Here is a 72,089-nt window from a genome sequence, read left to right as displayed (position 1 = left end):
ATCCCCGCATCCCGATTCGGACATGACGCGCGTCGTCCTTTTTGAAAATCGCGATATTATAATATTTGCTCATTCCGTACGAGTGGCGTGTTTTGTGACTATATTATTATTATTATTCGTGGACAGTGTTTATACACATATAAATGCATATTATATTATGTTATAAAAAGTGTCTCCCGTGGTCACACAAAGATTCTCACGAGATTTTTCGCAACCACCGTTTTTTTATCCGTTGATTTTTTTTAACGTTCATTTATTTTACTACGACGAAAGCCACCCTAATACACACTAGTCGGATGTTTCGAAATTTGGACAATTTTTTTTAGTGATTTCTATATTCGAAAATCCCCGCATCCCGATTCGGACATGACGTGCGTCGTCCTTTTTGAAAATCGCGATATTATAATATTTGCTCGTTCCGTACGAGTGGCGTGTCTTGTGACTATATTATTATTATTATTCGCGGACAGTGTTTATACACATATAAATGCATATTATATTATGTTATAAAAAGTGTCTCCCGTGGTCACACAAAGATTCTCACGAGGTTTTTCGCAAACGCCGTTTTTTTCTACGTTCGCGGGCGCAGTACCGCAATGTAATTTTTTTCTCCGTCGTTTTTTTTTATCGTTCATTTCTTTTACTACGACGAAAACCACCCTTACACACTGCTGGGGCAGAACCATTATGACGGTCAGATGTTTCGAAATTCGGAGGATTTTTTTAGTGATTTCTATATATTTTTTTTTACAAGACTACTTTTCTTTGGGGGTTTTTGGTTGGTTTTTTTTTTTACTAGATCCCGTTGACCCACACCGTACGCGCACTACACACAACTCACGGAGTTCTCACGGTCGCGGCGCGGCGGCACCGGCACATGTGGGGTAAGATTACGTTTTTATTTTGTTCTTTTTTTAGTGGGTATTTCGTCTAAACAAAAATGCTTTACACACCGGTTTTTTCACGGTAGCTGCCATTATCGAAACTGTTATTATTGATGGACATTCTGAAAACATATAGAAAAAATAAAATTTTAAAAACGGTAAATATTTATACTATTGCAGCCTCCGTATACGTCGTCTTATAACGGCGCGGAGGACGACGTACAATATAGCTGTTATCGTATATAATATTATTATGTTCATCGTAACGAGTAGAAGAGCTGCGTATAGTGTTGTACGCGTATGGGATATTATATATACATTATAATATATTATACACAGTCGCAATACTTGTTAATCATCTTCGCCGGTTTCGAGAATTTCACTCGAATTTCAACAATAATTATGATTTACTCGCGGCGTAAATGCCGAGCAGGGGTGGTTTCTCGTTTTTGGTTTCTCGAGAGGTTTATATTTTCAAGTATCCGGCGCGCCGTCGTTAAAATAATAATAATTAAAGTACGCGTGATGGTTTTATTATTATTATACGACTTTTCGAGTAGGTATATATGCACGCCTATAGTATACATTAATGGGTGGTTTCTTTTTTAATTCTTCAATTTTCACGTTTTCATTTTAATATACGCAGCTTAACGGATGCCTGTATACTATATTATTATAATTATTTCGAGTAAAACTACAATTTGTTTTTCTTTATATCATAAGACACGAAACCTGTAGGTATAGGTACCTACCAGCATTAGTAATATTTATGTAGGTACACTGAACTACAGCTTGACGAAGAAGCCACGTTGATGACAATTATTATTTGTTTGTTTTTTTTTTTTGTTTTTTTAATTATTTATATTGGTTTGACAAGTCTGCACACCATTTGCGCTTCAAGGGCTTCTTGAAGGATTACCGAGAATTTCATTAGTTGATAAGCGCTTTGGATCAAGGGGTAGAACATCTTATTTATATAGGCAAATTACAAAATTAAAACATTTTACAATAAATTAATGTCTTTTGTTTCTCCAATTCACAAAATATGACATATATAACTTATTTTTCGTCGTTCTCAAAAATTTTAAATAGTTTAATTTTTAATCATATCTTATTATATTTTTACGCATGTCAAACGGTTGATTTAACGAATAAAGTGGTATTGTAGCACATAATAACCGATACGAATGATATAATAAAATCAAGACATAAACATTATAATACAATCCGACTAACATATTATGTTAACGATGTAATGAAATATTTTAATTTAGAACTCAGCTGAATCCACAATATTATTATCATTAGGTATCTATTTTTCATAGTCATATGTCGATGGTAGAAAATCGAAAAGCAGAATAAACCATCACCTGTATTCGTTTTTATTTTTTATTTAAAATTCTTCAAGTTACACAACTACGCGATTTAACCAATTGAAATAATAATTTCAATTTAAACATCCGGATACAATAGAATATAATATTATCTGAAATCATAATTTCAAAACGAAAAATATTCAGATACGTAATGCGATTTCAAGTAGAGGATGTCGGTAAAATATAATAATTTAAAAATGGAGCAAGATTAAATGCGAAGAAAGCGTACAGGATATAACACGACTTTGATTCGATAAATCGAGGACTTTGAGGCTAAATGGAGGCAGCATGTGTAAATATTTTCATACTAATAAAATCGTTGTTATTGTAACTCCTGTGTTAAATTACTGTCGATTTATTTGAAATGAGGGGAAGAAATCCAAAACCAATATAATATATTAATTTCACCCATCACGCGCGTCTATCACATATTGCAATTATAATTTATAAGTTATGACAAACCCCGACTCACCGGCACTGGATCAGAGTGTATAATACACGAGTTACATATAATAATATAATATGTCAGTCGGGCTTCGTCACGGCCCGCACCGCCGAGATAACATTACAAGACGGTTTATATATAATATAATATAATATATATTATTATTATTTTTATTATTAATAGGTATCATAGCAGGTATACCGTCTGCACATGGGCCGGACGATTTTTTTACGCGGCGTTTCCTGTTCTTTTACACCCCCGCCGTTCACAGATAATGCACTATCGAAGAAAATAATATACACGACGATAAAGGGGCGAAAAAACCCACCCGAACCAAAAGTTCATTATATTAATTATTTATAGACGCCGTCGTCGAGAAAACGGCCAAGGACGTCGGATATCATAATAATATTATTGTAATATTCTTTATACGCCTACCGGTTATGTTATGTTTTTTATTAATTCAATACAATATTGCGTAGGTATTTATTATTATTTTTTATATTACATTGTACACATACTTTCTCTCCGTTTCACCACCATATAATATTCGACGTCGTTCGTCTCGTCATCCGAAGGGGTAGTTTCGCCACACGGCACGTCGACCGGTGCGCGGCTACCTATGTATATAATTTTATATGGTAGGTGCATTGTTTGTGCGTCGCAGATGGCTAACGCGCTGTGTGCGTGTGTGTGAGTGTGTGCTCGCGATGCTGCTGCAGACGAGCCGCGGCTCAGGGTCAACCTTTTGCAATTCGAGGTCACCCTCGAAAAAAAATATACACTCCGCGCGCCGTCTTATTATTACGTGAGAGTGGTGTGTGTGTGTGTGTGTGATAAAAAAAATAGTTTTTCTAGGGCCGATGGGGTCTGAAAAAATATAAAAAAAAAAGCGGAAGAAGGAGGGGTTAAAATTACGTATCGTGTGCGCATAAAAAACGAAATCCCGTCTGTATATATATCATATACGCGTGTGTATAAAAAATACCCGAGAGAATGGCGTTCTATGCTCAAGGGTCCCACGGTTGCGATTTCAGGTATATAATATACAATGCGCTCGACGTCGTGGCGAGGACGACGAGGACGACTACGACGGCTACGAGGCGGTTTAATCACTCGCCTCTCACCCCATATATTTTTTTCTCTCCTTCGCTTTTTATACCTATACACCTTTACATCACGGGCTCAACATTTATTGTGTTATTCGCCGCCGTCGAGTTGATTGCTGTAGGGACTTTCTCTCTATATATATATTATACAATATACATGATATATATACAAACATACACACACGAATATACGATATAAACTATCTTCTCGCAGCGGGAACGTCCACTATATAATATAATGTATATAATATGTGCCAATGGCCGAGCGAGTGAAAAAAGAGCTGCTCGTATAAATATGATGTATTGTGTGAAAAAATAATGATCATCATAAAATATTACGTAGGTAACACAATATAATACAATAATATTATATACACAGTCATATTACAGTACACGCGATATTTAAGCGACGACAACAATAATAACGGATCGTAATTCGCCGAAATTATAAAATAAATCATCCCTGTTCAGATTACTATTAGTACCCGTTAAAAGTACTTTATCCGGTCCAAAATGCTTGGTCCCTGTTGAAAGTCCATGGACGCTTGATCATCTTACGGACCACGGCCAAGTGGTTAAGAGCGGTGGCCAACCTTCACTTATCAGTCTAAAACCACAAAAAAATATAGTATGGGCCAACAGCCGTAACTCTGGAAGTCCACACACCTGTTATGTATACCTTATAGCCAGTGGCGGATCTAGAATTTTTTTTTTGTTTGCGGCGGCCCATTGTCTTTTTCCAAGTTTTACGACACAAATATTTAAAAATGGCCCAATCTATTAACCTAGATGCTAGGCCAGTTGGGGGCCCAGGCACCTCTGCCCCCCTTAAATCCATCACATCTTATAGATTTATTTTCTGCTGGGTACTGTGACATAATTTTGTCTTAACGGTTTCCTAATCGTGTTTAAACAATATTCAATTAAATGTTTGATCCGTATAATATGTATTATACAAATAATATATTAGTATACCACCTATAGTTATATAATGTGCATAACCTACCCGCATGTTAACTATCAACTAGATAGAAATCTTAAAAAACACTAAAAAAAAAACTTTTGTAATTAATTTATTGGTTTTTATTTGGCTTCTAATCTTCTACCTAACTTCAGTTATTATTTAGGTGATTAAAAATTTGGTTTCAAACATGTCTACACATTTTGTTTGTTAAAATACCCATTAAACAATATACGAAAAACAACACTCTCGGATATCTCAGCTTCCCGAAGTCATATTTCGCTTAGTTTTTTTTAAACCCACATAACTTTTTATTTTTTTTAATTCTTGTTACAGCATCAATCAATAAGTTAACACAAAACACTGAATTAGGTATATAAAAATTGTAAGATTGTTTTATAACGGTCCTATATATATAATATAATATATACATAAACTCTTCTTCTTTTTTTCTTTTCAAAGGCTATTTAGACCCACTAGTGCCATTACTACCGCAACACATATAGGTACCCTGGTACCTGCTTCCATCTATCCATCACTATCCTGCGCTAATATGTGTCCATCCCGTATTTCAATTTCCATTAATATCTTTTCCACTTTATTTGAATATATTTGTTTTAATCTGCCGCGCAGTGGTATTTTGTCGTTGGGCTTCCAATTTAAATTTGAATAACATTTTCATTACATTATTGGATTTTGATATCTTTATATAAGTATTATATATTATGTGATATACCTACCTAATATTAATTATTATTGTATTAGGCGTGTAGGTGTATAGTTCTTAAAATTCTGAAATGGTGGGACGGGAGGGTTAATTTTTTCAGAAACAATAAAATTATAACCGTAGTATCCATACATAAATGTAATAAGTTATTGATAAGATTTGATAACAATAATATCAACAATTTGATTTATATATTAAATTTAATGGTTTTAAGACATATGAACTATAGTTTACCATACAAATCAATAGGTACATAATAATATAGTATTATATAACATTTCCAAATGGGTAAGGGGGGGAGGGGGTAAACTCCCTTAGAATCCACCTCATGGATCTCCGTGCCTGTTGCGCGTAAAAACCGCAGGAGACGATTTTTTCCACGACCACGTCATATTATATATTATATAAATATAAAAAAAATGTACGATGTAAAAAATAGTGGCGAATAACATACCGTCGGCGGCGGCGGCGACGACGGTTATCCAATTATTAGCGGTTAACCCCGCTCTATACCCAACACCATCACACCCCCATCGCCGGGGCCGCACAATCCGACAGGAAGCAGTCGACCGAACAATATTCGTATATACGCCTCAGGTACCTATAACGTGTAATGCGTACGTACCACGTCAGACTAAAACGCTACCACGGCAACAGCACAGCAGCTGCGTTGGTCCTCGCCCGCTGCAATTTATATGTTATTCGACCCGCGCGATACGTGTTTTTTCACTCCGCGAAAGCTTTGCACGGTTAACTTACTTATACATAATATAATATCGTATATAGGCGTATAGTATTATCGTTGTACGTACCATAACATTGTACGCGGGCGGCCGGCGGCTATTTGCGCAACAACTGTACAAACACACTGCTGCCTGCCCGCGCGCGACCGTTTCTTTTGTGGTCGAGAAATATTCTCCGGGCACCGGTCGGTCACGCGGCGATAAATCCAATAAAACTAATCGGGCAAAAAAAAGAATGAAAATAATAATAATAATAATAACAGCACTGCACATAGCAGTAGCAGTAGAAGTAGGTATATAGGTGGTGGTAGAAAGACGACTATACGGTGGCGGAAGAGAAAAGACATCGGCTGCAGGAAAGGCCACCAACAGACTGGAATAAAATAACGCCTTATTAAACACGTGCCGCGGGCCTCGTACGTTCGAGGAGAGTATAACGACGACGACGACGACGGTAATATAATGTATGTGTAGGTACCTAATACGCGCACATATAATAATAATGTAATTGTATTATTGTAGTGAGCGAAAAATGATCGATGCGGTTCGATTGTTGTGGGCTTAAGAAAAAAAAATAAAAAAATAATAAAGATCGAAAATAACTCGCCAATAAAACGCGGCTTCTACGTTCGGTTTCAACCGTATTATATGTACCTATAGTAATAGAATAAAATTCGCTTACGACTCGGTAAGGCAACGTAAACGCGTGGTTTAGGCTAAAAAATCTCTACGATATTATGCAGTTGTGTAAGGTTCTGAAAGGGGAAGGAGGGCAATAAAAAACCTCATGAAAATTAAATTTGTAGTTTTTAGCTTTGTGCAATAGAGAAAACTTTTATACTTATTACATGTCCAGATATATAATATTAATAATCCTATTCTGAAATGAATAACATTTTAAACTTTTTATTTATATTCAACAACTTACATCTTATTAATGGGGCACTTATAATATAATATTATTATTATTATTATATCCAAAACTCTAATTCAAAACTTTTATTCTTCTATATTTTTTTTTTATAAAAGTGATCAATATTTCTTTTTCTACATTATCATATTTGGCAAAAATACGACCAGTGCCCCCCTCCCCCACCCACATAATGATGCCCCCAGGCTAAGCCACTGATATAATATCATTTTAATATAGTCATTATATGGTTCTATAGAAAAACGTTGCCCACTCGACATACTCTGTATAACTTTTCTCTATTAACTTATCACTCATTTCACCAAAATTGATTAGTTAAATTTGTTATTTTATATTTTTGTTTAAACAAGAGTCTTATAACTGTTAGTTGAATATAACCATAACGTTATATTTTATTAGTCGGTATTGAATGCTAGATTTTAAATAAAAAGATTGGTTAAATTTTGTTCAGTGGCCAATCATATACATAATTATAATTAATTAAGAAGAAAACGTTCACAGACATTTAATTGCAATGATAACATTTACATATCATATTATTATCATATTACTAATTAAAAAACAAATCGGAATAATAATATTGGTTACCTATACATTTATAGTTTGGAAGAAAATATTTATCTAAATTACTGCAGAAGTTATTTGAATGTTCGTATAATCGTATTATATGTACCTAATGAATTCATCTAAACTTTGAACTATTACAGAAATATAATAGTCTAACATGAAAAATGTCCAATCTTCGACTTTTAGGCTGCATTAAAATAATATCAGATTCAAAACATGAAATAAAAGACATAATGCGATTTTCCTGTGAATAAAAAACTGATTATTTAACTGATAATTTGATTATATTCAAAATAATTAAGTTTTACCTGTGAGTTTTTAACGTTAACGCCTGCGGACCCTGCTCAAGCGTATAACGAAGCCAACATTTAACTGCACAATCCCTTGTTACATCGTGTAAATAAAAATGTTAAATGCCGATGTACACGTGACAGCCTTAAATTTATAATATATTTTATTATGTATTTTGGCGTTTTGCTTAACAAATCATGGCGGCCTAGTGCTTGAGTTAAAAAAAAATAACCCAATTTATAATAATATTATCAAAACATTTTTGTCGTTTCGTTTCACGCATTGTATGCAATCGTTTCGTTTCGAGCAATTTAATACGTATACACCACCACACCACATCACTTCATGTATAATAATATAATATGCACAATATGAACCTTGAAGACTTCACAATTTTATACCGAAATTACATTTAAATATATGTTATATTATTATCTTCCCGTGATGGCATTATTAAAACGAGAGGTTTGTACGAACGAATCCGTCAAATCGAGTTACATATTTTAATATAATATTATTTTATATATATAATAATATTATGTAACAATATTATAATATGTGTCTCCGTAATGTTATAATAAAAGATTTTTTTTCTCCCGCGGGTGGTTCGGGTGGAAAAAACAACCCGGCAGGTCGCGAGAGGAACCCTTTGCCGAAATTCTTATATACCGCGGTCCGGTCAGAGCTGAAGGATTCGCAGGCACGCATGTACCAAGTAGGTATATACATACAATAGTAATATATTATTACAATACAATGTATTATAGTATTATATGCGTGTACATTATATACTTGCGCCTCGCCCGTCGATAACCAGCTCTGCACAATACGCATATAATAATAATAATAATAATAATATGTGTTCCCGGAGAGATTGATGACCACCACCGTACAATATGCACACTGATTCGTGACCGTGATTAATCCGGACAATATAATATTATTATATAGGTATAGTGTTACATGTGCAGCTCATCTCCGCAGATCGCATGCAGCTATTATATTATGTATATAGTCATAAATACTCATAATGTGTTATGATTATGCGCTACCGGTTACACGTTTTGGAGATGACAATAAAAATGCCCCGACCGAGAATATCACTTGTGCGAGATGTGTATAATATAATATATTATTATACTGAAGGGCTCGGCGTCTCGCCGCTGCCGTGTTCATCAATGTCAACGATTCCCACTTCTCTGATGTATCGATGTTATAATATTATTTCGAAACGCAGTTTCGGACGATTATTCCGATTGCCGAAGCGTTGTGATGATTGCGCTAAGAAAATATTTCGAAAAAAAATCGAGTTGGCCTGTTGATTATAACATCAAGTACATGACATTATGACGTATTTCAATAATTATGTAGACGTGGAATCAATAATATTTTCATGATTTATATTTCAATACACTATTACGGTACGAATGTGCAAAATATGTTAAATGTTATTATATATTATATGAACACATACACTGCGAAACTATATACCTGCAGTTACCATAGACTGGGAACCTATGCTCATAGTATTATGTCCTAGCTCTATTCTTTGGGTCGCAAATAATTTTTTAAGTTTCAAAAAGGACGCAAACTAAAAAATATTCCAACCTTGCTGTTCTGAACTCTATACTAATTATGCGCGCTAAATATTAGTAGGCTTATATTACTCTCTTGATTTTTAATCATGTTATACCGCTTGGGTGTGATATCAGTTAATAAATTTCTAAAAATTAAAAATCAAGAAAGTTTACATGCCGATCCCTGACTTAGCAAGCGTTTTTTTTATTTGTGGCTGGGCCAGCGTAATGATAAAAATACAATGATTTTGTGCGTTAAATAATTTCATGAAAATTCTAAATTTAGGTTTTCAAATCTATGTTAATTTCATGCTAGTTTATTGGGTATTCAATTTATAAAATACTTAATTTTTCACCTGGATGGGGCTGACGAAACGTGAGGTCAGTACCGCTCATATTTTGATTTTGTGGTAAAATAAATGTCATGCAAATTCCAAATTTAGTTGTGTAATTATGCGTTAAATAATTGTGCAAAAAAAAAATAAAGGTTTTCTTAATGGACCGAGCAGTACGTGCCAACCATTGTTAGAAAGAGATGGTTAATTACTGTGCAAATGATGGGTCCTTATAAACTATATTTTTCTAAAAATAATGTTATTATTGTTGTGAAACTTCTTTCCCTCTCTAGCTATTAATGGATATAGCCTTAAGTGGTATGTTATCTTTTTCTCACTATTTGACTCCCCCCCCCCCCCCCCTCGGACATCACTCTCTGATATAAATTAATTTCTTTGTATAGGCTCATATTTTTACCCCATAAATTGATTTTCAATATCGGTCACAGGACCCGTGCGTTCGATACAATCACCACACATATTCTTCACAGACGTGTAAAAACATTAATTCCACCCTTTTTTTACAATAAATTATAATATGCAAATATTATCCTCCGCCGCAGCGGCACCGCCGAGACGATACAATTTAACCGCTACCACTGGAGTGTGGGGCGACCTTTAGTCGTTAGTGTATTCATTATTAATTTATACTTATATTTATATATAGAGTTTTAGAATATATTTTATAAGAATGGATACGACACGCCTATACCAGTTTCATATAGGGCTGTGTGCTTTTTTGGGAAAGAGAGAACGTAAAAAGCGAAAGACAAATGGGGCTTTTTTAAGGTTATCTCCAAAAACTGTTTAAAAACAATATTTGTCAATTTCAAATTTGTATTTTGATTATTGTGCCTGGAAAATGGAAATTGGAATACTCAAATTACTCTAAACTTTGCGTACCTTATTAATTGTAATTATTATATAGAATAACATAGATCGTTAATTATTACTAATTAATCATTATTGTTATTTATCAATTATCATATCAATATTTACCCCATATAACCTTAAAAATGTAACACTAAATTTTCTTGTGATAAGTAAGTTCTTATGTCCTAGGTATTCATTCTTATATTGTCTATGATTTTATATCGATTAAATAAGTACCTACTTCATCGCATGATACTCAAATGATCTGAATTTTGTTTTTGTCAACACATAATTTGTTTGAGGTATTTATAGTAATATTTATCATTATAAAAGATTTTTTGAAAAATTTGATGTACTTACACAATTATTGATAGAAAAAATACTGTTTTAAAAAAAACAGAGTTACATTATCGTATATTTTGATGTATCATACCTGCAAGATGTAGTATAGAATGCATAATTTATGCTATTATTTTAAATGTTGATTTTCAATCGGCTGATGACAAACTAATTAAGTTTTTTTTTATTTTAAATTACATTTTATTTTTGTAATAATATTGTTATTCGTTAAGCGTAAAGTAAAGTCAATTGCACCAACGATATTTAAACCATGCTCTTTAAATTAAAACTAGAAAGCGATCCAATGGTCTATCATAGAAGCCATATTATAATATATATTAACGCACGGGGTTATTTAATAATTATTATTTTTGTATACTATTTTTACGTATCTTTGTAATTTGTTGTGGTCTTTTGACTTTTTTTTTATCACAATTCAATATTTTAAAACTTATACTATAAGTAAATTCTATAAAATTCTTGTTGTGTCATGCTAATGAAATTAAAAAAAAACTATTGTTTATTTTGATAAGAAGGTAGATCACCATCGCGTTTCGATAAATAATTATAGACAAACACATAACATTCAAAATTAACCATCCAAGATGCCACCTTATACATTAATTGGATTTCTCCGAACACAATATGCCAAGACATTGCAAATTTTCTATCATAAGATTATTAAAATTATTTTCATCTCAGTTGCATTTAAGGACAATGAGTGAGTTTAACATTTAAACATTCATTTTTTCCGTTAAATAACGTTTATACAATTTCTTAAAAGTAATCTTAATCAAAGATATCGTAGTTGACTATTTAAAAAAATGTTTTTTATTTTTATATAATAATAAATTATACGTCTCATTTATATTCAAATGCAGTGTTAAGTATAGACAATTAAATAATTAACAAAATAGACAATAGACATTTTGTAATATAATCATCTAGAAGATATAATATTATAATATATCAATACAACTAAAAACATCTAGATAATTGATCAATTTAAACAAAATCATTTACATAATAGATCAATACAAATAAAATTTATCTAGGGAATAGATAGAAAAACGAAAAAAAGAGCTAGATAAAATGTATAAAATTACTATTGCTGATTATACAAAAATAATAAGAAATTTAAATTAAAATGGTTTTTATTTATTTTTTATATTTTGTTGTATAATTACGAATTATAGGTAGGGTATAAATTCAAAAATACTAATTTTGTTTTGCTTTTTAACTTTTATAGTAATTTTTAAATATTTTCTTACAGTTATATTATTTTGACTGACTTTTGATTTAAATGTAAAGTAAGTTTATACTATCTAAACTAAAAGTAATAGTTTAAACCTTTTTTCTGTCAATCAAAAATCAACCGAAAACCATAATTAAGCAGGTAATCAAGTTTACTTAACTTTTACATCGCAAAAATCATATTTATTTTATTGGATAGCAATACAGCTTATGACCACAATATTATTATCAAAATATTTACAATAATATCTTATGTAGAATAAATAATAATAGTACGAGACTCAGTAAAATCTCTGTAGATATAATTTTATAAAATATATATGGATAATTAGATGAGGAAAATGTAATAAATAAGAGAGAAGTGTATCTATAGATTATAGAATGGATTTAACATTTATTTAAGAAAAGAGGGTTGGACAATCAATTGAGTTGGATAAAAGTTTATTATAAAAATTATATATTCAACAATAATATATATTGTATATATATTGTAATAATTATATATTGTTTGTTTGATTATCAAGGTTGGATAAGTTTACAGATATGAGGTCTTAATCAAGTGGACTGTGGAGGACAAGAGAACTTTAGATCATAAGCAGCAAATGATAGACATTTACATTGCATTGGACCCATTCAACCACTAGGGAATTTATGGATAATCGAGCGTCCAAAAGAACAGATCCGTACTTTAGTATAGGTTGGACTGATGAGTTATAGGGAATCGTTAACACGATTTGAACTCAGAGGAGATACGCCGGATGAATCCGAGAGTTTTCAATTTTTTACAATATTGATCTCCAGAACATTATGTAGTTTGGGGGAAAATGTTTTGGGAAAAGTGAAAACCTAGGTCATGGACATAATTAGAAGAAGTGATTGGAATATTGTGGATGGTGTAATCGACTGCAGTGATTGAACGGGTGATACGACAGTATGGCATTTCAATACATTTAGATATAGGTACTATAAAAGATCTTAAATATACATATATATTTATAAAACAACTTCGTGATCCATGATGAATATTAACGACGTTGGTTGCGAACAAAATATTCATCGCATAAAATGTTGGTATGAAAAATAAATCAACGTATAAAATCGACCGATATATTATATTGTATTGTATACAATATGCATCAAATAAAAACATGGATATAATACAATATAATATCTAAGCGTTTTGAAACAAATATTGTTATCTAACTTTTTTTGAGATGGTATTTTTTACGGAAATAACGTGGTATGGTACCTATATGTTTATATATATATATTGGTGTATATTTTATAATGGTACATATTAATCCGTAAGCGTTTTATTAATATTTCTTAATTCTTAATCATCTAAAAACTATCTCGGCGTGGCCGTACATCCGATTCGCTATAACGCGCGCTCATATAATGTTTTATATTATTAAATTAAACGAACCCACACGCGAGGGCGCGCGCGAACGGCAAACCATATAATTATCTCATCATCATCGGCATATCATGTTTGCTGGTTATAGGTACTATTCACGTTTATAGTCACTCTTACTTTCAAAGTTCAATGCCGCCGCGATGGTTCAAACCTAAAGTCCACTGTATGTTAATAAGGCGTATTAAATGGATATTACATATCGCAATATTATAATATGTAATATATTATATTATATATTATTGTATAATTATGTAAATAATTTTCAATAAAAAAAATAATATACATAATAAATAATTGTTAATTAATAATAAACTCTAACTTTAATAATATATATGTATAGTAATATTGTGTAATGTAGTAATGGACAGTCAAAATTAATTATATAATAAAATAATACACAATATAATAAATTAATAATTGATAATGGAATCTTACCTTATAAAGGAGTTGGTATAGTAATACTGTATCAATATGGTAATGTCATCCGCATTAAATTCCATAATATATCATTCTTACTGATATACTTACAAAAAATTTATCTCGCTCAAACGACTAACGACTACCACCCAGAGTGTCTATACACGAGGTAACGCTTTATATTTTTGTAACTCACTTTGAGTGTTACTGTTGAACTAGACGCAGTGCCAATATTAATAGTATAATATTGTAAATAATACAGTATTTTGTGGTTTAGCTACCTGCAGTTATACCTACATAATAATTTAAAATGAATCAAAATCGGAACGTTCGTTTTCGTGCTTCTCGGCAAATGAATTAGCAAATGCATTAGATAATTTAATATGGCCGTCGCCCGTCAAGTACCTACATACATCCACTTCGACCAAATCGTTACGAAAGTTTTTGAACTTTAAGCTCCTGCAGCATGAGGCGTGTGGGCTCGAGCAGCCGATCCGACACTTGGAGACATCCTGTACAATATTGGTTGCAGTATAAAAGAGATACGCGCGGCTGTGGTTATAAAAATATGTACACGCACAGCACATACTGAGACGCTGCTGCAGCAGAGGACCGGAGAAAGTCGAAACGGTCCGCACGAGTTAAAAAAACTTTACACCGCGAGTTGCGACACACATAATATCAGCAGTAATATAGGTATAACATGTGTTGTACCCGTCGTGGTGGACCCGCCGCAACGTGCGACTCGTGTCATATACCAGCGCAAAAATGTGTATGCAAATTATACGGACGATTTCGAAATTTTTTTTGCCATCGTATCTTGTACACGAAGATTTCTGAAACCAAATATAAAAATATTCATTTTATATTAGCTGTTCCGCACGTTTACACACACGATCGATTCATTAAGCTGCCAGGGGGGGGGGTGGTGAAGTAGATAATTTGCTTCTACCCAACCACCATCTAAAATATCATATTTTTAATCTTGTTGTTTTTTTTTTTCTTAATTTTTGTTATTTGATAATATTAGTCAATTAAGTCAATACCACTCAGACTAATATAAAGAACTTGAAAATAACTAAGCAACCTTTGTTAACAGATGAGTGGGTGAGATGACAGTCAAAATACACATTTTAAAACGTTAAAGTTTATCCTATAGGAACGTTCGTAATGTTTACACATAGACGGCACTTGGCTCTAATTTATGGGGAAGGGGGGGGCAAACATTAATTACAATTTACTGACCTATTTAAAATGAAAAGTTTACCCTCTCAATATTTTGTGCATCCGTGTTGTATAATAATATAATATGAAGCATTGTATCTATGTATGAAAATGAAATAATAAATAGGTACGTACCTAAAACTACCTACACATATTATTATAATCAAAGACGGGCAAGTTAATAAAAATTGTTAACTGAAATTAAGTTAAGTGAACTCAATCTAGTTTTTAATTAGTGAGTACTCAAAATTTGACAAATTTTTCAAGGATTTTGTGCCGATTTAATTTTATATTATTATAACAAATACACAACTTAAATTATAGTACCTATATTAGATTATTTTTTTAATTAATACCTTTTATACCGTAATTTAAGTATAAAATCAATAAAACCGACAATTTTAAAAATATTATTAATTTTAACTTTAAAGATTAATTTTTAAATTTACTGAAAAAAATTAAGTTATTTCAACAGTTTAAATAAATTAAAAATAAAAAGTTTAAAAATATTAAACTTTTATCTAGCTCATGCCCCCCCCCCCCTCCCCACCTTTGCTATTCACAAAATTATTATCATATATTCGGCGTGTTGCACATTCTTGGATCTTCGGTGGCTCAATAGTTTAAATACTACGCCTAATTAGTATATTATGATCTCCCTCGGCCGCCCGGATATATTATCATTAAACTTATAATATTATTATTATTATCATGTCCGCGACACAAGTATACTTACGCGATTATTCGTACGAGGTCGACCGATGAACTCGCGTAGATTGCATTATTATTATTATTATTATTATTCGTTAAGATAATATAATAATATATACGTATATATATTATAGAGATGGCTGTTTTCACCGAGTTTCTTTGGACGGCTTAAACAATGCGACATATTTAACCGGCCGCGATAAAATATTTTAATAATAATGGGCACACAATCTCCGGTTCCTATCTACGCACTATTTCGGCTGCGAAAGCAATCTCGACCGGCGCCCACTCGACGTCGTCGCGTTAAGAACGGAAAATACGAATAATCGCTCTAATATAATTAATTTGTACGCACTGCGCGCAATGAAAATATAATATCATAAAAGTGTTGTGTGTTTTTTTTTACTCGGCCAACGGAGGGTGAAGCGTGGCAAAATGCTATGATATATTTCGGCCGTCGCGCGCGGGACTGCCGGGGAGAAGGGTGAAAGTGGTCCGAAAAATTAACCCGTACCGTTTACCAGTGCTGCAGGCGGGCGGAGGGAATACGATTACCCCTATCGTATTATGCTGCACTGGCGGCGGACAGCAGTCGTTTTGTATTTATTATTATTATTATTATTATTATCAATTTTCCGGTCGAACAAACATCATCAAATGGTCTTTCTCTCTCTCTCTCTTTCCCTCTTTCTCTCTCCGTGTCCGTCTCTTTTGCGTTGCGTTCGCTTATATAATGCGCGCGGCCTATACACACCACCGTTGCAGTCGACCGATTGACCCTATCCAGCGGCGTGGGGGACAAAAAAAAATAATACTACTACTACGACAACAAAATAAACGAGAGCATCTGGTCAACAAAAAGCCCGATACGATCTTTAAGCGGAGGAGGGAGGCACTCGGATGTCGTCGGCAGGTATATAAAAACATGATGTTTTATATTTTCGGTCGGCGTATATTATATTATTATATAAGGCCCACACATACACACACTGCATAGTATACCTACTATTATATTATATAGTACATACAATAACGACGACGTCAAAGGGTTAAAGTGCGCGTGGCACCTAAAAATGATAAAATATATATTATTATGTATATATTCCTAATGATAATCGCGACCATATGATGTTTATCCTTTTTTCGATGCGTGCCCGTGTGATATGTGTGTGTGAGTTTTGCTCGACCGAAATCGAACGGAACCAATTATTCCAATATGATAATACGAAAAAAAAATGTTATAATAATACTCGTCCGAAGAATACCGCGTAGGTAACGCGTATATTGTATTGTATGAACAGGCACAATGCGGACGTCTCGAAGCAGCAGAAGCAGCAGACGGCAGGTCAGACGTAGATAATATTATTATGATAATAATAATACACAGAGCTCATATTGTTATATAGGTACCTACTCGAGCACTCGGCTTGTTACTCCTCGCGGGTCCGGTGTCGTGAATTTTACAATTATAATAATACGACGACTGCCCGACCGATCCTTTCGCACGGTATGTCATATTTCTGCCATCCTCCTCTGTATACTGCCGCATAATATTATATCGGACAAATTAACGAGATGTTTCGATAACCTAAGCTGACGCTTTTTTGTTCGATTTTATATACCTATGTATATATACCTATTTTATATACCTACTGTGTACATGGCAGACTGTATAGGAAAATATAAACGAACGTTTTCCGTTGACCTTTTTGTATAGGTATTTATATAAACGTAAACTTCGAATGTTCCTCTGTCTAAGTAGTCCGACATTTCGATGTGGATAGTTATTATTGTCTTTGGATGTGATTAATGTTTACGCAAAAATAGGTGTACGGTATATTATGATATAATTTATTATAATTTTCAAACATTTAGAAAAAGTTTAAGAAATTAAATATCTTGGTATCTTATTGGAAAGTGAATTAAAATATAGAATAGTCGTATCAATAATTTTGTTATTTCCAGTTCATAGCTTTCCAAATTTCTTTATTTATAAAATAGGTAGAAACATTTATTAGAATATATTACCACAATAATATTCAAAAAGTACCATGAGCGGTGGCATTGCTGAGTGCCTGCCATAAATGCTAACCTTTTATCACTAGTCATCAGTGGCGCACACTCAAAAATAAATATGGGTAGCAATTTGAATCCGTTACCTCTATGGCTATAGCCTATAATTATTCAATATTTTTATACGTAGTAGAATTTTTATGATGTAAATATTTTGGAGACAGGGGGTCTACCCACCCACCTACCAAAAAAAATCAGGGGTAGCAGCTGCTACTCTTGAACCCTCCAGTGTGTGCCAACTGCTAGCCATTATTATAAAATTTACTCATTGTACTGTATAGATTATAAATAGGTAATTTTAATAATTATAAAAAGAAGATATTAAAATGTAAGTAATTTATTTTATATTGTATGATTGTAACATAAACAACGATTGTGTTTAGAACTTAAATTTTCATACACAAGCTGAACTTACGGAGAGTGTTTATTATCATTTATCATGTATTTCTGTGCTACAAATAACGTTTATTATTATTATTTACACGTCGTTTGATGCTGCTGTTAAACAGTTATATTACGCGACGCTTCTGACTTACGGGTCGTCGACCGTGATCGTATTTGCAATCGAAATTAAAGAGAGAATAAATAAGTAAATAAAAAGAAGCAAAAAGACGTTTACTATAATCGCGTGTAGTAGAGTTGTATAGCAGACAATTAATAGTTCTGTAGACTTTGAAGAGCCGTCTCGTAATCGCGGCGTGGGCCATTATAGCTTTTTCAATAATTTCCGCACACGCGTAACAACAATAACGATTACGATAATAAGATATTACTGTGATGGTGTAAAACGTTTCGCCACTATAATAATATCGGTACGAGATTCGCGCAGGTACCAGCTATATTATGCTAATAGAAAAATAAACTGAAAAAGAATAGGAAAAATTTCTCGCGCGGGCGATGCGTGCGTGCACACTATGGACTGCAGCAGGTTCATAATATATATATAATACCTATATACGTGCGGTACCTGTATATATGCAATATACATACTATATAATGCGCGTGGGTGGACGCGGTGATATAGACGGAAGAGCTTCGCAAAAGAGAATATATTATTATATTTCGTATTATTATTATTATTATTATTATTATTATTATTGTATTCAGGTATTCTATTATTTCGAGCGCGATCACACGACGAACCGTCGTCCTCGTCGTCGTCGTCGGACGTTATGATGTCTGCGTCGGGTCATTTTAGCGCGCGATTCAATGCAAATCGGACGAGCGTGACCGCGTTGCGCAAGTGTACACACACACACACACACACAGACACACACACACACACTTGAGTACGCATACACACTTGTTGCCCCAGTGTGTCCTGCGCGCGTCGACGACAGACGCGTATAATATAATAACATATATAATGGGTACCTATATACGCGCGACGACACACATCTTCCGCCCACGGGGCCCACTGATAAATCGTCTCTCGGCCTTTCTCTATCGCGGGCGAGCACACACACGATATTATTATAATATTATTATACAGAAATGCAGTCATCGCCGACGGACGGCGTTGCGTCACGAACCGCGCCGGTACGACCGCGCACCGCCGCGACGACGACGGATCTGTCACCTCGGCCTCACGACGTTTCGTCAAATAAATAATTAGAGCAACCGGTCGGTCGTATATATTATATTATGCACACACGTACCGACGGTGTTTGTTGTTATTGTATATTATTCGCGATTGCATTGGAACGAACGACTTATAACAATAATAATATATACCTACACACTATAGTATTATAGGCTTCCAATAGATAATAACTTTGATTTTCCTTCCATTATATGAAATTGGTCCATATGGTTGAAGATAAAAACCACGACAACAGGCGTATTAGATTGTGAGCGCAGCGATGAAGCTAGTAGTTTATTTACGATGGTGTTTATTTTTTTTTATCTTGTATACATAATTTCTTTCAGAAGAAGTGCTTGGATTTCAACACATAGTACCTTATCTTTTAGCAAATTTGATCAAGAGGTCATTTTTCGATTTTCTGAATAGTTATTTAATGCCACATTAAAAACTACCGACAAATTACGAAAGAACCGCTTAAAATGAGATATTAATTTCTATAACGCTTTGTTTATCACCGTGGCAACGAATAAAAAATTATAATATTAATTCAACTTAAAGGCTATAATAAATAATAAAAATATAAAAAATCCAGACTGATAAACCGTCTCCGCTCAGAATTGTTTTTCTTATACAATGATATTATATCATTGAATTCATGTTTAATACAATTCATTATACATTGATCCACTTGTACAGTAGAGCGACATCCACTTACCCGATTTTTACGTTAGTTTTGCAAGAGTTTGTAAGTGCATTTTTAGTTGAAACGAGACAGAGTTAACGAAAATCCTTGTGAGGGGGGAGGGAAGAGAGGTACATGTGTATTATAAGTGCTCCGATATAAAGTAGGTATTATAGATACAATATGAGGTTAGTTTTGTCATTAATATGCTGTCAGCTCCCACTAGGTCAAAATTAAAACTGTATGCATAGCCGTATATAACGTCATATGGGTTGAATGGTTGATGTATAGGTACATGTTACATATTTTCAATTTAGTACATTATAATAGCCACCTCGACCAGGTTCCTATAGAATATTATTAACTTGCCAAGACTGATCAATTAAGTCAGTCGGGAAACATGAGAACAATACATTTAATATTATGTAGTTTTGTTTATTTTATTGTTATTTCTTATATGAATAAATTAAAATAAATGCTTGTTTTCGCAGATTAATAGAAAAATCTGCAATTTACGATCGTGACAGAAAAACAAACGTAAGCAAAACGAGCTTTACTAAACTTCTTCACGAGCTCGTTTATGCCAAAATGATAATATACCTCTCGTATAATACTAGTGTTAATTCATATCGTCTTGTAATAATTGTTAGCTAAGCTTTTAAAAAAAAATAAACAAGTTGTACCATTATTATTGCCCACACTAGATTAATTGTGTTATACAATAAAATGTGTATTTTATAATAATATTATCACTTGGCTATGTTAGAAAAATTTAGATTTTCAAGTTTTCCAATAATATGACATTATTTCATTGACCTCTGGTTCTAAAAAGACCGGATTGCCTAGATATTGTGCTGTAAAGTGTATAAAACTACAATATAATCTCGACGACTGACGAGCGTGATGTATCGTCGTTCACCATACCGTTACTTCATTATTTGCGAAACGTCGCATAAATATTGCCATCTTTCGGTTCACGTCTCTATAGAGTATATTATATTATATATAATAATATAATATAATATACGTTGCAACAGCAGCTGAGAACGAAACTGAAGGAGAGCATAATGGCCAGTATCCTACCTACGCAATGACAACGCACAACTATAGGTTCCTACGTTATGTAAAGAAAAACTGTCTTTACTTGAATCGATATTTCTCTGCATGAAGTAACTCATCGAACCTTTACCGTACTGCTATATTATATAACGTTGAATCTAAAAAGTAAAAACCACACACTTTAGATAGAATTCGGGACAAAACCGCACATTTTCAGTGAGTTAAACTAAAACCCAACATTTTGAGAAGTAAGAATATCACAATTATTTAAAACAAAATTGAGTGTTTCAACCCAACCTTTTGATAAACTTGGTTAAATTTTTCGACTTTCAGAATCCATTTAATCTGTAAATTAAAAATAGTGTGCGGTAATTTGATTTACAATGAGCCAATGTCGATTTGGATGCAACATGTAACCGTTTATAGGTACCTATGTCGAAATGTGTTTAACAAATATAACAATAATATAGGTAGGTATGGGTGCGAAATATTTGCCGCGTTCGTCTTTTTAGAGAATCTTCCGAACTATAACGTAACACGTCCTGAGCAGATAGGTAGGTCTTATTAAACTACCTAGTACCTATCTATACCTATTATTTTGTTATGAGTATATAATTACCTATAATATTATGTTCATTGATCACCGGTCTTTGAAGTAAGAGAGAAATTGAACACAATGTCATAAAACTTTATATAAATGATAAATATTGTGATAATGGTTGTAAATAATTGTCGGCCTATTGCGCGTGTTTATCAGCGGTTCACATTGTCTATAACTATTTACGTGTTTGATATAATATTATCTGTGCAATGTACACCATTCGTCTATTATAAATTTATAATAGTTGTTGGTCAGTCGATAAATATTATGACGTTTATCACCCAGTTGTCTCGGCACTGAGTCGTCCGTTTGATAAGGTTTTGGGCATGTGCTGTGCTTGGCAAAATAAAATTATTATTATTCTATAATATTATACACAAACAATACAGCTAATAGCTATAGGGTAACTTTTACAGTTGTTGGCACGTTTACGGTTATTAGCACTAAGTTATTTCGGATTTCGTATAAATAATGTTTGATTATGAATTTTAGGGATATTTTGTTTTAATTATTTGGTTACACTGATACTGTTGTATTATCAATATAATATGTGTTAATATTAATTTGATTATTCGCAATTTGATGTCGTAAAGGAACAAGTTACAACAGGTTAGGTGCCAATAATGATCAAAAACTAATTCTTAAGGTGCCAATAACTATACAAGTTATTACAATATTACCCAATACTATAGTATACCATATACCTATTACCTAGGTATTCGGGTGTTATACGTTTCCGTCATATACTTTTTCCGCCAAAAACGAAATAGGCATGGAATCCCGTTTCTGCTAAAATAAGTATGGTAACTAATAATTTTGATTTTTAACACTTTTCTTAAGTTTGGTTTCACGTCTGTCTGTGATCAAATCTTGCGCGCTCGATTTGAGGCACTTTTTGAAGATGAAAAATTCTGAAAATTGGTATAGACCTTGGTCTTGGATGACAATACAATAATCCGTTGTCATTTTGGGACATGGACCAAAAAAAAAAAAAAGGATTGTCCCCACGACGTCGCCGTAATATCTCTCGCAGATATTGAACTTTCTTTCTTCCCCAAAAAAAAACCGCAACCTCTTACGAAGCAAGTATAGGCGTGTCCTATCCATTATTATAATATCTATGGTAACAACGGTAATTATTACCAAATAACATTATACCGGTATTCTGATATAGGTACCGAAAACACCGGATAACATATTTCTTAAACGTTTAATAAAAATATTTACTTTCAACTAAAAAGTAGAAAATAAAAAATAAAAAAAAAAATTTTAAAAACACACTTTTCCATAAAAACATTTAAAAAAAAATTTTAAAAATTGCACTAAAAAGACAAAAATAATTCTCTGTACTTAAAAATAATGAAAAATTTATTGATGAAAAATTTAAAAGTGTGTGGTGCATCATACAAAACATTAAAAGCCGAGCTAAGTCTCACATACACTTCTTTGTTCAATCCTGTTTATAAGATAGTGACTGGCAGTATATGTCAAGTATAAGAGCAAAATAATGAAAAATTTACTGATGAAAAATTTAAAAGCCAAGGAAAGTCTCACATACACTTCTTTGTTCAATCATGTTTATAAGATAGTGACTGGGAATATATGTCAAGTGTATGAGCACCACACACTTTTAAATTTTTCATCAATAAATTTTTCATTATTTTTAAGTACAGAGAATTATTTTTGTCTTTTTAGTGCAATTTTTAAAATTTTTTTAGAGAATGTACCCACTACCCTTAGGTATATAATATTATAATAATGTAACATGGAATTATAGTGCTTTGCAATTTGCAAATAATCGCGAAGACGGTACAATAGTATATATTGCATATTCATCGATAACGGAAATATTATCTGCATCACAGCCTCCAAGATATTATTGTCAAATACTTAGAAAAAGTGAACAATTGAACATTTATAGTAAGTACTCCTAATCGTTATAATTCATCTGGTGAACCTGTGATAATTTATGTGATTTGAAAAAAACTATAAATTGTATTATTTTTGAATTATGTATTATTTTGATACTTATATTATATTATTGATGACATTTTGAAATATTTAAATATATTAGATAACATGTGACATGCGATTATAATATTATAATGATTAGAACGTTTCCTTATTTTAGAGTGTATGTACGTATTACGTAATATTGTTGTGTCGTTTGTACACAGTTCCCGAATAATATTTGGCAGAAACGTCATTTCACTAAAATTTATTGGCGGAAACAGAAATCGTATGTTTTTCGATTTTAGTGAAAAAGGCCCATAACCAGTATATAATACGGGAGCTGGCACCTATATATTAAATATAATATTATACGTCGGCAAGAAGCGGCCAGCGAATTAATTTATTAACGTTCCTTTGTACGGTCTTTAGCCTTTGGGCCTTTACGTAATGATATAGCTTCTGCAGTGTGGTCTGGTGTACCAGCATAAATCTGCACTAAACGTTTTGATTGTGCTAATATTAAAACTATTTCAAAGACAATACGAGTGTATAAAGAGGGCCTCGCGTAATCCGAGTAAATTTTTGTGTACGCTCACGGCTCTGAACGACAAACGATTAAACAACATAAATATTGTTTCAGCGGTGTGCGTTCGCGAGGAAAAAATGTTTCACAATGGATCTAATATTATAATATATAATATGCATATCAATAATTGCGCGAGTTGAGTCCTGTAAAGTTATATGTAGAAAAAATACGTATACAGTTCTACGTATGTAGAGGCATGGAGCACAAAATAAAACTTGGTTAGGAACAAGCTCTTGAAAGTAATGGAACTCCGACATTTTCAAAATTGGGTTTCGGGTTTCCTTTTAGATTTAACAATCCATACAATCCATACCCCATGTTTTACAATAAATATAAATAGGTAAATATATTTTTTACTCTGACCGTTCGTCAAATTATAAAAATATTAATACTAATATATGACGATTTAAGTACGCGTATTCGGCTAAGAGCAGTCCGTGTAATGCGATAATTTCTCCCCCATAATATAGGTACCTACTAAAACACTCGGCAATAATTGCTATTATTACGCGTCACGAACGGGCTTTAAACAATTAATAAAGAACTTAACCCAAATTTTAGTGCCACTGTTTATAGTCATTACGATCTTGATATAATATGAGGAAGGTACCTATATATTTTAATCTCGAATATACAGCGTGATGCTCGATACGATCGAATAATATTTGTTGTGCGTTCGCGCAAAATTTTTAATCGACACATTTTCCAAAGGCGTTGCAATATTGTGCATAAACTATAACAATATCATAATAGTATCATGGTGACATAAATTTATATAAACATTTAAATTGAAATCGACGTCGTCTAATGGAGTACAACACTATAATGCAGTATACATAAATACATAAACAATAACAATCATAATAATATTATAATATACTACGCGTTATTAACAGCTACCTTATATTATAATAGCAATCGAATTTATTTGTTTGTTCTTTTATGCAATTTTATTATTTCGCTTTTGTTTTTTTTTTTACTCGTAAACCGTAACGCTTATTTATTATGCGGTATAAAAATCGAGTCCTATAAACGTTTTTACTTTTTACCGGTATTTGACTCGTAATAATTTATCGCGTTATACCTACCGTCGCCGCCGCCGCTGACATTGCACGAATGTTTATTATGTATGTATTATAAATTATATTATAAGCGAGTAACCCACCTCTTGTGCATATAATATTAGGTATATAAAGTGACAAGACGACACGATGATCTCCACAGTCTTACGCAGAGTTCTTGTATTATTATTATTTATTAACTTATTAATTACAATTAATTACAATTATAATTGTCATTACATGACGATACACCTGCAACAAGAACAACATTATATTATCGCGATTAGTATCCACAATAACGCGTACGTCATTAACTAGGAAGTGTTGTTCCGTGAAATACGATGACTGCAGATAGCTTGCAACATGCATTATTAACATCTATCTGTATATTATAATATTGTTATCATACGTAAGACGCTCGTTTTTTGAAAATAAAAACCTCCAGCGAAACAAAAACAAATCCATTTTTTTCAGTTAGACTGATCATTCATTCGTCTAGACAACGCGTAACTATAGGTAACTTATTATAATATAATAATTAACCGATCATTTTTTATTTCTTCGCAAGACGCGACGATCAACGCACGCGTGCGCACAACGTAATATTAAATTGTTATAATGTACATGACGTCTTATATAACACGAAGCGTCTATATTAAGATAAATTAGATCGACGACGAGTATATTATAATATTATGTATATCGGGTACTAAACTTCACTGGTATGTATAATGTAGGTAGGTACATAATAATATAAATATATAATACGACGTGTTTTCACGCTCACGCGATACACTAATCGGTTAATCGTATATTATTATTACTATTATTATATGGTGTGTTAATAATGTAATTATTTCGTATAACGCGTGATTTCTTGAATTAATAAAAAAAAAAAAAAAAAACGAGCAACTGCTTTTATTGTTATTTGTTACCACGTCTACTAGGTCTAACTAGGTGCCTATACGATAATATTATGTGTATAATATAGAGGTACCTGGTACACCCGTAATAAAAATGATTACTCCATATGCGGATGGTGCATATTATTATGATGATAATAATATTGTAATATAATATTATTATATATTAATTATGTTTCGTTGATTGATCTTAAAAAAAATCATATTCATATTTTTTCAGTATGAACATCATTATTTGATGAGAGGGGAGGAGTTGATATAATTTATATTTGTTAAACATTTTTTTTCTTTTTACCCACCATTTTTATGGATGATATAAATATATATGTATAATTCTTTGTTTTTATTACGACCTTTTTTTCCATCACAATGACGCCCACTCGTCAAGTACAACGTGAAAACCCACGACGGGTAATGTGTGTGCGTTATCTGAAAATAAGATGTTACATTGATTTAAAACACACACCTATTATAATAATAATAATATTATATCGTGTGTAGCAGGTGAAACCGATAGTGTTGATTTTTCAAATTTAATTACATACGTTTGCTAAACATATTTTTTAATTTTTTTTAAATTTAAGATTTAAATACATTATACCTAATATATTACTATGTGAATCGATACGTTTTGGAATCACAAAAGCGTTCAATTATAACTATAATTAAAGAAATCTCTTTTTTTATAACAATATAGTAACGACCTGCCTGTATATACCTTTACATGGTTTTGGTAACATAATTTACAAATGACGGAAAATAATAAAAATATTTTTGAACGTATAAAAGTTATCAAATATATTTTGTTAGGTCAAATTCAAAAATAATAAAATCGTATATGTGAAAAAATTTTCAAAAATAATCCCTATAAGAATATATTATATTATATTAAGACGTGTGAGGTAGTATAGCATGCACGATTCGTCAACGTACTGCGCCCATCGATGTCGGGTGGAGAAAATAAAAAATGCCTGTACTCGATCCATCGAGATGTCGAAGAATTTTATACGGTTATTTATTATTACGTTGATATTTGGCGTATAAACAGTATTATCTACAGAGATGATGGATCACGGCGATGACGATGAATATATTATAATGACGTGTACCCATTATTATGTTATAACATTATTATTATAGGAGACAGAATATCACACGAATCGCACGTGATCGAATTGGCGGTGAGGTGATTGCGTAACGAGAACAATGTTATAATATAATTCATCTAATACCCCAAATAATATTAACCAATAACCATGGCACGCATTATCACGCGGAAACCGGTCATGTAGATGAATATTTAGAGCGTATATCATTGTGTAGACCTTAGATAGGTTAGGGAAACGTATAAAGACCGGGAGCCTTTGAAAAAGCCGCAAAATCCGGTGGTTTATCGACAAATTGCAGATAAGTAAGCTGTCTATGCAAGGTACGAAGGAGACGAAAAACTTGAGGTGCTGCTGCAAAATCATAATAATATAATGTCCACACGTTTGCACCAAAGCGCAGTATATGACGTCTTTGTATAGAAAATGTCTAGTGGCAAAACTGTAGTCGTTGAAATATTAATTTTTAGACGAGGTATGACGATTCGTCACACCGATAGCTGATCGTCGTCGTCGCTATGATACAGGTTGATTCACAAAGCATGCTCAACAACTTATGTTTCTTCATTAATGCAGACAATGCAGTTATATGAATTTTTCAATTTGTATATAATATTATACAAATTATTGTATATTATTTTAAAATTCTTGAGATGTTTTGTATTAGTTAGAGAGTATCTTGTGGGGATAAAAACTTCTATTTTCAAAAGAGAAACCCCCTTTTCTATTCTAAATTAATTTTGTGGATAATTTGTCTGAACATTTTGACGTCTCAGAATAACAATTCGAATGAGAAGCTTTTGAGTAACTTTTTGTACTAAGGATAATGGATACCATGATAATGGGCCTGGAAGATAATAGGGGGGGGGGGAGGGGAGGGAATAGACGCTACAGTGATTTGAAAATTACTGTAGTAATCAATATTGTTTTATCAACATTAATAATTTGTAAAAGTTGTTCAAGTGTAATTACATCTATTTTATATTTTAGTAAAACCATTTTTAAGGACTATAATTATTCTTAGTATGAACATTTTAATAAACAAACTAAAAACGTTGATAGATTCATATTAATTACCTATATGGCCTACATCTTCCAAATCCATTATGCTGTAACCTGAATACACGAAGTTAAATAACTGAAAAGTAGGTCCTCAATGGAATTTTGATTTTGATACGTCAACATTTTCAAATTATTACAGTTAAAAAGACGGATTCTCGTTCAAAAACAGATGTTTGTAACTTCACAGAGCACTATTTTAATAGTTCAAAAAAATTCAAGGATTTGAAAATGTGGCCTTTGAGTATATTTATAAGTTCCAGCAAACAGAATATTTTGTAAAAATTCATATTATCTAATGAAAAAATAAGGGTGAGCAGTACTGGGCATGGTTGGCGAATCATTCTGTACAATATAATATTATTAAATAGCTGCTGTCGTCGTCGCGGGACGTTTGTAAATTTCACGGATCCGATTAATCGTTGTTGCTGCGGCGGCGGCGGCGATGGACATTTTACAATATAATACGCCGCCGAATTGGCCGGGTCCGCGTGTTATGCAGACATGCACTATTGGCACCGTGCGAATAACTACGTCGCATCGAATATATTATTATTATTATTATTATTATACGTATTATAAGCGCGCGCGGAATCGATGTTGTTATACGTAAACGCGCGAAAAACCGTTACGAAAACGATCGATCATCGGAAGACGTTTTGTCGAAATCGGCCCGGTAGCACACCACCACAATGACAAAAAAAAGAAAATTATTATCCACAAAAATAAAATGTCTCGTCATCGCGCCCGGAGAACGCGTCCCATTGAACGCGCAAACGTCGTTTAAGTCGTCAGCTGCCCGCCAGACGACCTCTGCACCACCACCCGCGGCAGTGGACACGCGACGATCATAATAATAATAATTGGAGGTCGCAGGCGTCAGTGGCGATTTGGAGTCGACGAATGCCGCTGTATAGATATACTGCAGTTGTTGCGACCACGTGTGCCGCACGTCACTGAATTATATTTTTAATCGTATTCCAGTGAGCGCATATTTTACCTATCCAAACTGTTTATAAAATATATAAATCTCTATCTACAATATTATAAAGAAGTAAAATTTGTTTGTATATTACAGGGGTTACAATCTCTGTACTGAATCGATTCTAAAAATGATTTCACTTATATAAAGCTAAATCTCTGTAGAGTGACATATTAGTACAGTGAAGTCCATGTCATGAAGTCTTATGATGGACAACAAAAGAAAATTAGTATTATAGAGAATTGCGTTTGATAGAACCTAATTTTATTTGGTTCTTAAAAATATTTCCGTTTAACAGAGCATTTTGTTGAATTTTTATTCAAGTTCGTTATAATATAAAAAACTATTAAGGAGTTTTCACTGCAATATATTATATTGTAATATATACCTAGTTAATGGTGAGACATTGCCGGGTCAGCTATACGTTATAATATTATCATTACTTACATATAAGTTACTTACATTATTATACAAAAACTATTTGTTTGGTTTGTTAATACTCGGTAAACTCGGAAACTACTTAACCAATTGTCACCAAATTGTACACATGTTAAATTCCTTGAGACTCGGTGAGTTTTTATAGTTTTGTTTTTCAGCCAATAGGTATGTATAGGGTGGCTCACTCAGGAATTTTGTTTTGACATACAACCGTGGTATAGCACTGTATTTTATATATTTTGTTAAATTTTTCACGGGTGTAAAGTCGAGTTAAACAATTACCTAGTATATGATATACAACAAAGCAGCTTTTTTACTTTCGATATTATTTCGGGGAAAATACTACCTCGATTTATAATGAATTGTTTTTTTTATTATATAGATAATTTTTCACTTTAGCGTGCAATAATATAGGTGTGTATTGCAATAAATTATAACATTTATAATTTATATCTCAACTATTATAATTATATTTTATATTATGTAGGTAGGTACCTATATTGTATATTATGACTAACTAATATCTGGATTTCGATTTCAACCAGGAAATTATTAAAACCAGCACGTCCATCTCCGAGGGTTACGTCGTCGCCAATAATGATGATGATAGTAATATTATACCGTATACGATGGTTATAATAATAATAATAATAGCTGCAGGTATTCGCGGCACCGTGCGCACGTCTTCGCTTCTACAGCAGACGACCGTGCGGGGTTAGGTTAGGTTAGGGACTCGGCACATAGCTGTGAGAGATATCCACGAACACATAACACACACACACACACACACATACACACACACACATACACAGACACACATACACAGACACACACACAGACACATATATATATAGGAAACGCGCTTTTGCGCGCTACCGGACTTGATAGTCGTGTCTGGCCTTTGGTCTCCGCGGGGACGATCGTGTGTCACGCCGTCGCCGCCACCACTGTCACCGCGGAGGTCATCGCGCGCGGAAAACCGTATAATATTATATATAATTTATATACGTAGAGGTGTATATATATATATATCATACCGCCTCCGTCGCTGGTTTTTGTGGCGATGTCAGTTTCGAGCATATAAATGGAATAGCCGCTGTTGTAATAGTATTATGTATGTATAGTATTATAAATTTTTTTTCAGTTTTTAGTAGTTATAATGTGTTACCTGGTGCACATGCAGAGTACGGTCCGGTAGCGAATATACATACGTCTTGGCTTTTCTTCCACGGCTGTAAACGAAGACAGTGCAGTTATAATATTAGGTATTCGCATTGTATGGGACTGTTATAATTTATTGCGAAATTGAATTTTCTGAAATTGTCGAGTGAATCTGCTTTATAGACTATAGTACCTACTTCTGCGTTTCACCCGATCTGCACTGCTCCTTTTTACGTCCCGTGTGCCACCGCTAATTATTATTATATTTCATAGCAAATGCAGAGCCACTCATAACTAATAAGACTAATGACGAACCACAAACGCCATTGTACATCCAAATTTGCAATCTTAAATTCAAATTCAAATTTGATTATTTTGATTAATCAAATAGGTACCGTTAGGTTTATGAATATTAATATTGTTGATATTGAAGGGTTTTTATTTTCGGAATATCAAACCTAATAAAGAAGTATGGTTCCAAGTTAATATACAAATCCATAAATAATATTAAAGACGTCTTTCGACCATGTCTAATCATTTTGTTGAAGTTTGTCAACAAATTTGAAAAATCTAAAAAAAAATCACCACAGTATTATAGGTTAAATACCTATACTACGAAAACGTAATAATCGCGTATATAAGTTCGGAACTAGAATTGACCGATAGAAGAGATCATTACATTAATCCAACGATTTCGATAGGTAAACTCTTGATGTATAATATACAATATGTTCAATTGCAGCATATATTTTAATATTGGACACAACATTTGTAAATTCTTGGATATGGAAAATCAAATTTTAAGTATTTTTTGCAGGCCACCATCCGATACCTTCAAGTTGGACAGCGATATCGCTAAACGTCCTAAACACACTATAGATAGGTAGTGCTAATGCGTTTTGATCGTGTGTCTCATTCACAGTCGAGAATACTCGAGTGCAATACACGTGGAAGACGTGACTCGAACCAGTGATTTCTATATAAAATATCTTTTCGTCGGAAAGAAAAAAATTAATCGGTCGCAACATTCATACGCGTCGTTCGCATAAATATACCTAAAATCCATTAATTATATTTCGCGTCTTAACGTGTCTCGAGGTAAAAGTAAATAGAAGATAAACAGATTTCCGTGGGTACAATATATTATTATGTTTTACTGCTGCTGCAATATACGCGCGGAGACTGACACAGTCGTAACTCGATAAGATGCGAGCGGCGGATCCGTTTGCTCGTACCCATACACCGTATATAAATACATAATAATATAAAAAATTATGTTATTATATGCCCGTGCGACAAATCAACCGTGAATAACACACATTTACAACATGCGCGAGTTGTACGATTATATTGTTATTATTCCGTCAGTGGGTTTACACGTTTCTTTATTATTTTTTTTTTAATACTTTTTATTCGTTACGAATTCATGATAGTTGGTTATATAGGCACACAGAAAATCCGTTTTGAATCGTCGACCGAACAATATTAATTCCATTCCGATTCCGACACACGATGTCGGATTTCGGTTTCACGGTTATATGTGTGGCGGCGGTGGCTTGGCGGCAAAAACAAATTTATAAAATAAAAACCCTTTTGATTTATTTCCATACAAATCGGATGTATCGTACTGCACAAACAGTGATTACACTAAAAAAAATATCGCCCAACTACGGAAGGGTCCATTATGATGTCGTGATGGACGATTATTAAGTATATCATAATAAGGCGTAGCACGCGTTGACGGCTGTTGTAGATTGCATATTATTATTATATTATAATAAGCAGCCTGCAAGTGGAGCTCAAACTTTATTTTTTTTTTGGCTCGTTGGATGTATCGACAAGTAAGCTATATCTTTGTTCTACAGAAATATCGGACATTTTTAATGAAAAATAATGCATATAATAATTGATTATTATTGATGATTTAGCTCTCTAAGTTGCCTCATCATAAAGTAATTTTGTCCACAAAAATACGCTATACGGGAATAATGATCCTGTTCTGTAGAATCAACCAAATTTGATAATTATTTTTTAAACTAATAGACGCACTATAGAGGGTAATATTCTATAGGCCACACTGAACTTCGTTTTTCAATATTTTAATCTCAAAATGTATAGTACATGTCTTACGAATTAATGAACTATACTATATTTGAAAAAAAAAAATCTGAGTTCAATTCGGCTTGTAGGAAGTCGCTTCTTCTCTCAGATAACAAAATAGTTATCAAAATCCAATAAATTAACAAAGCCTGAAAATTATTCTTGCCAAGTCATTTATTTTCGATGTAATACCAGTGGTGAATACAGTTGATTAGTAGAAAATTATTATAATAAATTTTACTAATAAAATATATACCTAACATAACCTAACCAACCTATAGAAATGTGGAAAATTTGAAATACTGGCACTGGGCTCCTTATCACAGAACTTATATTATAATAAAATCATCTTAGCCTAAGCTCCGGCCTATATAAACCATTGATGGTATATATTCCTACCATGTGATTAACAACTACGTATTTTTAAATCAAACTAATTTGATATTTTATGTAATCTCATGTGCGTGTCGTGCAGGAATCATCGCACGACCAACAATTTATTTAATATAGATATTTAACACAAGCCTGCAGTATTTATTTCCATAACAATACGTGTTTATTGTAAACCGATCGTAGATGTTTGACTAAAGAATCATCATGTTCACTTTTTTTTAAAGTGTATATTTTTTATTTTTTAAGTGTAGGTAACATTATAGCTTGCAGATTTAATATTTATTTTAGTGTTGGACAAGCATAGTATGGTAAAGTATGTGAGCACAGTTCATTATGAGTTCTACATAGGGAGCATCTCTATTCGTAAATCGTTTACAATAAAATACATACATTTTACAACGACGGCGTGTCCGTTTTTTTCTCATTCGCAGACCGCCTAAAAATTAATTAACCGAAACGCGCGCGCAGGCGTCTCTTATTACAATATTATAGTATACGATTATAAGTGTTATAATATATTGTGTAAAAAACGACTAGACGCAAAATGTTGGAACCAAGCCATAACGCTTCGGCATACATTTCGAGTAAAACGACGCGAGTAAACTCCTTCCGTCAGTTATAATAACATTATTAAGTATTATATTATCGTTCTGAACCTATCATGTGGTCGGCTTACAACAGGTGTCCAATATGCGTATATTTAGATATATCATTAAGTACAAGAATAAGAAACGATCCGATAGAAACACGATTTCATAGTGATATTATTTATTATTATGTCAATTGAAACTCTCGTAATTCTATATACATGCAGCATATTATTGTATATAAATCGTACTCGTAAATCATATACATTCTGAATCACAATATTATAGAATTTTATTTCATTGCGTTCGGTCCCTATGTTGATACATGGACGACGTTCTTATATTTTCTTCGATGGATTTTTTCGTCCAACATTTGAAATTTAAAAATACCAATTTTAACCAGATCTATCACATCTTTATAGCGATTGTCTGAATCAACCATTAAATGCCATACCAACAGAAAATGTATGCCTATAAAATATATCGAAATATTTTATGGAGACTAAAACATATATTTAGGCCACACATGCCATTATATTAACAGGACACTACTCTAGCATGTGTTGTCTCCGTCTTACAAACGCATAAAACAATAAAATAAATAATTATAGCACATTTTACGTTCTGAAAAATCCATTTACCTGTGTTATGTTTAACATATTAAAGAGAATTACCCTATTAAAAAGAAGGATTATAAATTGAATGTTTTTTTTGTATTTTTTTTTTAAATTCACTCTGATATTAAACATAGCTAAACGGATCATTCAGAACGTACAATTTGCTATGTTATGCGTTTGAAAGCACGCGGCCGGGTGTAGAGACCTCTTCATATTTTCTCTCTTCGTTTGCCTTTCATTCAGCACCGCATAACTCCTAAAAGAGGATACTCATATTTATAATAATAATAATAATATATCATACTGTATAATATTATAATATACGTCTCGTCTCGACTTGCGTCCATTCAAACGTCTGTCTTTTCGTGTCCGTACTTTGTTTGTGGACCGGTCACACACACTCGTGCGTGTGCACGCGCATTGAAACGTCTATGCGCAGAAGACAGGGCGCGCGCCAAGAGATGTGGTCAATTCGGGCTAATTGCACGTTAACTCGCATACCTAGGTATCATCAATCACCCGTGTCCGAGCATCGTTAATGACCACGGTCAGCGACGGTCTTCGCTCTCACTAATCGTGTACACACGCACACACGTTGCCCTCGGACGACCGATAGATAGATAAAGAGTGAGTGAGAGAGAGTGAGAGGATGGGAGAGCTTTCGTGCCACTCTTGTTATTAATACTTACGTTTATGCGTTTTTGTTTCGCCGTAGATACTTATATATTACGTAGGCACACACGCGCGCGCGAGAGACATACCAACCAATTTTATCGTTCTTTGACTCTAAATATTTGATATAATTTGGGATGACTGAATCTCGTCGGTGTTGGTCTACAGGTTACCGTTATAGAAGAACTAAGTACATTAACCACAGATCCACCACGTTACGCTTATTAGATGGCATAATCAAAAGAAAAACATAATTATCTACATATTGATATATACCGATCAAATAAATTCAGAATCATCTGGTTTAAATAAATAACCTCAATATATATATCATAAAAGTACATTATTTTGAGCAAGAAATAACAAATAGATCTATGTAATCTTGACTTAGAACAAGTTTATAAACAACCATAGTATATTCTAACGAATCAGAGGTTATATTAAGTACGTATATTTTTCCTTTGAGGAATACAAATGTAATTTGTATGTAAATATTCATTGTATCATCAACTTATATAAGAAAATTAACTAATTATTATTATTTTTGAAATTTTATAATTTATATTAGGTAATAACAAACGTACTTACTTGACAATTTTTTTTTTTTTTTATTGATCTTTAAGCCCGGCGACTATGGCCATTAGCTGATTGTGGGTTTTTATGATTGTAGGTACCTAGTAGAGTTTGTAACGGTAGGGTTTTTTCACACGTGTGTGTTGTGTTTGGCAGAATTTTTAATGGGGGTTTCTGCCATGCACCGAACGGGGGATGGCGGCATCTTTCTCCAGACAGTTGCCTGCCCGGAAAAAAATTCCGCCCGAAGTCGAGGATAGAACCAGCGACGGCACGCGTAGCAATCGACGGCTTAGACCACTCGGCCACTCCGTCCCCCTTGAAAAATTTGCAATACAATTAAAAAGGCGTATAGTTAAAGGTTAAACACTAACGAGTGTTTCACTTATTTTTGAATAATTTAAGATAGTTATTTAAACAAACTAATACATAATAAATTCTGACTAAGGGGTGATGTCGCTACTGGTGTTTGCGTATACTATTATCTGCATGTATTATATAGTATTATGTATAGAGTCACAAAATATTAGGTAATATTATTTGTATAATAATAATATATGTAGAAAAATAAAAACTATTTATCAGCGGTACCTACATATTCATTTCATTCGCGTTGGGTAACGATACGCGGCGGCCACGAACGAGGATAGAAGATGATTACATGCTCCGAATCATCGTTTCGCAACTGCACCTATATAGGTATTGTCGTTAACAGACGTACATAAATAAACGAACTTTATAATTTATAATAAGCACTTTTATTTAACTTTGACGTCCAGTGACGATCGAGTCACACGATCACCATTCACTGACCCCCTTTCTGTCTTCACTTGTTCCTTAAATATCAATTTTACAATCTTAGCACTATTGGTAGTATCGATTTTAAGTTTAACCTAGTTACATTATACTTACTTACTATGCTTAAAATTCTACTAATTGTTATAATTGTATTACATAATAATTATTATCTTATCCTAATTTGATGGAATGCATGATTGTTTCTATGTTGTTACTTAGCTTATTGAGTATTGTATGATTTGATTTGTTTTGTTTTGGTATTTTACCTGTTACATATGAATGTTTACTTAACCTAGTTAATAGTTTTAATTATAATATTTTTGTATATTATGCATGATACAACAGTGATGACAACAGTATGATCGTGAATATGCCTATAATATAAAAACGTATTTATTTGTAATAATATATTATTATTTATTACACATTAGTGTGCAGCTATCCCTCCACTTCGACCACTTGCCGACAATTACTTTTTTCTGGAATAATATTATGGTAGCAGCATGCAGTGGCACAGTCAGCGAGGAGATTACATAGTGGTGTCAAGATCCTCTCCCTCACATTGACATTTTCAAGCTATTTTTTTCTTTGCATGCTCATTTCTGTAACTTCCATATATATTTGGTTAACGCGTGGAATCAAAATCGAAGTGGGGTGCTGTAGACACAATATGTCTCCCCCAACCATCAAACCAAAAATACTCATTTCCAATTTTTTTTGTATACTATTTATATTTAGCACGTAATTACTATGTTTTTGAGTGACCATACCCAAAGTTTATATATTATGTCATCCCCCTGTCAGAAAAAAAAACATTTTTCTATTAGCATATTATGTCCTCAGTCTCCCCCATCACACACACACAACAAATAACTTCATATTCAAAATGTATTCCTAAAGCCAATATTTAGCACCTAATTACCACGTACCTAAGCGTGCATACGTTCCCGAAATTTGCACGTTATTCTCCATCTCTTAAAAATCAATTATGCCCATGTGCAATGCGGTCATGGAAAAAACGAAAATTGATTTTTGCTGATAGGGGAATGATGTGCATATTAATTTAAAATGTAGTTCTGTTTACAGTCATGTTTTTGTTGTTTACCTATTAAACGCCACGAGTTCGGTTTAGGGTGGTCGACCTTGGTTTATCGTAAATACAATATTGCGCAATGGTCTGGTATGACGATAATATATTATTTTTAGCAACAGATATACCATGGTATATAATATTTTATACCTATAGAACGTCTGAACGTGTTGGAACAAAGTCTAGCATCAATTGTATGTTTATTTTTGATTATAATATGCTTGCCGAGTACATAGTGAGTAGTACCTGCATATTATATTTTGAGGAGATATTACTTCTAATGGGACTGTACACAATGGCTGTACCTATTAATTTTTAGCCGACTTTTCGTAATCTCGTTGCATTGTTCGTAAAACACTATTCGACAAATTTGAGTACTGTTTCACACTTACACATTTCATCATAGTTCTGGAGCACTGCACCGTATACATATAGATACACGATTAAGAGGACACTTAACCGCCGTTTATATATTATCACGTCTTTGTTTACAAAGCAATAGAACAAAATACTAAAATCATTCTCGACAGTGTTTACTGTTTTAAAATAATTGTACGTTGTAAATGTATTGAATTAAGGTTTTTATATTTTTTATAAATTTAACCAACCTACCTACGTGCTATTATTACAAATAGGTGTACGGCGTGTACCTACAAAATGAAACATTAAAATCTAAATATAAGTAGTTTAGTGTTAAATACATTTCATTGCGAATATATTTTGTTGTACTACAAAGTCCACACGAGTACGACAAACGCGTACAACAAAATAGTAAAGTACCTATTTGGAACTTTGGTTTCAGATCTACGAAAAGAAAAACAAAACTACACGGAACTTCAACTATAAGTTATGAGTACAGACAGGTAATTTTATTTACGACTTGCATCGATCGTGTTAACGCCAAATCACGTTAATTTGAATAATATATAAAAATATTTTTGTTATACTTCTTTATTTATAATTTTTCATTATGTATGTAAAAACAATTTTTAACGTTTTGCAATATTATTAGGGCAGAAAGCCGTATTTTTCAAAGGATATTTTCATGTTTCTTATCACATTAAAATCCACGCTCTAGTATAACCCTAATGCGTACTTCAATATATTATTTTAAATAGTGTCTTACATAATATAATTTTTGTAGACTACGTGGTGAGGTACTGAGGTGCACTTATTTGTTAGTCAATTTAAAGTTATATACAATTGTGTAATGATAATATAATATATCATATTATATAGGTATATATTATTATACTATTAAGTTGGCCGAAGAATACAGTTCGAAGAGCAAAATAATATTACATAATAATACGCAGTATTCATAATATTATACAATATTATATAGGATAATGCGATATTATATTTTCCAAGAGGTGATCACTATAATATATGTATCGAGTGTAAATGAACATAAAAAAACGTATATTGATATACAATATACACACACTGAATTACATAAAATACGCAGAGATACTACTACAGTTACTTACACAATAAATAGAAAAACGTACACAAACACACACAAAACACGTGTTAATATTTTATACACATCATCTGGCCGCGATGACGTGCGAGTTGGTACGAGGTAGATACTAATAAATAGGTAGATACACCGCGATAATATTTTTTTATAATAATAATAATTAACTGTTAAGTATTATAATTATTATAGTCGAGTGCGAATGTCTGTGCGCATTTTCTAATTAAACGTTAACTTTTAATTAAAACCTTTATGCGCCACGTTGTGTACCCACCTATTATACAATGTACCTTCCCGCATAATATAATATATTATTTATCATATTATTAGGTATTATAATATTACTACACGCAAAAGAGTCAATCAGTGTGCGGCACACGCGTATATTGTATTATAATAATATTCATTAAAATAAGCCTCGTGTCTAGGACTTGCTAAAAAAAAAAAAAAAAACTGCAGTGCACTATTTTCAACGACATTGACAAGTGTCTCATGAATAACCTCTTCGTGCGGCGAGCGGCATTCTCCCGTTATTATGCAACGGCGGAGGCCCCGGTGAAACCGAGTACCTACTATTTTCAATTACTATTTCGTTCGAACACGGGCAGGCGGGCTGCAGGTACGGAGGTAGGTAGGTAGGTATTATAATATGTTATGTATAAGACTTATACGTAGACGCGTATAATATATAATATTGTGTGTGTTCGTATCTACGGCACATATACGCGCGTACATATTATTATACTATACATCGTACGCTCATTACTCGTTCACAATATTCGCTGTGCTTTTGTTTTTGGAGTCTCGGGGGTTGGGAGGGGTGTAATGAATAAATGGTATATTTACGCGGTGATTCAGCAAATACATTGGTGCGCCTCCGCCTTTGTGAGTGATAATAATAATACACGTATGTGTTATATACTATATACGTCTATACACTTTACGTTCTGCATAATATATAGAAAATATACATATATAATGACGAGAATGGGTTTCTGAAAACGTAATTTCCGACGCGTTTCACATAATATTCTTATACGAAGATGCAGAATATAATATATTCAATTTATTGTATATTGTTTATTATTATGATACCTTCCGTAATACGATAAGCCATTTGTTCATTTACTCGAGAAAAATAAAAAAAACCTACCGAAAATTCGCCAGTATAGTAATTAAGAAGAATTACGAACTGACGCACGACGGACGATTAGAATAATAATAATATTGATTCTGAGCCACCTCGCCTGCAGTGTCTATGTATTATATAATAATAATATAATTTATATAATATTCGGAGACGCATAGCCAGGTGCAGATAGGTAGGTACGTGTTTAGTATATTATTATTACCGCCGTCGTTGATTCAGATCGTCCGCGATCGAGACGAATCCGAATTATTCGTAAACACGTCTCACTTCCCGGGAAATGCGTATATAATATAATAATATATAGGTCGATATAATAATGTTACGGGGTAGGGGTGGTCAACTGAAGTAATGCGCCTTGCGATCTCAGTCAGCGTTTATTTAAAGAAGTATAGCTAGCATGTCAATGCATGTTGGGGACGTTGGGGTGTATATATTAAGTTCTTAACAAATAAAGTCATGAGCCAACACGGTTAGACATAATATAATATAGGTATAATAATGTATTATTACGAGTGTCTAGCAAACTTTTAATATAAAAATATAGTTTTTTTAAAATTATATTCGAATTCTAAAATTTTACCTGGGATACAGTAATTGATTTAGTAACTGCAAGTGGACCCTTTATAGGCGATGTGCGGCAATATTGCTACAACACTACAACTCACATAAGTCTTACAATGTGGGATGCGGTGGATGACAGAACTGATGTCATCGGCGCATATTAAAGCCTAGATGCTGATCACATCACTTCATAATAATGTATAAATATGTATTTCTCTATTTTTATAAAGTAAATATATGTACCTATCCATACCTTTATATATGTATATAATATATATCCTATGCGTACACGTGTTAATTTATTACAATAACAATTAACAACCTATATAGAATATAGATACATAACTACAAGTTTATGACAAGTAGGTTCACTTATACTGGCAACAAGCTTATTTTCCAAGCACATTTTTATGATTTTGACTATAATTTGAAGTATTATTATAACACTTGATTGTTTTTATACTGTTTTTTCTATTATAATAATATGCTTTATTTATATCACAGTGATCCAACAGGACTTGTAGATATTATACAATCACGATAGACGTGAATTTTTGATTTCGTCATAGAACACTCTTGTAAAAACGATGCGTGTTACGACTTACGAACGCTTCGAAAATCTACTTGGAAAGCTAATGCGGGTGTATATAGCTAGTTGAACGGATAAATTATAATCGCCGCGAAAAAATAAAAGGAGAAGAAATACGGAGAGACGGCGGCGGCGGCGGCGAAGAAGAAATCGCACGGTCAGCTCACACACGCGCGCACACACACACACACACACACACACACCTGTCGGCACTCGGCAGTGGCTCCCACGCGATCATGTGCAACACGGAAGACCCCGGACGACGACGACGACGACGACGATAATCTCTGAACTCAGTCACGAATTCAGCCCGTGTCGTAACCGCGTATATGGTCACCTTTGTTCTGCTACTAATGTTGCTGCTGCTGTTGCCGCTTTAGACCGCGCGATTGATGACGCGGTAGTTTTTCATTTCGTTAATATTATTATGATCGCAGTTGTATTTTTACATTTTTTTTTGCGTGCGGTGAAAACTTTACTACGCATTGCGGCCCCTCGACTTATTATCATATTTCAAACCGACCGAGTCCACCCACCTGCAGCAGCAGAAACGCGTCTCGAAGAGATTCTGCAGTCATAATCCGCTGCTGCCATAATAATACAATACATAATAGGTACACCTTAACGTCATAATATAATGCAAATGCGCTATGGGTGCTGCACAATGCACATACGCGTATTTCATATAGATACAGGATGTGCAAATAAAAAAGAACTTGTGGATGGCAAAATAAATTTACTGTCGCTTCAGTAATTTTTTAGCGCGCGAACTCCACCGATTTATAATCGCATGATTACAATTTATAAAATCAATGTCAACTCAACTGGTAAAAAATAATAGAAAATACAATTTTGATTTTTGCGTGTGTGTACTTCACTATTTTACCTTAATTTCACAGAATCTTTAATGTGCATAGGTATAGCAATATATTATTGTTGATACACGCGTATATAGTTCTTTACACAATGCTGTAATATTAATAGTCTTACACTCTTACCGCAAAAGCTCGGTCACAGGTGACACTGTTGCAACCGACTAACTGTGGTAATAGAGTATACATATAATATTACTATTATTGTCAGTTGTTAAGTATTTTTTTACAACACTACGTATTACGTATATTATATTATATATTATAATATCATACCCATTGGTTTTGATCAAAGTGTGTAGTACTCAAATTATTATAAATCGTGCAACTCTCAAAATGAAAACCCTAACGAAAACGATACAAAATCCAAACAACGATTATTATACACATGCCGAGCTCATGCGTTTACGTATCTGTGGAATCTGTACAATCTCCCATTTTCAGGTTGACCCAGTTGCGTACGATAAGACCGCAGGGTACTTTAAGACACGTTGAGTTATGCGGTGGTAGGTACACCTCGATCGGCAAACGTTCCGGCACTCGGGATTGAACTATTTATTTTAAACATTTAAAAACCGTTCAAACTATATATTATAATATGTTATATATTGTTGATATAATTGCTCGGCCATCTAATGTGTTGCCGCCCGTATCCGCCCCTCACGTTATCCGCACATTGCCATCTCAACGACGAGGCTGTGAGATAATTAGTTCCGCACTGAACCTCGCAACGACGACGACAAACCGGGGCGCGAGACGTCTCTCGCATAATATACGGCAGTCTTCGTTGCGACGAGTCGCCGGGGTTAAGGAACCCTGTTGCAGTAGCTTGGACCGGAGGAAGAGAAAAAAATCTCGCGACATTTTTTCCGTGTATATATATTTCTATTTTTTTATCTGATTTGCAGTGCTACCACGGTCGTATAGGCACACACACACAGCTGTGTACAGGAGGCAGTCACCGTTGATAGTAGTAATAATAATAATAATAATAATAATAATTATTATTATTATTATTATCGTACATTTGCAAAACTCTGACTTCACGACGAGAGATGCTGCACTGGCTACCCAATAATAATAATAATAATAATAATAGTAATAATAATGATAATCTACCAGTTATCGACAGACTATAGCATTATACATAAATATATATAGAATAACAGCTATACACTACATTAGGTATATGGTTGTAGTGTTGGTATATTACAGTTGTGGGTACCTATATAATAATAATAATATTATATTGGCCGGGAGGTACGACGACGACTCGAGTGCCCGGAGACACTCGTAACCGGAGAGAATTGTTTTTTATTATTATTATTATTATTATTTCTTTTATCTGCGCGTGTGTGCATGTTTACACGTGTTTCGTGATAACTTTCAATAAACGGAATACTTTTGAATAATAATTACGTGCGCGCTCCAACGTGCACACGACTAAGCGGCAGCCGCCTCGCGACCACGGTATTCGCGAATATACACTTATATTATTGTAGTGTTGGTATATCGTACATTATGTACTTATCGTTTTGTATTAATGTTATTGTTGTTTTTGTTATGGTTGCTGTAGTGGATGTACACATGTTGTATTATCAACAAACGCAACCGGACCGGACTGGACTGTTTTTGCGCCAAAAACATGATAAAGGTCCATCGTCTTACAGACAGAGGGATTCGCGTGTAATTAAACGATTTTGGTCACAAATCATCATCCCGGATGAAACCAAAGCAACTAAGTCCTGAGTGCGTACGTGCTACACGGGATTTGATCTAAATGCATAAAACTTCAACACGTTTTGCCAAACTTTTGTACGTACGCATGACGTAACAGCTGTCTCTATTATATTGCGGTCACCGGGCATTTAAGTCGTCCGACTGGTTGTTCAGTTGGTCATGACTAATGTCCATACACAATAGAATATGTGCACTAGTATATTTATATTATTGTAGTAAGGAATCGGAAAGGGGGGGGGACATCATTACAGAAAAAGTGAAAAATAATTATTATTGTGATATTAAGAAAATCAAAATTTGATTTCTTTGAAAATACGTATCAAATAATGATCGCTAGAACTATATTATTATAATTTATAATACACTTTTCAAACCTACCATCTCAGTATGACTTTATTAACATATTATATTCTGCAACATTTCCAAGACCGTGATATGTACTTACTACCTGCAGTGGAGTACTCAAGAATTTCAAGTGGTGGAAATGTGGGTTATTACAGTTTCTTAAGTGTGGGAAGAGCTCACAACCTGAGTTTTCTGAATGTTTTTTTTAGATTTAACGGTTTTCTCTTACTAAAAATCTTTTTATCTTTTTTTTGTTTTTTATTGGATAATAATATATACTATATTTAAAGTAGGTAATGTTGTTCTTTACAACAACGTCAATTGGTGTCAGGTTTTTTTGTTGGTGAAACCTATTGTTAAAGGCCCGTTAAATTAAGCTAAAATAATAATATTAGCTGTGAACTACGATAATATTATACAGGACGGTCCCACTATAATTTCCAGTAGTGTCATATTATTATGACGAGAAAACACGACGGGCCACCAACTATATACATCGTTAACGGCCAAGATGTCGTTCGTCGACCTATTGTACATTTGTATAAAATATATACGTAAAATCGTGTCAAAGGTCGCTGGTACCGGGGGACTTTTGGAAAAAAGAAAAAAACATAAACACGCGACACGACAGCTCGCGCGTAATATCAATATAATATAATATGGTTTATTATTATCGCCGTCCGCGCGGGTTTGTGGGTGGCGTGGTAAACACATATATACTATATAATATCTTATATGTATGTGTATATATGTGCATGTATATAATAATAATAATAATAATAATAATAATAATAATATATAGGATTTTATCAGCGGCCGGCGATCGCGTTTTCGATATTGTTGCAATAATAATATATAAGGCGTGCGGGCGCGTATTTTATAATATTATATACTATTATTATTATTATTATTATTATTATACCTATCACCTATGTATAAACAACTATTATTGGCGTTTGAATTTATCTATTCATTGTTTTAACGACCATATAGTATATAATAATAATATATTATATACCTACAACCCGGTATAACGTACGCGCGACCATAATTGTGCCATTGACGGGCATAAAATAATATATTAGGTAAGTATTGCGTATATACTATAAATAGGTAATGTAAACCGCTAGCGTTCGACTTACGCCAAACGGCAATATAACCATGGCCGGCGATGAACGACCAAAGAATTTGGGCAAACCAACTCGTTTTGGGTGCCGCCCAATTGCGAAGACAAAACTAGTTGACAAATGAAACGCCCGTGGATTTACGATTTCTTAAACTATGTGAATTAAACAATGTGAGTTGCACAGATTTTTAACACAGTCTTATGAGTTGTTTAGATCAAATAAAAAATACAGGTAACAGGTATAGAATCATATCCAATATCATGATAATTATTTTATTTATCAGTTATTATTAAGCCACTTAGTTACAGCCACTTGCTACAATATTGTAAAACTTAATTTACCCTTTAATCGAAATTATTATTATTTGTAATTATTTAGTAGGCAATACAATCTAACTACAACTAAAATTAAGTCTGGGTTATCTAAATACATATATTTGAAGATCTTTATATCTATCTACCCCCCCCCCCCCCACCCTCTCTGGATATTATCTTATACCTATATTAATAAATTAATTGGTCATCATCGGCCACACCGTTATACCGTCTTTGTTATAGTAACTACTAGTACCTAAGGTATATTGGTCTCCGATCAAATTTGCTTGTACGTCCGTAGGTCGATAATTTTTACCCTGCTAACTTTTAATAAAATTGTACGTGGTGACATGTTCAGGAATTTCCTATAGGATGGGAAGGGGGTGACCACACATTTTTATACAACCTCTTTCTTCTCGAGCACTCGGAAAGTCATTGGTTATAGTGTTATACGTACGGTTGAAGTATGCCTACGTATGAAAAATCGTTTATAATATTCTAGTTGGCTAATAATTTTGTATTAACACGAATTTGTTCCTATCTTTATGACTAGATTTGTTACCTGTGTATTATTCGTGTTACATAATCTCGTCGTTTAGCTTAAGCAATAATTTTTTTCTCCCTCGGCAGAAAACGATAGCTAACTAATTATCTAAAACATATGTGAAGGAGATGGTCTTCTGCCACACAATATTATAGTGTACGACAGCTAATATTTTTCTCGTCACGTTAACTGACACAGGTAAACTACTTATATCACGTCCTTTAAAAATGATATCTGCACCCGTCGCCAATAAGTCAGCATTTTCACGGGAATTAAATCGAATTCAACTTTACAGAACACGTTGCGGTCGTGCTCTTTCATATTGGTACACGCGGATTTATTGCTCCGTTTATCGAGTATATACCCTGTTTTTCTTTTTATTTAATCAGCGTGTAATCACTGCGAAAATCAGCACGATTTAGAGATAACATCTAGAAATTGTTTACACCGTTAATAGTTCTTACAACAAGACAAATTTCGCAGTGAACCTCAGTATTATGTGGCATTCAGGTGTAAATAGTATGATTACATGGAACAGAATGTTTTTACAACGTATCCAACAGGTTCTAATGGATTGTGTGACATATCATTACACGCGGACTTTTTGCACACAATACCATGGAATATATTTTAAAGTCTAAGTAGTTATTTTAAGAGTAGATATTTATTATATTTTGGGATAATCATTTTGTTTTAGGTCAGCTCTTCCAAGTACGGATAATCAACATTTTGTAAAACTGTCTATAAATATTATATAATACTATAATACTTTTGATACACTTTTTTTTAATTCTATTTTTAAACCCGTTTGCTCGCAGTTTCGTCATAGGTACATGGCTAGAAGACTTCGAGTGTTTGGACGTGGAATGAAATGGAAAAACAAAACCAACAAAATACGCACCGAAAAAAATTATACCGTTTCGCCCGCGAAAGACATATCACGTCGACGGTATATAGTACCAAAGTGACAAAATATATGTGCAATTCGTGTGGTCGCGACAACGGTTTATCGGTTCGAATCCGTCGAACAAACACAATCGGCGTGTAACGACTCTAATAGCTATGGTACGCATAATATAATAATAATATGTATTATTGCCATCGTTCCGCCTGCAAGACGAGAGAGAGAGAGACAAAACACATTAAAAGAACTTAAAAAAAAAAACCGTCCAAATCGTTTATTATATTTTTATTATCGCAGTTCGTGCAGTGTGCTTGTGACGTATTATAGGCATATAATAGGTAAATAACGTATACCACATAATATGATAATGTATATAGTGAAATGTGTGTTGTACGATTGTCGTCGGCGGGGGCGAGGCGAAACGGAAAATAATGTATGATAATAATATAATGACGTGACAATGTAACAGAGCCTGCACGAGCCACCTGGGCGGCCGCCGCGTACAGGTATATTACACTGCATTTACACGCTACGTCCTGTTATAGGACGTTAGGAGTTTAGGACTCGCACTATAATATATTACACCTATTTGACGCTGCACACAATATATACAGACTTATACGGATGGTGTGTGTACTTACCTTCGGACGCGAACAAGAACAAAAACGGGCCAACACGCGACATAACACTAATTGTCGTTTGTGAGGATGAATCGTCCAAGCTGCAGCGGCGGTAGTATACGCGCGCGCGTATGGTATTTATTACCGTGCATTGTTTTAGGGTTTCCGGGCGGCGAAAAAAAAGTGAAATATTACAAACACATAAATCTAATAATAAAAGTAAAAACGAAAAATTCGAAAAAAAACACACGCGCTAGTGGTTTTTTTTAAATATTTATATCGTTTGTTTGTTCATACAATATTATATTGTCTCCATGGCGTCCTCCTGCCGGCGCAGTAATTGGGTCTCGGTCGACAGACATCACTACCGGTAAAGGTGCTGACGTGACGTGCCCACAATATATAGGTAAGCGTATATATTTCACGGTGTAAGTACCTTTATGGTATTGTCTTGACGGGGGCTCTCGCGCGCGTGTCTCTACACGCCCCGTAAAAAAAAAAAACGGTTACTTAGGTCTTATCCATATACGACACGGACTGAGAATATACTCTAAATAAAACCACGGCATAAACCGAAAATTATACGATTATATTATACTATTAAAGGATTTTTAAAGCTCCACGTATAGAATGATGTAGGTGGATTTTTTTTTATATTTATACAATATTATACCTATACCGATGTTCAATAACTTTTAAATCAATTTGTAGGGTTTTGTATGGTTCCAAAATACGTTTATATAGGTTAATAAATGTAATTTTAACAAAATGCATTTTTAAATCTTCAAAATCGTACGTACAGGTATCTATAATAATATATGCATTAGATTAAATACGAAATCTGTTTTATATTTTTGTAAAGTGATTTTTAAGGGCTATTATCACTTTAATAACATTGGAACTACTCGATAGAATTTTGAATTTAGATAATCATCAATATTTGTATCAAATCATCTACTTTATTATTACTGTAAAAAATGATGGTTATCTCATTTGAATAAAAAGTAGTTTGTATCGCCACATGACACTTCTTAAACGTTAAATACAATCTAAGTATGGCGTCCTTGAGTATACTCGAAAACTAAAAAAAATAGAATTTGAATAATTGTATTATTATTAAAGAATAAATGGGTGAGCAATAATCATGTTTAGATGACACTGTATGGCTTTATATATGGTAATATTATAATATTGTATAAAACATTATTATGATCATCGTGTTTTTTTTATAGTTTATAATGGAAAAAATGTAAAAGATCCGAAAATCTTTGAAAAAAAACAACAACCACATAATATACGCAACAATGTTTTTATTGGTGTAACGTTTTCGAGTTAGTTTTTCTTAAACTGTATATTATAATACACAATGCATTGAGCAAACATACAATTTACAGTAATTATATTAAACTCGACGACGATCGTTCACGTTACGTTATACACTATTATTATACATAGGTATTATAAAATCGACTATATGACTTATTTTATAAATATATAATGTGTGCACATTTTTTTTTCTTCGAACCGCATTGATACTCGTAAAAGATAAATATTATAACGTTTTACAAAACACGCATAATATTATAATGGATTGAGCATATATATATATAACTTTGCAGTAGTTACAGTGAGTTACCTATTTTGTATATATATATATATATATATATATTATATTATTCGTTCTAATCTTGATGTGAGTTCGCATGCACGTGAATAACTGTGAAATTATAAAAAATAAAAACAAACCATGTTCGCTGTAAATAGTTGCCCGTTAAATCTTGCATCGCAGGATGACGTTTACAAAAACATAAAACCAAGAAAAAAATAAACCTTTTGTGCAATTTGTTTCGTCTGTTTGATGCGTATTACAATATAATATAGTATCTATGTATAAGGCATATTAACCCGTAAAATAATTAAACCAGTTCAATTAAACACAAATTTTTTTCACATCCAATCGTTGTTGTATTTAAATAGTATATAATATATAAAGCTATATATACAACAGGTACGATACCATTGAGGCATTAACCTAGTGCAGTCGTGTTGCATGGTAAAATGTACATATTTTAATATGATAATATATTATGTCTACTAAGCAGCCATGTCCTCTATTAGTCGTATACAAATGGAATGACAATTTATTCGGCTAAAAAAGTTTTTGCATGACCTAAATAATATGGTATCTACTCAGAACATGGATTTATGCGTGTTATTTAGATTACAATATTATTGACTATAATGACTGCACCAAACGTGACATTTTCATACGAAGTAAAATATTATTGTTAAAATTGGTAAGCGTAGGTACTCCACAAAGGAACTCTATCGAATCACTCAGAAACTGTAAATCGAAGCGTTGAACTTCAAACCATCAATCTAATTCACAGATATCATAACTTTATAATGACTACTTTTCAGGAAGAAGAAATTAAAACACCTAATTAGCTTAAAAACATTGCGACAGCACATAATTCTCGCGTAACTCCATAATGACTATACTTTTCAGGAAGAGCAAAAAACATTTCATTAGTAAGTTTAAATTTTTAAAAATATTTTTTTTTGGTTCTTTATTTAGACGACATTATTATATTTAATTTAATATCAATAATTTAATAAATAAATAATATTATAGGTATCTAACGTTATTTTTGATAAATTATATATTTTTTCATAAGTTATGGTCCTCGGAGATACGGCAGTTTGCCTTGGTTGGAGTTGAGCTAATTTCGTCCAGACAAGTTTTTAGCACAGACAGAACCATCTATAACACTCTATATGTATAGTATGATCTATTTCAAAGCCTTTACCATTTATTTAGCTTATTTTTGTCTCTCCGTTCACATTTTCATCACTCCACATCCGCAAGAGATCTACCTGTGACTTTAGTAAATATGTATCATAAACTACGATAGCTCAACGGTTATATTATAATGTTATATATAAATAAAACAAAAATGTATTACATGCTACGACCATACATTTAGATAGTTGATGGATTGAAACACTTTGAGTAGGTAGGCATATTAATAAAATATCTATACTAATTTTTTTCAAAACATTTTAACTTTTAATAATTGTAAGTAGGTATGATGAATTCGCAAGGTGAACTTATACAACAAACTGATTTAATATACTTGCAAACCTAATATTATTGTTTGTTATTTATTTCAATAAAGAATCTAACACAAATAATAACGAAACTAACTTTTAATTTGTTTCATATTTCTATTACTGTTATCTACATTTTATGGTGTAGGTATTTGACCAATAGCGTACGCAGGATTTTAGTTCAGTTAATGTTTTACTTGAGTAAATAACTTACATTATTTTTTGCTAAACAGTTTTATATAATTGGTTATAACAAATTATAGTTAGCCTCAAATTTAGTCTACATATTTTAGAAGACTTGAGTGTTTAACCTGGACATCTGGTCATCTATAGAGCGCTTTCGGGTGGTAACAAACGTAGTTATAATCGATGGACTATGATACAGGATGAATGGATGATACATCATACGACGATTATGGCAGACGTTTAGCATTGTTCTAAATCAGCAAAAAAAAAAAACTGGAACTATGATTATCGACGTCTTTGTCATATTTAACAATTTATTTTGTATATATTTAAAATGACCAATATAATTGATCGACTCTGTGTAGTTTTGAAAAAGGAAGACATTTCAGGGGGAGGGGGGTCAGAACCCTACCTCTGCGTACGCCGAAGGGTATTTCCATAATTGGCTCTGTGAAATGCACGGACGATAGTAAAGCGAACGAGACTAGTGAAACTCTAAAGTTAATTGTTTCCAACAACAAGACTACTGCTGCAGGAGTATCAATATGACACGGGAAAGTAATTTGGACGGGAAATGTCTAGACTCTAATGACTGTATACAGATGCACCACCGTTCTGCAGTCAAGGTTCAGGTGTCAACCCCAAACGAGCCGACAAAAAATGGAGAAGATTCACGCTCGTGGCATTATACACTATTATTATATTGTATGTCATTTAGATAAAGGCTGCAAAATAGCAAAAACCTACGATACCCGAGCTCCGAAGTCTGAAATGTGATGATTTACCGATGACGTGTATATGATAAAAAAACATCTCGATGACAAATTTCTATAGTATATAATAATATAATATATACTATATAGATAAAAACTAACAATTTTTGTTCGTTGTAATACGTACTATATAATATTATTATATCGTATAGTCTATGTAACTGAATATATAATAATATATTGGATAAATTAGTCAATATCGAATTTTACTTACTTCGTTCACATGTTTTATTTTAATACTGATTTCGTACATATTTTTTTTGTTACTTCAATTATTATAATATCTTCACTTTTCACTTTTTTTACTTACAGCTTAAATTCAAACACAAATTTAAAAAATATACATATTGTTATAATCATTTTTATGACTTATGTTAAAGTAGGTAGGTACATATCATCAGATATAGAATAAAGAGCTTAAGAGTTATTAAGAGTTAACAAGAGTTTTTTAATTGTTTATCCGATGCGTGTCTTACAGCTAATATTATTATATCGCTGCAAGTAAAATAGAAGCTGTATGACTTGTTAATATTCTAAACTATAAATATTATATTACGTCCTCTGATGAATGTGCCCGTTTGACAACGTCTACCATAAATACACGACACGTAATATTATATATTCTCTTTGAAACCAACATTTTGAAATGTTTATTATATTTATGTATGTGTATATAACGTACAACTATAATCAATGTGTCTATCAATTATTATTCGTTTTATGTTGAGTTGTTTCAGTGCGCGCAGAGCAGCGGAAGTGTCGATTGACTTGCGCGACATGAAACGATATTAAATATTGAAAACAAACTACAGAATTTCGCACGAATATGAACAACTCGATGTTTACATTTTGTGTATTTTGTTTAATGATAAACATTGTTTTATGATATTAATTATTATGGAGTGAACATAACTATCGCGACTGTCTAAATTTAATTATTGTCACTTTGTACGGTCGCAGGTACCAGATGTGTTCTCATTACATCATAATAGCTTATTGTACTTTTTTTTTGTTTAAACAAAAACGTTTACGAATCGTTATTAAAAAAGAACCACCTTTCAAAATAATTATACTAACGTAGGTAATGCGGTGTCTCAATATCGAAAGAAACAAGTGCCGATGGGCTACAAAAGTTATTAACTTGAAACTCCTCTCCTTTAAATTGTCGCAGGCAATTTCAGGTACAGCCAGCAACAAGAGGCCCTGCGTGTTAATATAATAAATATTTTTTAATTCTGCACACTGCAGCTTGCGAAAGCGGAGTCGAGGGGGATAGTTTCCACTGTGTATATTATTCTTTTAGACTCAATAGTATATAATATATTGTAGTCTTTCGACGATCTACCTTTTTAAACTATAAATAGTTTAATGTGCTTCCGTTCGAATTGCTCTACGGAAATCCGCTATAATGTTTGCGTATAAAAAAATCTAGCTTTTGTTTTATCAAACAGAATAACAAGCCAATCGGTGAAGATAGATTATGTAATATTAAAATTTAAAGTGTTATTTACTTATACAAGTTTTTGTCAAAAGTGTATTAATTATCTGGGTCCCCTCTTTTTAACTCTTTGCCAATTGATGTGAAAAAAATAATATTTTTAATGATGAAATTAACATCAAAAAATATATTAATAATATTTTATTTAGTGAACTAAGTCAGTGTTTGTTATAAGTAAAATATATACATATAGTTTTTTTTTCTTTCTCTCTTTTTATTATACAGTGTTTGTTATTATAATTAAATCACACGTGTACTGTCAATCCCTATACCACCACAAGCTCAGCGGAAAGGTATAGGTAATTTTATTATTTCTTTTAATACTTTGTAATTATATTGTGTTATTCAAATACTAAAAAAATCTCTCAATTCAATACCGCAATACTAATACATAGGGGATGATTAACTTTTACCCGCAGGTAAACATAATAATATATTCCAACAGTAAACACGTCAATGGATTGTCGCGAAAATAAGTATAGTGTTGTTCATTATATTACCGCGTCATAATACGTAAGTATAATATGATCTATCAACGTTAAAACAACAACGTGCTATGGTAAAGAGAAACTGAAATAACAATAATTATAATATCATCATACCAAAAGTACCCCATCATGCCACCTACCTGTCGAAGATGTTTAATTTAGAATACAAAGTTTAGATACCCTCGGGTAATATCAGAAAAATAATATTATATAAATTATATTATTAATTATTCCAGTCATAATATTATATTTATGTATATTCTCATACAACGTAGTTTTTAAGACGTATATATTGTATTAAATGATGAAAATTTTCAATTTACTTATATCAGAAGATTTAGTCAATTATACTCATAGACTGGTGGCTGGTTATATAAGGAAACTGTATAATGTTATGGTCTATGGACTATGATGATCTTATGTAATGGTTTAGTCTTATTACTTTGTATTTTAATATTATAGAAACTTATAAATTATAACAATATGTTGGTCATGTTATCACCAGAAAAATAAGCGATTTAATGTATAATATAATATAATATATTTTACATTAAAGTTCACCATAGATCATGTTCATGATATTTCCAGAAGAATAATATGCCTCATATGCCTCAAATTGCATACGGTGGGTGCGTAGATATAATAATTGTGTCATAGTGTCGTGCGATTTCGATGGTTTCTTAAAGAATATTTTATTAAACATAATATCATCATAATTCATAAATATTGCAGTCGTACTTGGTTAACTCAAACTTTCGTTGATAGATACCTCTTATTCCACAGTTTCTAGAATATCCACCAATGTAAAAAATTGTGTTTAAATCGAATATTTCGTGGATAACTTAAAGTTCCAATTTAATTGAAATCACTGGTAAAGGGTTTATCTAATATGCGTATACCAATCGCTAACGACTCGTTTTCCGCTCTAAGAGTGCCGTGTTTAAATTCAATTTGTTTTGTGTTTTTGTTCTCAGTGTCAAGAAACGCGTCTTGTATACTTACTAAACACATTTTATTTGAAAAAAATTCAATTTTAATTTTATACAATTGTTTTTCGATTTTTCTTTATTTCTAAAGAATTTTTCTGCTGGTGCTTTAAACTTCGAATTCACCCAGTTCTAATAGATAAATTATAATTATAATACAACAAAACATACTAATCGTATTCAATAACAATATATATTATTATAATTTATTATGAATGTATAAAATAATAAACGAACGTGTCGAGGGGTGTTGAAAAAGAGGATTGCCATAGGTTACCTAACTCTACGTCGCACTATCGCAGTCCACTCGTAATTTATTATGAGATAAGGGTATACTCTAATAATAATTGTAATCAACTTACGCCGCAAAACATCTAGCCACCTGCGCTTCTTATATCAAACGAACCTATGATAACTAACCTATCATAGTATATTTATGAAAATGCGGCGTATATTCTTGCGTTTACCATACGCATATTATACGTATACGATTCCAAAGTTAATATTGTAAAATTAGACTTTACACAGATTTTTTTTTACTTACGGACAGGTTTTTTTTTTTTGCTCTTAGTTTTTGAGTTATGACGGTTAGTGGTGCATAAACTATCGGGTGCTGCATGACGAAGACGAGTAGCTTTGGGGGAAGAAAACCCGACGAAAAAATCACCACCGGCCCCACATGCACGACGTGCAGCATTCGGTGTATATTATAATATTAAATATAATGCGGCGCACATGAATATTCCAAGTTTCCGGTCACTGGACACTTGACGGCGGGAGCCGCGACGGAGATTCTCGCACGCATGTGTGTCCGACCCTTAGTCCAAAAATAGATTTCAGCCCCTCTTCCCCCCTAAGTCGCACGTGAAGTCATAGAATACAACACACATATTATATTATCATTTCGGTGTGGTTGACGTCTTCGGAAAACTCTGAAATGTGTTGGCTTGGTTAATTTTTTTCAAATAGAACGTTGTACTTAATGCTTATAATACATATATATATATTATATATATATATATAAATATATATATATATAACTAATTAAAAATATTTTTTAGCCTTAAATATATAATATTATACTGTATATATAACGATTCTTTAAAACGTAAACATTAATTTTATAAAAAAGTATTTACATATTTTTAAAGACTACATAGTTTTATGCGATTTGGAGTTATTATAAATCTATGATTTTTAAAATTGTTTATTTTTGCTATTTTTACCGTTTTAGTTTTTAAAGTTTTATATTTTTTGAATGAAAGCATATATTTTTAATTTCAAAATCTCAAGCCAAGTTTTTTTCTGTTAATTATAATATAAAAACATCGAATTTCGAACGATTAGTAATTTGTTTATGTATGCATAAGTATTTAAAGTGTATCTGAGCCGAGTAGTGGACCATCATGATGTGTTCCTGTTCAACTTCACTCATATACAATTTAAATACTTATAACTATAGAGTTAACTAACCTATGAGATTTAGATTTTTATATATTTAAAATAAAAATAAATATTCTGCTTAGGAATTTAACATTAAATATATACTATATATAATATGTATGTCGTTTAAAAGGTAAAAACTTAAAAATTATAACGACAAAAAATTGTATTTTGTTAAGACTTCAAATTACATATGAAAAGTTCTAAAAATTTTAAAACTTAGTTAAACTCCCTAAAATTGGTTTTTACACTTAAAACAATCACTGTGCATAAGTTTATTATGTACCTACCTTCGTACTCCATCCTCCGACTAATAATCCTAATATTGACATCCGTACATTAGATATTATGAGCGTACCGCATTACGCCAAGAGGCGATTCAATTTTAAAACATGAAAGTAAATTTGAATATTAGGTGGGTACTGTCTTGTCATGTATTTTCACTTGAATAATTTATGCATGATGCAACAAGTTTACAAATTATACTGTAGATTAAAAACTAAATTTATTTTTACACGCTCTCTTATGAATTGATTTTTCAAACTTTGATTTAATAACTTTTTTATACTGTCACTGCGTAATGTTATAGGAATCAAACCATTTCAAAGAATATAGATATAAAAGAATTATACTCAATACTTATGTATACAATTATGAAAATAATTAAGTGTCTTGTTTTGAATGACAAAATAATTTTAAAGTTATAAAAGAACAGATCAAAATATATGCAATTTGAAATAAGAAATCGCCTACACTTTTATGCAGCAGCTTATAAAATATAATTAAATGAGTACCTACACCGCTACTAGATGAACATTTATCAAATAAACCAAAATCGTTTGTTACAACGATTTATATGAAGCTTTTATTTCGAGAAGCATATACGTATACAATAGTATAATATCAATACTCGTAAATTATTAATGGATATTGGATAGTCTTCTTCAAGTTTATTTTTCAAATATCTTACAAAAAAATAGTATGTATAAATCAAATTAGTACGGTGATGGCGGCTTGTATTATTGTTAAACGATTTACATAGTATGATTGTCGACGGGTAAAATGTTCCGAAAAAAAGTCTATGTATATAAAAATTTGTAAATATTATGTGCAACCGTGCGGGTAATATTAATAAATAATATTATACAAATAAATTATGGTGTACAGATTTGTCTGACTCAGTGTTGGCCTGGTGCGTATAACAATAATTATAATGTTTTGTATTTAGTTCATAAATGGATAAGCTTTTTTTTAATCCGCATAAAAGTGAACGACTGAATTAAAAATAATAACTTCGTATTTTATGGCGTTATAAACACGTTAACGTTAACACTTGTGGCTCGATTGTTGTACGCGTTCATTTACTCCGTGTTTTAATGAACTTAAATATAATTACGGATAACGCGAGTAGTATTAATAATAAAAGAATAAAAAGTCGTTTATAAAAAGGGCGGATGAGGGTGAGCGGTGGCGCTCTTGTTGTTTAAATACAAATTAAAAGTGGTCTTAAAAAGTAAAAGGGCTGACAGTTGAAACATCAATTAACTGAGCATTATTCTGACAAAGAATGACGGACGAAAATCGTAATAATTACAGCAGCGATTTAAAACATAAAATTATTATCTTGAATTTAACCTAACAACCTCGTCGAATAAAAATTAGTAAAACAATATCAAAATTTTTTTTACATTATCATTGTTTTATCGAGTTTAATAATTAATACGAAGCTGTTATATTTCTTTGAAGTTCTGTTTGCTTAAAAACTTAGAGCTATGTGCGTTGGATCATCAATTAAGTGGGTTTTAAATATTTATTTTAAGAGACGTTCAACGGTTCTGAAAATCTTAAATGCATTATTCATGTAAATTAATCACGGGTATACAATTTACACGGAAAAAAACCCTAATGCTTTTTAACATAATAATAGGTACATTACTTATAGGGATATTATTTTGAATATAAACCGTTTACTTTCATTTAAAAAAAGTTGAAGTGCTGATAAATTGTAATTATACTTAATGTGAACTACTCCTGTTATCACGGGATACGAAAAATACACTTAAACAGTAAAAAAACGAAACGTGTAGGTTAATGTATTTATTATATCATATTTTATGAATTTTTTATTGCGTGTAGCAAGACGGAAATCGGCTTCCACGTAAAATTACGCGTCCGATCGAATGCACATCAAAAAAACTCAATTCTTACTTTTCGTTATGCTACACTCCTTTAATTTATTTAAAATGATTCACATATATTCTATATATATATACATAATATATACGTATATTAAATATTTTATATTAAAACGGTGAAATGGCGTGGTGCGTTGGCTGCTACCAGTCGCGGAATGCGACTGGGAGTAAGTAACGGCCACATCTACTAGCTCCCGGATGGGTGACCACCCGGGTTCATAGTAGTTAAAAACTTTGCTACACATACACGTGTTTGCTACATACCGTAACAACCTTAAGGCAATCGTAAAAACAACCTACCGTACCAACCTTACCCCTAGTCCCTACCACAGTTCATAACCCCTACAACAGCTAATGGCCACAGTCGCCGGGCTTAAGTTAAAAAAATAAAACAATAAAACGATTGAATAACATTAAACTGATAATGTGGCGAAATACATGAAATTTCTGTCAAATAATAATTGTAGGTAGGTATATGATATTAAATAATGTATACAATTATATTATGAACAGGCGTGCATCACTATATTGACTCCATATTTTCTATAACCAGAGTATTTTTCAAATATTATGATTTCAATACTGAATCAGTATATCACTGTATCAAAGGGCCATGGCGATTACCTATATATTATATTTCTATGATGAGTTATTTAGTAATTTTTTGGATTTACTACCTAAACTATGAATAAAAAAAAATGAACGAATAAAAATAGAACATATATATATATATAAATGAATGTATGTGTGTCTGTCTGTCTGTGTGTCCATATTACCATGGCAACCAATTATATATTATTTTGAAAATTCCGATGGAATTTTTTGTATATTAATGGTTGCCATGGTGATATGTAAAACATATTATTCATATAGAGTTTGCAATTTCAATGGACAACGAAGTGCACGGGATCAGATATTTATATATATATAGATAGATAGATTAGACCTCTATAAGCAAAACATAGGCTAATTTAAAAAGGGAGAGGACCAACCTCGGGTGGTGCTCAAACCGAGATTTTGAGATTTCCGATAGAAAATTTTGTTTAAAAATGGTTGGTATGGGTTTTGAAGCTATTATAAAAATAATTATTGGTTGCCGGGCAACGAAGTGCCACGGGATCAGCTAGTACTTTATAATAGTAAATCATTGTGCAAACATTTAATCAGTCAATTCCATTATTTATTATTATCATTATTATTATTCAATGTTTGTATCCTGCAAACGGTATAGTTATATTAATGTAAACGCAAGTCCTAATTATTTTAAGGAAGGTAGGGAAGAATAGTACGGGGTATATATTGTAATGTCGGTTGGGTAATATGGGGAAGACGATCGCGGGGAGACGTCGGCCTGTATACATCAGTATAAGTGTAGAGCGGAAAATCTTGATTCGTCTCGAGTCTACGCTATTACCGCATCGCATCGGTGCAATAATATAATAATATAATGGTTGAAACCGAACATGGGAGAACAACTGCGCAGCTGATGGATGTATCGTCCAAGCAATTATATTTTATTTTTATACATTATATAGGTAGGTGGTAGGTAGGCAGGTACACATTGTTGTTGTATACACGTCTGGAATCGACGACGAGACTGAAAACTGCGAAATCACATGGTACTCATTAACTTACTGCGAAATTATTAAAGATCTGTCCGCGAGGTACATAAACGCTAGAGACGAGTCTATACCGCACATATTCGAGGCGTCTCAGGGTCCGGGTATAATGGTGAGATGGGTCATCATTAATCGAAACAATGAGACGGAGACGGATGGATCCCCCACAGCCGGGCAGGAGGTAAGGGATGATAGGGCAAACGCACTGTATTACGATAAACTTTTATCGGTATACGGGGTGGTTCACCAAGCATACCTACTCCTCGTCTTCTTTTTTCTTCAATAATGCATTTTTCAAAATTGGTTTTTTTTTTTATATATACCTTTAAGACAATATTTTCAGATTCTTTAGACTTTTTCGTACTATTTAAGGGGTGTGGAGTAACAAACATCTATTTCTCAAGTGCGAGAACCGCCCATTTCTTTATATAGCAGATATTTTTTCGAAAAATGTCGATGTATCAAAATCAAAATTCAAACGACTAGTTAAGAGTTATTTTACTTAGTGTACTTTTGCGGGGATTATAGGACCACGAGAATAGGTTTGGAAGATATAGGGAGCGATGGTAATTTTAAAATGTAAAAGAGGGGGATTATCATTTTAAAAACTGAAGTTAGTACCGCCACGGGACACTTTTTAAGTAGGTAGGTAGTACAAAAAATCTTAAGAATATGAAAATATGAATAAATTCAATATTAACGTAAAAAATGTGGGTGAACACTGAGCATGCTTGATGAATCACTCTGTATATTTTTTTGGATGTATCATTCAAAACAATAACGTTTGCTGTCTGCTGTCTGCCTGACTACCTGGGCATTATATTATCGTGGAGAAATAAGCAAAATAATATGTGTCTGTAAATATTATTTAGCTGCGGTAATTGCGACGAACCTACCTCGTCAGGCTGGCAAATTATTATTATTGTTATTAGTTACTATCGTGTACCTATATACCTATTACGATGTTGAATTGACAGAAAAAAGTTTTTATTATTATTATTGTTTAAACGGCAAGTCGAGCGATCGCGACGTACAAAACATCGTTGTTATAACAGTACGTAACATTGACTCTGGTTATTTAAATATTTTAAAACATGTGCACCGATATAAAGCGACTGCGACACGTAGGTATACGTGCGTTGTTGTACGACTAAATAGTTATTAAATGTATATATTTTTTAACGAAGGTATACGTACCTTTTCATAAGGCGATCACGACAATAGTCATAAATATTCTAGCCGAAATGTTGTTTCCGAAAAATAAATGCTGTTATTATAATTAGGTAGTCGTATCTACGCGGCGCTAGTTTTGTTCAGCTTTTGTACTCGGATAAAGAGTCGATTTTTAACAAATAATTGTATTTTCTTTATTATTATCCCAGATTATTTTATTAATTGCATAAAAATGTTTACTTTTAACCCACTCAAATACAAACTAGATCCAATTCGCTTCTAGAAACCGCCTTCGAATTTGAAAGCAATTATTGTCAATCCTGCATTAGACAAATGTCGGACACGAAAATAAGAAGAGCACGCATCATTTTAAAATCAATACATTCATCGTTCAGCTCAGAATCAATACAAAATATGATGCATCGAAACGTCAAATTAATGAAATATAATATAATACTGTTTCGCGCGGTCGAAAACGGCATATCGCGGACTTCTGCGGTTTTGGCGGGAAAACCATAGGTAAATGTACCCGCCAAATGTTTTTTTTATATTATAATTATAATATTATGTGCACAAGAAACGCGTAGACCCACACCTATACCCTTAATATAATTTCCGTACTACGCTGGGGCTTACGCGACAACATAACAACAACAGTGTGGCGCGCTTGTGTGTACCATATTTTCGGCGTGTCGTGGATTTTTTTCGATCGTCGCTGACAATCATAATATACTATATTATATGTGTAGGTACGCGACGGTTGTAAATGGTATAATATTATATTATATCGTAGGTATATATAATGTGTTTTATTTTCGGTCTCGTCGCACACACGCGCTCGTCACGCGAATATTGTAATACCATAATATATCATTATATTATATAAACGGGTCGCGTCTGGTCTGCAGCGTGTGCGTATTATTATTATTATAATGCGTCTATAACCTGTGGGCAGGAGGCTTCCGTTTGTGCGTCCGAAAAAACCGATACGGTCGACGCGTGCAGCGGTCTGTACTCTGTATACCTATACTATATTATTATTATTATTATTGTGCGCGAGGAGACACGACGACGGCGGCGAAATGAACGGCGGAAAGAAAAGGAAAAAAATCCAGAAAATTACGCGTCCTGGGGTAAAATAATAATACACACAATAGTAATAAAGATTTCTGTCGCGCACAATGAAAGTCGCCGAGTCATCGCGATCCGGTCGCCCGGCCAGCTGGGCGTCTTCTCGCCGCCGCACAGAGTGGACGACCTGTCATCGCCTGGTTTCTTTTTCTCCGTCATCCTGCTGCTGCTGCTGCCATTGCCGCTGGTCCTGACCCCCCCCCCCCCCCTCAAAAAAAATAATTCTTAAACTCGCGATAATGATACGATGCGCGTGGTGTGTCCGTCTTGCACACCGCGACCGCCGCATTGCCAGTGAATCCGGAACGTCGAAGTAAGCCTTAAACGTTTTTTTTTTATACATAAAGACCAACGTTTTTGCTCATCATCATCGTCTGCACATCAGCGAGATAGGTTGTCATGTCAGTACTTATCGTTATGTAGGCATGTATACGTAGGTATACGCAAAATAATGAAAACTTCACGAAATAGGTTTGTCAAAATTGTGGATATATTAATATATGAACTTAAAGATACTTTTCAACATTTCGTAACGTTTAAACGATTTCGGGTTCGACTGTTTCACATTTGTAATTGGGTGGACTGGTGTTCGGGCGTCACTTACCCTTTTATATATATATATAATATATTAGCATACATTTTTAACTTCGTGTACTATGCGTTTTTAAATCATTTTGTAAGATTTCACAGTCGGACGCTCATTGACTATATAACAAGACCTACCTACATAATGGCTATGGTTATAAATGTAATTAACAGAAATAAAATTGAACAATAATTAATTAATATAGTAGCAACCCTGTCTTGTGAATCGAGTCTGTGATTTAAACTATTCTCCACAGAAGAAAAAATTCTAGTTTTCTTTTAACCACTTTGATTTTCAATAAGTTATGCTAAAATAAATATATTTTACATTCCTACATAATGGTAGCTATAATTAATTTAATATTATGATAGGTATGAAACGGCGGCTTAAGAGAAGCTACAGCAGTGTCATATAATGATATAACCCCCTTTAAACGCTGCTACAGTTGAAATCACTCCCATATTAATTAAACTTGTTTTGTTGTAAGACTATAATATAGTATTTTTGTATGATAGTTTTACTCTCAACGCTCTCAGCACAAATATAATAATATTACAAAATATTGTCTATACGAACCCTGCACGACACCCAAATCGTTTTATCTTTACCGGACCATGCACGTCATATAGTTATACCTATATAATATATTAATGTTGGGTAATAACGAAATAATCCCAAAACAGCGGGTATTAAATACACAATTAATACTATGGCGCAGGTGTATCATCCATTATAGGTATATGATATATATCCGTTACAAGTATAATATAGGAATATCGATTTTATTACAGTGTGATTTTGGAGTTTTAACGATATTATAAATATTAAATAATAATATACACGCGTGTATCATATAAGTAGGCCTATGAAATTGGCGAAGAAAGTCCACGAGTCTTCGAATGCATCACAGGGCGCCTTCTTGCATAATTTATTCTTTTGGTTTCAAATATTAATATATTAGAGCACTCCTACTCTTGCTCCAATCTATAAATTTTAATGGAATTCCGCGTGACTTTAAGGTATATTTTATGCAAGTACTAAATGCATGCTCAGAATAATTATTTGCTATCTCCATATTATTATAAGTATAATATATGCATGTGGCTTTTTTTACTAACGGCTAATCTCATAAACTACTGGACCGATTTCGATTAAAAAATATATTAATGGATTTTTTGAAACTCATTGGGTATTTTCAGTTTTTTTTTTCAACCCCTCAAAGTTGCTATTTACTTAGAATTTTGGTTAGGCTCAATAAAATTGAAAAATGTTTTGTTTATATATTATTATATAGCATAGGGTATAATTGGTAATATAAATAAAACTAAAACAATAATTTAGTATGGACTAGCTAACCGTTAAACAAAACATAGAGGGATCAGAAAAGTTTAAATACTAGTTTGAATGACGTTCGAAATTCCGAATATAATATACAATGTGCTTATTCCTGCAATCGGCAACAGGCAGATCGTCCATCTCGGTCGAAAATTAGTTGACGAGGCGTGGTAGACCGATGCCGATTTTTCCGCGTTAACTGAGGTATACACTAAAACCAAAATACGCCAAAAACTCGGCTTATATACAGCCAGTAGGTAGTAGGTACATTACTATAATATAACATAACTGTACAAGTATGATATGTGAAACTGTATTACATTATAATATTATATATACAGCTGCACTGATGCACAATATGCATGCGGTGAGGTACAGGGCGCTCAGGGAACACATTTGTGCGTGTATATATGGGTAGTTTATAGCCATATAGGCATACGTATAAAATATTACACGCTAATAATATTATATCGAACATCTTCGCCCCCTTTAGACGAATAGAGACACGGTCATAGCCGATCGTCGTCGTCGTCGTCGTCCAGATTTACGACGGGCTCGCGTACATAATATATTATAAAACGAAACACGACGTACCACATATCGCCGTCGTAAGTTGCTATTGCTTGCGTGTATATATAATGCTCTCCCGGTGTACAAACAGGGTTTAGTGCACCGTGCACGTGGTGTCCCACAGGAAGACACGGTGCCGGGCGGATGCGCGCGAGCGGCGGCGGGAACCAGGTGGCCGGCAGTCAGTGTCTGTCTGTACGTCTGTCGCACGGTCCGGCGACGGTCGGCGACGGCGGCGGCGACCACGTGTGCGTCGTTTCGGTTCTTATCCCGCCGCCGTCTTATCCCTCTCTGCACCATCCACCCTCCCTGCAAACTCTCCTCGTCATTACCCTCGAGTCCCTTCCATATTACGGTGTCTACAACGGTATAGGTCTCGTATATTATATATTAATATTATGTTATTATTATTATATATATATATATTATAGTCTTTCTCGGCCGTCGTGTGTGTGTGTTCTTCTTTTTCGTCCATTCTATATACCCACGACCGGCGCAGACCTATAATATACGTGATATGCGTACATCAAGATGTATGGTATATATTAGATCGTAATATAGACCAGACGACAGCATTTTCGGGTACATCAACCCTCTGCGTGTGGGTTATTACGACCATCATCTCCAGTCGCGTCGTCTCATCGTTCCCAGACGGTCAGACGGACGGCGCCTGCTCGAATATATTAATTATCGAATTCGCAGGGGACTCGTTGCACCATCGCTGCAATATTATAATACAACGATGTTTATAATTCCAGAAACAAATTTTCCGGTAAAATCAGCGATTTAAATGAATTATATGCGTAGCACCTATACCAACACATAGTAACAACAATAATAATAATAATAATAATAATAATAATAATAATACGATTAATATTGTTTTTGATCAATTTGCGATACTAAGACTTAACACTTAAGAGTGATTTCTTAGCGATAAACAGTAGATATATAGTAGAAAAACGCTTCAATATTCAAATTTGAAGGTGGTTTCTGATTGAAAATTGGATCTAGTTGATACATTCTTATGATGTTAAAATTTAAAAATCCCCGTATTTTTCAAAATGATCGGAAAAGACAGTACAACCAGTTTTTACAAAATTGATTTTGTTTTTTTAACGGAACTCAAAAACGTACAACCTTGAATTCTTGAAATTGTCCACAAATGTATAATATATTAAACATTTCCTATGCACGATAGGTAAGATTATTGCTTACCAACATAGGCTGACGCCTGACAGACTGGGTTTGTTCAGAATCGTATTTCGTATAGGTATCAGGATTTACTAAGTTTATACTTCATAATGCTTGCATTCCATACCATATCTTAAGATAATAAATAATAATAACTATTTCATCTTGCTATAACACAACATAATGATATATGAGGTATAAATAGCAGAACCCCCAGGTACTGAAACTAGAGTAATTTAAATAATACTGTACAGATTTCAGTTTGTATTTTCATAGTGCAGAATTAAAGTTCCAATATTTACTACAAACTGGTATTGAACTGTATTTATGTACCTATAAAATAAATACACGGTATAAATTTAAATATCGTGCTACATATTATAGATCTATGGTACTTTATCAATAGTCAAAAATCGATCTATACATATTTTATTGCATTCAAGGTACATTTATACAATAGTAAAAGAAAATATATAGATAATAATATGTTTATAACTATTTAGTATTTATTATTAGTTATTTTCATTGATCGAGTAAAACTTTCATTTAACATTAATTATATCACAAAATGTCATTGGTGACTAGGAGTGACGTGGTGGCTGCAATCAATCACGCAATTTAATTTAGAGTAAGTAACGTCAACTACCAGTAGTTCCCGGATGGGTGACCACAAGGGTTCGTAGTAGCAAGAACCTTACCACACGACACATATTTTATACGTGTATGTTGCTAATGAACCCTGTGAACACCGTGTCGTGTGAACCCGGCTTTACTGTTTCAACCGTTCCAACCTTACCGACCATACCAACCCTACCAACCGTAATTCCTACAATAGCTAATAATCGCTGGGCTCAAGTTCAATAAAAAATAATAATAATAATAGTGACCGATAAACAATTTTTCTATAATATTACGCGTACAGATGAAAATGTTATAATGGTTTTTTATGATATAGGTACCGTATTTTCGAGAGTGCACTCAAAGTGTCAGCCCGTCCACTCGTCTAAACAAATTTTTTTTCTCGTCGCCCATGTAAGAAATAAATATAGTTTAACTTCAATCTGATGTGAATTGAAAAATAAATTGAATGCGGTGTTTACATTTTTAGTCACGATGCGTGATGTCTATGAAGAAACCACAAGACCACGTCACTATACTTACATAAGTCCTGCGACTGTGGCTGCAGCAGACTGAAATACGTTTCGTTGAAAAAAGTCTCTTGAAACGAAGTCCAAATAATAATAAACACTCAGTATTTGCTGTCATGTGGTTTTTTCTTTTTATTCGTTCGATCGAGCGCGTAAGGGAATTGTAAATAAATTATACAAAATATATATTATATCTGAAAGATTTCATTGGAAATCCAAAATGTAAAAGGAAAATATTTGTGTTTAATTTTTGTGTAAGTTGTATATTGGTACGTAAATGTTCAATTTAAATTCAACGATAAACCATTACATAATATACGAAAAACGTTTCTAAAGAAGACAGTCATCATAAATTACTAATTAAAAATTGACGTTTTCATTATTTTTTTTTTTGTTTTTCCCGATGCATCTAAAAACTTCTGGGAATTTTCAATTTTGACCCTTTCGAATGTACCATCTAAAGATTCACCAGAAAATATCCTGAAATTGAATATTGAAGCATTATTTTAACTACTGTTATCGTGTACATAGACACACATAAGAAAAGAAAACACACATCATTATAAAACCAATACATTCATCGTTTTACTCAGAATTTAAATTTACAATGATAAAAAAATGTAGAACTTTTATTTATTCAAGATCATCACACGGCATCACGAAAATCGATTTGGACAATTATTAGGAATCACTGTGAGTCGACCAGTGCTCATCTGTTATAGCCACCGGAAAGGTCAAATCACACGCTTCATATACTGTGCTCGTATATTACAAAGCTATATAATATACCATACAATATATATTAATATATAATTGTATTATATTATTATACTTTGTCTACACATAACAGGGACATCATACGATATTTACACCATCGTGCAGTTTATTTCGTTGACTCGTGCGCGAAGCTTCGTCTATTATCTCTATAGTTTAAATTATGCAATTTTATTTTAATGCGTGCGGAGTGTATGTGCTGTGTTTAATGACGATGATTGCGTCGCCCATTTAACAGATTCTCGTCGCAGTCGCGGTCAAGCGAACATTTTGCTCGGAATTATATTTTAAGTATTATTATCATATACAATTCAACCGGCAAATATCGTTCTGATGCATATATATATAATACTATATCGTGTGATATAATGTTATCGAAACGAATAATATATGTACGTAATACACGTTTGCGTCCGAATTTGGACATCGCCGCGGTAAGAGTCTTATTATTATTCTTATTATTGTAAAATATAATATAATATACGATGATAATATATGCGACACCGAACTGCGTGGTGAAACGGTGTCGTCGGCGCGTCCTATTGTCTGTACATTATAGTACGATGGCTATTATACGCGTGCAATGTGCATCGTATCTACCTACCAGCCACCGACGCCGATCGATATCTATACAACAGATATCTATGCGAAGTACCGTTTGTCTACATTGTATTTAATATCATATAGCGTATCATACCATATACCAACCTACGTTAGGCTGATACTATACCGCGCGAGTACGTGTGATATAATAAATATTATTATACGAGCACACAGTATAAACGGAGGTTGCAGTGCTTCAGCCAGACAATTTTTGTGAGAACAACTTTTTTCCTCTAGTTGTTATACAATGCTAAATTACCAACCAATCTCCTATTAGTCTATGACCCATTTGCAAAGGTCGGTAATATTAAATGATGTTAAAAAGTTAAACTTACCTTTTGAATTCTGAGCGGAGCGAGGAAGCTAGTGGTTTTACAATGGTGTTTATTTTTTACAATGTATTTTTATAATATTATACACTTACTTATTATTATTGGTCTTAAGCCCGGCAACTGAGGCCATTAGCTGTATGATGGTACTGTAGGGTTTTTGATACGGTAGGGAACGGTCGGAGGAATACATTTTTGTGTTTGGTAAAATTTTCAATTGGGCACCCGAAGGTATCTGCAGAGCCCGGGTGGGGGATGACGGCCTCTCTCTCCGTGACTGCCCGAAGAAAAATGCCGCCCGTGGTACAGAACTTTTGTGACATTATTGTTTCGTCGCAATAATGCTAAAAATCTCAAACATTTGAAAATATGGGTATAAAGCATATTATTGAAAAATGTAAAAATCAGAATTCAAATAAAATAAAATCATTAATAGATGAATAAAAAAAATAGGGGTGAGCGTGCTCAGTGAATATAACCTCGTGATAAATCCAGCATACGCAAGAGGGCATAGTGGAGCAGCCGAGTGGCGAGTCGTGTACATACGTCACCACGGTGGTTATAATCATATATTATATTGTCATTATTGTACACAATAATAGTATATTATTATACATATTCGACTATACTACACGGTCACACACTGCAGCCAGACCGCGCGCTGACGATATATTACATCGCGTTTATTTCTAGCCGCGACTTTGTCCACCACCACCACCGGTTGATTTATACGCCACTGCGGTAATAGGAATTATTTTCATACGATAGGACCATGTGCAGCGACGTGTTGGACCCCGCGGGTGTATAATGCTATAACACACACACACGACGGAGGGATAGAGATGCGCATAGAATATTATAACATATAACACTAAATCTTCGGCCGTCTGGACGCGACACAGACATAACAATACTATAATATGCGCGGGGTGTGTCTGAATGATTTGACTAAATAAAGAATAAAAAAAAAAGAAGAATATTTAAAACAAACGATTTTACAAACGGTCTAATGCGATCAAAATAATAATAATATTATATTATACTCCATATATAGATGAAATTATTACCCATTGTTCCCACGCCGAGCCGACGTCCGATATAATATATTGTTAAAATCGATTTTTGAACCGGTCGTCAATCGCTACCTATTATATTATTACAATAACTTTTTCGGTTTTTGTACAAATATACAATAATAATGATATTATAGTAATATTCAACTGTTATGTGCTAAAATCGTTTGTGACTGGGCGATGATGAACGTCGAGCGAGAAGATGATTGTCATCATCGTTATTATATTAATATTTCGAAACGGTTGTTTGCATAATTTTTTCTATGTATAATATACTTATAATAATAATATCTTATGTTAATCGCGTGCGTATTGTGTTTCCGAAGACGTGTGAACGTGACGATTATTGTTCGAGTTCAAAAGTTTTAGAAAGGCGTAGGTGCATTTTTTTTTTCATTTTGGGATCTTAATCTACACGAGTATAAAGCAAAAATGAATCTATTAGGATTTGTATACACAAACTTTGTTTGTTTTCCTGTTTAGGTAATCGCATGAATAAAATTGTTTTTTTTTCATACCTGCTACTGCTGCAGTATAATTTAATCACTATATATGTACAAAACAGGAAAAGAATATTTTGTTTTGTCTTTAGAACCATAGCTTAAACGATATATTAATGAAATAATTATAGGTATGTCGTATTATTCGCAGCAAACGAATTGCGTCCAAAGATCCTTTTTTCATATTAATTTCTTCTGATGTTATAATATTGTTTTTATATAAAAATATTTTGATTTAATTTAAAAAATATATAAACATAGGTAAGGTTTGGTTCTTATATTAGGTAGGTAGTTATGGACTGGCAACAATTTAAATGAAACCGTTTTGATGTAATCGAGTTATTTTGATGATTTTTATATTTAAAAATTTTGTTTCTTAAAAATTCTTCTTTTTTTTTACCTATATTACGTTTTTTCTTTATTTGGCTCCTACTACGAATATTGTTAGTATGTTTTTTACGTTTTTACTACATCAATAAACTTATTTCATAAGTTACTAAGTCCGATTCGATAGATGATAGTATTTGACTCAAATCGATTACGGATTGAATGAAAGTGTAATTTTGTAATCAGTTAATAAGGACACAATTGTGAGTATATGTAGTTGAATAGAAAAACCTGGACGAAATTTATTCGCATGTCACTTATCGCAATTTTCATAATTTCATAATTGTATATGATACTTTGGTGGGCCCATCTAAACATCCTGCAGTACCATGTCCAAACTAGTAACGAATTCACGAAAGTTAAAATACACACTTAAAGTTATTTAACTTTTTATTTGCGCCTTTCGCATATTTTTTTTTATTGTTACTTTAGATATTCGATATTTACGTATAATAATATTT

The sequence above is a fragment of the Metopolophium dirhodum genome, chromosome 2 (assembly GCF_019925205.1).
Source record: "Metopolophium dirhodum isolate CAU chromosome 2, ASM1992520v1, whole genome shotgun sequence".
NCBI classification, from domain to species: Eukaryota; Metazoa; Arthropoda; class Insecta; order Hemiptera; family Aphididae; genus Metopolophium; species Metopolophium dirhodum.
The sequence above is the reverse complement of the archived record's forward strand: the minus strand, read 5'-3'. Positions refer to the sequence as shown.